Source organism: Chenopodium album, chromosome 1 (assembly GCF_948465745.1).
Source record: "Chenopodium album chromosome 1, dcCheAlbu1.1, whole genome shotgun sequence".
NCBI classification, from domain to species: Eukaryota; Viridiplantae; Streptophyta; class Magnoliopsida; order Caryophyllales; family Amaranthaceae; genus Chenopodium; species Chenopodium album.
This window is the reverse complement of record NC_137834.1, coordinates 25204613-25276701: the sequence shown is the minus strand read 5'-3', so window position 1 is coordinate 25276701 and position 72089 is coordinate 25204613. Positions and strand designations below refer to the sequence as shown.

General features: G+C 35.3%; 4 protein-coding genes across 4 annotated transcripts in view; 2 read left to right on the top strand and 2 right to left on the bottom strand.

The window, feature by feature from the left end:
• The first annotated feature begins 29150 nt into the window (after positions 1-29150).
• LOC145642878 (chalcone synthase-like) lies at positions 29151-31464 on the top strand. Its single transcript, XM_081694041.1, has 2 exons — positions 29151-29562; positions 30276-31464. The coding sequence occupies exons 1-2, from the start codon at positions 29385-29387 to the stop codon at positions 31271-31273; spliced, it is 1176 nt and encodes a 391-aa protein (XP_081550167.1). The 5' UTR covers positions 29151-29384; the 3' UTR covers positions 31274-31464.
• A 15882-nt stretch (positions 31465-47346) lies between these two features.
• On the bottom strand, positions 47347-49210 carry LOC145575409 (putative glutathione S-transferase parA). Its single transcript, XM_081633297.1, has 2 exons — positions 48847-49210; positions 47347-47884 (listed from the first exon to the last, which is right to left on the bottom strand). Exons 1-2 carry the CDS (start codon positions 49162-49164, stop codon positions 47537-47539), a joined length of 666 nt encoding a protein of 221 aa, XP_081489423.1. The 5' UTR covers positions 49165-49210; the 3' UTR covers positions 47347-47536.
• A 1887-nt stretch (positions 49211-51097) lies between these two features.
• Positions 51098-53649, bottom strand: LOC145630062 (uncharacterized). The gene is made up of 5 exons (XM_081682300.1): positions 53586-53649; positions 53095-53528; positions 52327-52470; positions 51825-52236; positions 51098-51711 (listed from the first exon to the last, which is right to left on the bottom strand). Exons 1-5 carry the CDS (start codon positions 53647-53649, stop codon positions 51098-51100), a joined length of 1668 nt encoding a protein of 555 aa, XP_081538426.1.
• Positions 53650-70943: 17294 nt separating this feature from the next.
• The window catches only part of LOC145575338 (putative glutathione S-transferase parA), a 1449-nt gene continuing 303 nt past the window's right edge, over positions 70944-72089 (top strand). The window contains exons 1-2 of the mRNA XM_081633243.1: positions 70944-71290; positions 72019-72089. The exon at positions 72019-72089 is cut by the window's right edge and continues 303 nt beyond it. Coding sequence (XP_081489369.1) covers positions 70973-71290; positions 72019-72089 — 389 coding nt within the window. The 5' untranslated portion in view covers positions 70944-70972. The remainder of the gene's footprint in view (positions 71291-72018) is intronic.

Here is a 72089-nt window from a genome sequence, read left to right as displayed (position 1 = left end):
TGTTTCCTTTGGGCCTTCACTAGCTCCATTGGCTTCTTGGATCAACTGCAACATGTAATACTATTCTATTCTATCTACTACTTAAATAAAATAAAATAAACTACAAAAATACTTAACGGTACGCTGACCATATTTAGATTACAAAAATACGAAACGATGTGCAGATCGTATTTAGAATCTATGGGCCATACTAGTCTATACATAGCAATAAATATTATCATATATCATAAAGTGTCACATAATAAATCACTCATCTGCTTTCCTAAACTACAACATCGAATGATCATAATTAAGGAAACATGGCACAAAATATCTCATATTTTTTAATTAATTATTGCAATTAGATATTATCATATATTATTTCTAACCAACCATAAAATATCATATATTTTATTTAAGGTAAAAGATAGAATCAAATCATATTTTAGTTATGGAAGATAAATCATATTTATTTTCCATGGTTATCCTAACTAATTTAGGAGATTCTATCCTAATTGCTAGCCAATCACATAATTTTAATTCAATTATTATCCAAAATAATTATGGGATAATCTCATTAAATTAATCATTATCCAAATAGAATCTTTTACTCCATAATTATCTTAACAAAAATAACAACTTTAATTTTGTAAATTATCTTTTCAAAACCAAAACTTATCCTTTTAATTTTAATTTTGAAATCTGATTTTTATCCAAAATAAATAAAATAATAAATTTATTTTTTTTATTGAAACTTGTGCCACCCACCATAGTGTGGCCAGCCGGAGCCGGCCACGGTAGCCGTACACCTTGCGGTGTACGCTGCCCTGAAGCGACGCAAGAACAGCAGCAGCAGCAGCACACGCAGCTGGTGGTGCACTGATGTGTTGCTACTGTTCGACTTCTGCCCAGCCTGCCCTCCCTCCTGGACCACCGCCAGTGCGACAGCGCCACCCAGCCGCGGCTTTCGCACCCTAAAACCTTTTTTTAATTAAAACAAAACATTTTATTAAAATTAAAATAATGTGGTCCATTTAATTTTAAAATTAAATCATATTCAATTTTAAAATTAGGGTTCTTCATGAATTTAATCCCCAATTCAATTTAACTTTTAAATTAAATAATTTTATCATGAAAAATTCATAATTTAACATGAAATCAAATAGATTAAATTCTTTAAACATATAATTATCGAAATTAAACCAAAACTAAAACACAAATTTCACAAATTAGGGTTGTAGTTTTGCATTTTTTTTTTCGAATTAAGGGTGAGGGGGTCGAAAATTTCGAGTGCTTTAGGGAAAAATTCGGATCACTTGAAGGCTAATTTGAAGCAAATTAAACAACTTTTAATGATTCTATATTGTTAAATCACATTTAAAATAATAATTGATCCATAATTAAGTTATTCTCCCTCCTAATTGAATTAAAATTGTGGACTATTAAAGAATTAATATTCAATATATGTACATGCATAGGCTAACTGATACCACTGTAGGAGTTTATAAGTACAAATGCGGAAAACATGAATCATATTCATATAGCACCTAATCCCAAGATCATGCATAACTCATAAGGAATTAGAATTAATACCTTTGAAGCGTGATTCCACGTGCGATCGAACAAGAACAGGGGAGATAAAGAACCTCAAGCGTGATTCCTCTACTTGGTCCACAGGCACAGATTAAGTCCTCCACTAATTCTAGTTACTCGCAATCGAACACTTCCATTGACCTTCTATGGAGTAGAACGAGCAGCGAACAAATCATGAACCACCACGAAGAGAGGGGATAGGCGTGTGGTATAGAGAGAGAGAGAGAGGTTTTGGAAAAATGGTTGCTTGGTGCACAATTAACTATTAATTATGTTTTATCATACAACCCTAGGCATGGACTTTATTTATAGATCTCATCTCTAAATAAGAGTCCATGACAAGCCCAAATCCTAACTCTAATCTAACTATACTAGCCCAATCCAATTCATTATTGGTTAATTGTTCATGAGGCCCATAAATGGGCCTATAACTTGCTTAACCCAATACCTTTGTTGTGTGACCTCATAGGATCCATTCTAGTGGGCTTTGGACTATTTGACTAGCCCAAAGGTCAATGATCATATTCTAGCAACAGATAATGACGACCAAAAAGAATGAACTTATTATCTCCATAATAGTGATCCTTTATATATCTAGTAATGCACTTGTTGAAGACAAAACTTCTTCTTTCATGTGCCCTTAGTCCTAAGACACGTGTACTCATCTTGTGGACAAAACTACTGAGAGAGTTGTTGACTTTCTTCCCTCTTACAGGATTTGGATATATGCCTCCAGTCCTGAGACATGTATTTCTTTCTTGTGAACATCCGGCTCGAATCCCGGACCATTTCGGCTCGAATACCGAAAACACCTTTTTCATCTTTTTACTTTGTTAAAGTTAGGCTAAAGTTTCAATGACATATCGAGGGACTTTAGACCAACGATGACACGATTGAGAGGAAATCATCCCCTTTTATTCTTTTTTAAAACCGATCTCTTCTCACAACTTGACATCACCCAGAACACCTTTACTTGTAAAAGCGTTCTACAATTGCAAGGATCAATCTAGATTCTTTAGCGCGTTAAGACTAGGAAAAAACTTTTCCTAGCCTTAATAGCTACTTTTTTTGAACACTTAGCGAACCAAGGATTGTTTCCACATCCTTAACATTTCTGAAAGATTCTCTATTCTTTGAGAACTTCGCGGAATGAGTCTTGGATTTATTTCCTTGACTACTTTTATCATCGTCTATTCTAGACTCGATCAAAGTGGGGGCTAACTATAGACACCTACTTTTGGCCTCTTGTCCCGAAAGGAAGTGCAATGATGTTACAAAAATCCGTTCTTCATGTTAGATCAAAGTTGAAGTGTTTATGGACTACGAAAAGCATTATGAAGTAAGTTAAAACCCATATTTGAGACCAATTTATCTTAGAGCCTTGTCCGATTAATAATTAGGCCTAAAACGTGTTCATACATGTTTAAACTTGATTAATAACGAACCCAAATGCGTTAAATGCAATGATTGGATCCAATGGAACCTACATTGTTGAAAACCGAGCCAAAAAGATAAAACAACCATCAAATTCCCATGAAAAGCCTACATCTAGATATATCTTTCAAAGATCTTTCCAACGGTATATTATAAGCCCAATTCCGAGCCAAAACGAAGAAGTTATGATCAAAACACTAAACCGGGCCCTAAAACCGACACCCTTGCACTCCAAAGGCCATAACTTTTAATCCATAACATATTTTAACCTAATTCTAACGGAATTAGAAATAAGACATTTAGAGATTTCCAATGATTTCTCACATGCCTTAATCCGACTCCGCAATCAAAAGTTATGGAAGTTTTAAAAACACGCTTTTGTATAAGGAAAACCGCAAACCAGCGCAACTCAATGGCGCGCGCGACTCATTGAGATGCGCGCGACACCCAACGCGACTCAAAGAGTTGCGTGCGTCACCTGACGGCGCAGCTCTAAAACCCTAATCGTAGATTCCTACACCTATATATAGGGGTCTTCGTTCAGCATTACGGGGACCGAAAATTCAGAATTAAAACCCTAGTATTCTCAAAACCCTAATCTCTCAACTTTTCTTACTATCATATTACTTTTTCTTCTCTCTTCCCAAATACTTTACAACCCTTATTGAACCCATTAAAGTCCTTGGAGGTACGAAGAAGAAAGAAAGTCCTTAAACACATTAAATGGATATTTAACATAAAAGAAGAACGGTTAATTAGTTTCCTGAGCACTTAGATAAATCACTTTTCTTTTATTGTTTAAATAACTTTAATTAATTAATTAGTGTTGTTTGATCACTTTAAACAAACTTTTAATTAATTAATTCACATAGTACTCTTTTGTTAATCAAGACTAGAATTTGAATAATTAATTGTTGTTTTATCACTTAAGACAAGGCGAATATTGTTTATTTATTGTTCTTTCACGAATATTGATTAAAAAAGAATAACGACTTTTGCAATGTAATTCCTACATAATTAATGTGTGTAAATAAAATCAACTAACTTAGTTTTAGGTATTGCGTTGCATATATTGTTTGGTAATGAAATTATGAAAAATGAAGAGTTAGTAGAGGTCGTACTAGGGCTAAGATAGCGATTCCCTCTAAAGAGAACGTTATCTTAGTACCCTCGCTCCCGAAATCATTTCTGGTTTATGTAGACCAATTTGGGGATGGGTAAACTTACGATTCGTGCTAATTATCCCTTGAACTCTACTTGGGAAAAAGGCATGAACGAGGTTTATGAGTTTTCCTAAAACTCATTGGCGACTCCTACTTGTTTCTTACAAAAAAGCGTGATGAGAGTATCATTTCTAATTCAAGGTCTCCCAAACAGTCAGGAATTCAAATCCTAATACACCCTAACAAGTGTAAAGTCTTAGGCTTCTAAAGGGCCAATGGGCATCTAAGGAAGGACCCCCTTACGATGGGATCACCCTCCTTACAACTATCATTCAGGAATTCCAGGAAACCCTTCCCCGTGACACATCCACTCATGTAATTAGGTATAATACCCTTGCGATACAAATGAATTTTAACTATTTCCGCATCCCAAAGCCGTTTGTTCGTACATTTAAAACATGGACACCTAACTTCATTCGGGTTGCTGCTCTGGAGATGATCTACCTAGTATTTAAGGAATTCATCTACACCTTTCACAAATTCCAGATTAATAGAATGCCCAACCTTCCTTTCATACATCCAGCTACGTTTACTTCGTTTCATGATTACAACTTCTACACAACTCACGAATATGTATAATCACATTAGTTAATATGCGTATTGAATATTCATTATCCATCAAATTGTTATAAAAATGCAAATAAGATTGTAAATGATGTCCAAAGTTTCTTTCACTCCAAACTAACCCATCCTTGGACGTGTAATCTCACTAGTGAATGTATGCCAGGTTTTCAATTCTATGAAAAATCCGGTAGCATTTCCCTTGAGTTCTCTTAGTACACGATGTAGGCTATTAGATAACCTATCATATTTACCAAGAGAACATTGTAGAGAAATGACAGGCCAGGATATTCCCTAGAATTAATATCAAGACATACATTCACCATCTAAGTGATAATAAACGTACCAGGACAGTCCCAACCGGGGACTATTCAGGAAAAACTCCTATTGAGTATGCCTTGAACGGGTATCTAGGCAAATGATTATTGTAGACACCCAAATGTGTCTCCCCAGAACCAAACCCGATGATGAATACTTTTCATGTCATTTGATTATCGAACAAAGCAAAAGTGTGGAAAGTCTAGTGATGAGGATGTTTTTATTAAAATATCTCTTCTTTCTGTTTTTAAAAGTATTTCTTTTCTTACCTTATTTATGAAAAACGTGCATTCCATTTTAGTTTGGTCCATTATATGGGTCCAATAATGATGTAGTTGGATGGGGCTTGAAAGGACCATTTTAACGATATATTATAAGCCCAATTCCGATGAATAATGAGGAAGTTATGGATGGCCAAAATACTAAACTGGGCCCAAACCGGATTTTACCTACGACCCAATGATCATGTGGAGGGTCCAAAGATCTAATCCTATTCCTAAACTAAGTAAGATTAATTAGAACCTTCCATAAGTTTCTAAAATATCTTAATTATCCTTTTAAAAAAATAAGATTAAAGAATTTGAGTTAAATAAAAACTTTCCTTTTTTAAAACTTTCCTTTTTCTTAAATCCAAATTCTATTCGAATTTAAAGATGTTCAAAGACAGTTAGATATTATTTTCGTGCCTCATAATCTTTATCCAAATCTTATATGGTTGGATAGATCTTGAAATTATCTTTCCAATGATATACTATAATATAAAATCCGAGCTATAACGAAAAATATATGAATGAGATATGAAACTCTATCCAAAACTGACACCGTCCTAATATTTCGTCCATATCTTTTTATATACAAAATATTTTAATCTGATTTTAATTGGTTTAGAAAGTAGACTTCAAGATCTTTCCAACGACATATTATATGCCTTATTTGGACTTCTGGGTCAAAAGATATGATAAAAACAAAATTCGCAAAAACTGCTGTCCATTGAGTTCTATTTCGATTCGAATTCCGATTCTCTTCTTATTGTTCGACCCTCTTTTTTCTCTATAAATAGAGTTCATATCTCCCCTTTTTCAATCATCAATTCTCATCAATCCTTCTCATCTAATTCTTCTCATCAATTTCCATCAATTCTCTAATTCTCTCTCTCACCAACTCTCATCAAGAAATTCTTTATTCTCTCTCTCTTTCTAAACCAACCCTTTTACAAACACAATTCCTCATACATTAGCAATAGACACACCTAGCATAATTCAAAGTTGCCTTCGCCCTAGACGTCAAAGGTTTAATTCCTGAGGGTTTGATCCCAAATCTTTATTTCAATTATTTAATTTAATTGTTTTGTTTATATTTTCCTTGAAGTTACTAACGTGTGTATTTTGTTATTAGAAAGAGGTACGAGGCATCCAAGTAAGTGCTTTAATTGTTTAATTATTATTATGATATAAAAATCATGTCTAGGTTGTTATTATGATTCCTAGTATCATGTTAGGATGTTTTTCTTAATTTGATGTTTAGGGTGACAACAATAAATTCCTAGTATCATGTTTAGGGTAAAGAATATAATGTCAATTATGATTTCTATGATGCCTTTTATTGTCTTTCCTAATATTATCATGTTAGGCTTAAAGCTTTGATTTTTATTGTTTAGTGACATGCTAGGGTTTGTTATTAATCTTGTTAGTATCATGCCTAGGATCTTGCTATTATTATGCTTTAATATGATTCATGATTATTTTTGTTTTGATTATTATTAATATTTATAATTGTACGTTATTATTATGGTTATTATTATGTTGCTTGATTTTTATTGTTATTGCTTGATCACGCCTTTTATGCATGTTTAAAGGGAATTTATACTTGTAATCACGCTTAATAAGATAATTAATAATCTTGTTTAGGGTTAATATGATTATAATTCAAGTGATCACCAATAATAGTTTTATTTGTGCATTAATATTCAACCAACATAAATAAACAGGTTTAGGGTAATCCTATTGATTGCATGTTAGTCAGAAAGCGCACATGAATACGATCAGAATAAAGTAGAGGCCTATTATTAGGGCAGGTTCAATCTCTTTTAGGTTGGATTTGTACCTTCATCCCCGAACTACCAGTCATGGTTTAAGACCTATTGGAGTTGACGATCTCTTGGATCGTTAAGGGGTGTAACCTTCACCTCGTGAACGGTTTACAAGTTCCTAAAACTTGTTGGCGACTCTTTTGCTCTATCTTCTTTCCCTTTGGACGCCACCGTACTTTAGTGTATGATCACAGTGGGGTTCAAGTTTGGGATAATGCTTGAAGTATTCCCTACAGTTTTTTGGCGACTTCATTGGGGAGGATTTTTATTTTAATTCCTGAATGAAATTTATTTCGACAATGATTTAGAATGAGTGGATGAGACTCGAAAAGTTCTAAGTATTTCATGTGCGTAATTTTGATTAACATTATTTTCATATGCATAAAAAAGATCTCATTGGAAAGACCATCCGTAATGAGTTAAAACGTAGGATTTTTACACAAAGGAAATTTGAGGAATATCTTTCACAACTAGAATCGAAATAACACTGCACGAAACTGGAAAATTTTATCGAGCACAGAAAGCTGCTGAGGCATGTAGGAACTAGCGTCAGCGAACAAAGATTAGCGCCAGTATTTTGACTTTAGCGCCAGACGACAGCCTCTGTCGCCAGGCGCTAAAGCCAAAAGCTGGCGCCAATCTCTGTTTGCTGGCGCCAAGTTCTTCCAATACCGAGCCAGAATTATGCGTTCTAATTTCGACCAGTTTTTAGCATTGTTCACTCGATCCTACTTCCTGATTGAGTTTTTCTCACTATTCTGAAACCCATGTGTGTTCTACATATGGACATAACCCCCTGGGAATTCATGCTCCATCTACCTGATTGAACGCGCTGAGCAACAAAGAGTACATCCGAGAATTTTGAATTCATCAAACCATGGAAGCGAATTTTTTCTAAATTCGCGGTGTCCCATCCACTCGCGCCAACCCTTCACGGTTAGGCTTCCGCGCGGTGCATTCGGAAAATTAACCATGGACCCTCTATTGACTAACCCATATCCCGAACTTTAGAGAACTAGAGCCATGGTTAGGTTGCAAACTCATTGCATCATATTGTGCCTACTTGACTAATTGTGCTTATTTGTTGTGCAACTCTATGTGTTTTTTCCTAACCGTTTGGTTTGACTTGTGATTAAGCCTAAATAAACTAATTAATAACTAAAGGACTTTGCTTAATTAATTGACTAATTAATAACTAAAGGACTTTGCTTAATTAATTGACTAATTAATTGGAGCTAATAATATGCCTAAAATCGAGTCATAGTTCCTTTAAATCAACCCGGATTTTTATTCCCGTATACTGCACAAACGTCAACTTGTTTTGGTCATAGACGTAGTTCTAGAAAGAACAACGAGTCGTACAACCTATGGATCTGTAGCCCCGAGTTTTATCCTTAATTTGGCGTTGGTTTCATCCCAATCAGAGTCAGAGATCAAAAGTTATGACTAAAATACCACAGTCTGTCCAGTTTAATGCATATACGTGAGGTCTTAACTTAGTCTTTGTTCGAGTCTAGTCACATAGTCTAGCCACATGGTCATGACACGAGTCTTAACATGTCACTTGCACTCACAATAAAGCACCCACTAATATGTATATACACCATGACCATGTCTTAGGTTCATGCATGAGTCGATTTTCTCCGTCATTTGAGTTGGGGGTACATTCTATTCCTAATTTTTTCATATTTCTCCATCTACATCATGTTTCCATTCTCTACATGCTTTCTTCACATTACAACCTTCATTCTTCCTACCTTTCTCCATCCATTGCATGTTGAATAGAGTTTGAGTCAAATAATTAACAATGAATATCCCCAAATTCCTTTTCCACAGTACTTGGTCGAGGAGAGAAGGCCGATTAATCAAGGATAACCTCTTTATTCAACTCTTACTTTTTGATAAACCGATTCGTCAAAAGAGGAAGGCTAAAAAGATAATGGAAACTCAAGAAGAAGTTAATGAACTCAGGAGTCAATTGACTGGCGTGACTGAGGTGTTAAAGGCTTCAACCCTCAAAATTGATGACCCTGTGAAGCAACAACAAATGAACCTCATGCAAGAAAGCTTGATCAAGCTATCTAGTGACTATAAATTTCAGGGCATTAGTTCACAAGGGGTCTTGGTGGATAAAGAACTTCTTCCGCATAAGTTCAATGCCAACGACATCCCAAAATTCAAGGCAACAGACAACCCTTATTTTCATCTAAGAGCTTTTGAAACAATAATGAGTGTTAAGGGTATTGATAAGAAAGTGTTTCCCTCTATATTTTCTCTATCTCTTGAAACCGTTTGCCAACAATGGTTCTTCTCCCTTGACAAAGAGAAAACCTCTACTTGGGAGTCAAAAGTGAACGCTTTCATTAATAGGTACAAGTGCAATATTCAAGTTGAAACCGATTATAGACAACTTGAGATGCTAAGACAAAAAGAGAATGAAGGCTTTACTTCTTTCTTTAATAAGTGGAGGGAAACTTCCGCTAAGATGATTGAAGTGCCCTCCAAAAAAGAATCTGTGAGGATGTTTATCAAGAATCTCCAAGAGAAGTATTCGAAGCATATAAAATATCAACATAATTTGAATACTTTCAAAGCCGTTTATGACATCGGAATTGAAATTGAAGATGACCTCGCAAAGAAAAAAGCTAATAACAATAGTAACCACGGTGGCTGGAAAGGAAAGAAGAACGACAATCCTTCTTCTTCCGAAAACGCCCACTCTAGTAATAATGTTAGTACCTTTGACCATAATGGTGTCTTAGCCATGGACAATCAAGGATCTAAAAGGAAACCCAGGAGAGAACTCACACCCATTGGAATGACCTACGATGCTGCTTTCGACTGTCTCTACGATCGAGGGTTAATCAAACCTATTGGCCCTACCGAGGATCCAACGCCAGAAAATCGATCTTCGAGATGGAATCCCAACTCTTATTGCAAGTACCATCGAGGAAACGGTCATACCACTGATGAATGCTACAGGTTTCAAAATCTCATTCAATATCTCATAGAAGCAAACAAGATCCCATTGCCTCTAGCTAGCGAGAAGACTGGGTGATGATGAAGCAAACAACACAAGATAAGAGGCGAGCTTCAACGACAAGATTTCATGACCTCTTTTTCCTTTTCCTTTTCTTTTTTTCCTTTCCCCAATAAGTCTAGCATAGGCACCTTTCTTTTCCCTTGAATTTAATTGTATAGATTCTTTCTTTTTTTTCCCTTTTAATAAAATGAGAATTTATTTTCTTGCATATGATCATTGCATTGCATCAAAATAAAAAAAAATTAAAAAAAAAAAAAAATCATTGTCAAATTAAGCACAAAGTATACCAATGATTTAAGGCACCCCTTGTAGCCACATCATATCATTTTCACCCTTCAAATATACAATCCTTTATTCATAAACCACTTTGAGCCTCGTTTAACGATAGACCTTTCAGTTTTCAACCTACATCTACCTAACCTTGGGATGGGATGGTGTGTAACTTATGCAATTTTCAAAGAACAAAAGCTTGAGTGATTTCAAAAAATAAAAATAAGCAAAAAAAATAAATAAATAAAAGTGTACAAAAGGGAAAGTGTTCCAATGTCTTTGACATTAATATGTCTTTGATAAGAACACGTCTCAGATTGCGTCTCTTATCGGGTGCTCGGTACCGTGCCTAAGAAACATGAATGCCAAGTGAGTGATAGACCGCATGATTGGGATTGCCCACACTTATAAAAATAAAATAAATAAAGCAAAAAAAAAGCTAAAAAAGAGTAGAAACTCAAGCATAAAAAAAATACAAAGATTCAAAAGCAAGGTTGCACACTTGGGGGCTTATCGAGGGTCTTGAGCCTTTATCCCCTTCTTCTTTAAGCCTTTAGCCTAACCACGTTACAACCCTTAGAAAGACCTTTTTGAGGTATACATACACTTGTGCGAGGTTCGGCTAGAGCTACGTTCGGCCTGATTCCTAACGGATACGTAGGCAACCTCACATCGAGGTGCGGCCGTAATAAAAATGCATTCATATTCACATTCACATTCACACACTCACACCATGATCATATCAAGGGATCTCCTATGCTCATCCCTATCAACTTAGAGCTAGACTTGGGGGCTTGATCCCTACATCATTAGCTTACCTAACCTAAGAGTCACCATCATTTGACTCTTCTTGAAATAATATCTTTTTCCACAATCTTAGCCCTTGCGGCCTAACCTTAGTGTCACTTTCACACACATCACAGATACATGACCAAATATACCTTCCATTAAGAACCCTTTGTCATGGAATCTTAACACAACGTTGAAGCATACCTTGTCATATCAACATCTCTCATCAATCATAATTGTCATTGCATCACGAAGTATGAAGTGCTTAGCCTCCGTGCCTAAGTTACCCAAATACTTTCATCATTGAGTCAACCATTGAGATAGCCTAGGATGGATTAATCCTTGCACCTTGAGAGATAGTATCAAACAACATTTGACTAAGCTCATTCAACATGCATTCGAAAACTTCGATTCTTTTTCCGCGTCTTTCTTTTTCGGGAGAAAGTCGATACCCTCCACAAAAATGACGGAATTTTTTTGATTTTTTTTGCATTTTCGAGTCGCACGAACATAATACAATGCACACACGGGTCATGAGTCACACGTGTCATTTCACTTTGAGTCGAGTCAACCTCGAGTCGATCACAGCGAGTCAAGTTTATACCTTGAGTCATGTCAAGTCAATGAGTCAAGCAACACTAAGTCTTAGGTCAACCCTAAAGAAAGATAAGCAAAGTCCTATTGTCAAAGATTAAATGCAGGTGCATCTCAACAAGCAAGAACATTCCCAGATTTTTTCGAAAAAAACCGCGAATATGATACATGAGATTCTTCCAAGATAAGAGGAGTTATATGGATCAGTAAATTAGAGATGAAGAGCTTTAATTTACAAAAGATTTGAGCGGATTTGGTTGAAAGGAAATGACCAGGTTCAAAGTTCAAAGCGAAACCGAGCAACAGCGGCAGCAAGAGCAGAATAGGGAAGACCCAACTCTAGCGCCAGACAACACCATCTGGCGTTTAGCAACAGATTTCAGCGCCTGGCACTAGATCTCAGCGTCTGGTGACAGAGCCAATTCTTTGCGCCAGCGATATTTCAGCAACAACAGAGCTCAAAGCCTCTCAGAACGGTTATTTCGACTTCATACAGCAATTTCGGGTTCCTTGGTACGCCAGTTAGCCTCTATAAGCAAATTGACATGATTAGTAGTCGGCTCGATTACAATCGTAGTAAGTGATTGACCTGACAAAAAAATAGTCTCACTTAGCTTAAGAGCCTAAAACACTGGCTCATTACAAGCACCAACGTATCGGTTTAAAAGCAAGCACTTAAACGACAATATTTCCAAATATGGATTGTCGCGCATTCTTCTTAAACGACAATATTTCCAAATACGGATTGTCGTGCATTCATCTTAAACGACAATATTTCCAAATATGGATTGTCGCGCATTCTTATTAAACAACAATTTTTCCAAAAATTGGATTGTCATCCCCAACTGACAATATTTCCAAAAATGGATTGTCGTGCATCTTCTTCAACGAAAATTTTTTCCAAGATTGGATTGTCATCTCTGGCAAAGTTTCCAAGCGTGGATTGTCGTGCTCCTTCTCTGTTTGGCAATTTTTTCCAAGTTCGAATTGTCATCGCTGGCAAGTTTTCCGAGATTGGATTGCCATACACCCAGTTCCCTATGGCAAAATTTCCCAAAGGATTGTTGTAGGACTTTATTCATCATAAATTTCGGCAAAGGTTCCTCAACGTGGATTGTCATTCATTTCAGTAAGTGGCAAATTTTCCCGAATTGGATTGTCGGTCGACTCTTTTTTGCAAATTTTCCAAGACGCGGATTGTCAATTGTGGAAATATTTTCCTCAAAGGATTGTCGCATAGCGTTGGCAAATTTCCAAGGTGGATTGCTTTCAAGAGTTATATTCCAAGATGTGGATTGTCGATCGTAGCAAAATTCTTATGACAGATTGTTACGAAGCATTGGCAACTTTTCCCAAAAATTGGATTTTGGCAAATTTTCCGAGATACGGATTGTCGCTTCATCGTGGCAACATTTCCAAGGATGGATTGTTACGAAGCATTGATAAATTTCCCTAAATTGCATTGTCATACATCATACAAGAGTTGTGTTGGCAACTATTCCCAAAGAAAAGAGGATTGTCATCACAACAAAAGCACCGACATACTGGTTCACAAGCAGCAAAGCGCTGACGTACTGGCATAGTAGCATTAAGGATCAACAAGCAGTGATCTTTTCGAAGACTTTCACGGCAGAAATTAGAGGTAGTTACAGGCGTAGCAGTCTTCAGGCGGTATTCTCTAGCTTGCGGAAGAACGTCACAACAAATCGGTTACCTATAGAGACGTGTGCTCGACGGTGCAAGATACGCGTTTCTTAACTCTCTTATCTGATTTAACTAATGATAGTTTTTAGGTATCGGCGTTACAAGAATGATTTAGGATCGCAGAACGTTCTGAATCATTCTCTGTCCCTATCGATAATTTGATTTTTGTTTTCGAAACTTGCATTTCTCCAAACTCAGTCAAAGTGGGGGCTTCTGTAGACACCCAAATGTGTCTCCCCAAAACCAAACCCAGTGATGAATACCTTTCATGTCATTTGATTATCGAACAAAGCAAAAGTGTGGAAAGTCTAGTGATGAGGATGTTTTTATTAAAATATCTCTTCGTTCTGTTTTTGAAAATATTTCTTTTCTTACCTTATTTATGAAAAACGTGCATTCCATTTTAGTTTGGTCCATGATATGGGTCCAATAATGGTGTAGTTGGATGGGGCTTGAAAGGACCTTTCCAACGATACATTATAAGCCCAATTCCGATGAATAATGAGGAAGTTATGGATGGCCAAAATACTAAACTGGGCCCAAACCGGATTTTACTTACGACCCAATGATCATGTGGAGGGTCCAAAGATCTTATCCTATTCCTAAAATAATTAAGATTAATTAGAACCTTCCATAAGTTTCTAAAATATCTTAATTATCCTTTTTGAAAAGATAAGATTAAAGAATTTGAGTTAAATACAAACTTTCCTTTTTTAAAACTTTCCTTTTTCTTAAATCCTAATTCTATTCGAATTTAAAGATGTTCAAAGACAGTTAGATATTATTTTCGTGCCTCATAATCTTTATCAAAATATTATATGGTTGGATATTTCTTGAAATTATCTTTCCAATGATATATTATAATATTAAATCCGAGCTATAACGAAAAAGATATGAATGAGATATGAAACTCTATCCAAAACTAACACCGTCCTACTATTTCGGCCATATCTTTTTATCTACAAAATATTTTAATCTGATTTTAATTTTTTTGGAAATTAGACATTAAGAGCTTTCCAAAGACATATTATATGCCTTATTTGGACTTCTGGATCAAAAGATATGATAAAAACAAAATCCGCAAAAACTGTTGTCCATCGAGTTCTATTTCGATTCGAATTCCGATTCTCTTCTTATTGTTCGACCCTCTTTTTTCTCTATAAATAGAGGTCATATCTCCCCTTTTTCAATCATCAATTCTCATCAATCCTTCTCATCTAATTCTTCTCATCAATTTCCATCAATTCTCTAATTCTCTCCCTCACCAACTCTCATCAAGAAATTCTTTATTCTCTCTCTCTTTCTAAACCAACCCTTTTACAAACACAATTCCTCATACATTAGCAATAGACACACCTAGCATAATTCAAAGTTGCCTTCGCCCTAGACGTCAAATGTTTAATTCCTGAGGGTTTGATCCCAAATCTTTATTTCAATTATTTAATTTAATTGTTTTGTTTATATTTTCCTTGAAGTTACTAACGTGTGTATTTTGTTATTAGAAAGAGGTACGAGGCATCCAAGTAAGTTCTTTAATTGTTTAATTGATATTATGATATAAAAATCATGTCTAGGTTGTTATTATGATTCCTAGTATCATGTTAGGATGTTTTTCTTAATTTGATGTTTAGGGTGCAACAATAAATTCCTAGTATCATGTTTAGGGTAAAGAATATAATGTCAATTATGATTTCTATGATGCCTTTTATTGTCTTTCCTAATAGTATCATGTTAGGGTTAAAGCTTTGATTTTTATTGTTTAGTGACATGCTAGGGTTTGTTTATTAATCTTGTTAGTATCATGCCTAGGATCTTGCTATTATTATGCTTTAACATGATTTATGATTATTTTTGTTTTGATTATTATTAATATTTATAATTATATGTTATTATTATGGTTATTATTATGTTGCTTGATTTTTATTGTTATTGCTTGATCACGCCTTTTATGCATGTTTAAAGGGAATTTATACTTGTAATCACGCTTAATAAGATAACTAATAATCTTTTTTAGGGTTAATATGATTATAATTCAAGTGATCGCCAATAATAGTTTTATTTTTGCATTAATATTCAACCAACATAAATAAACAGGCTTATGGTAATCCTATTGATTGCATGTTAGTCAGAAAGCGCACATGAATACGATCAGAATAAAGTAGAGGCCTATTATAAGGGCAGGTTCAATCTCTTTTAGGTTGGATTTGTACCTTTATCCCCGAACTACCAATCATGGTTCAAGACCTATTGGAGTTGACGATCTCTTGGATCGTTAAGGGGTGTAACCTTCACCTCGTGAACGGTTTACAAGTTCCTAAAACTTGTTGGCGGCTCTTTTGCTCTATCTTCTTTCCCTTTGGACGCCACCGTACTTTAGTGTATGATCACAGTGGGGTTCAAGTTTGGGATAATGCTTGAAATATTCTCTACAATTATGCAAATGATTCATTTAAAAATATATAAATTTAAGAACACATCCATTATTATAACACACTCATTTAAAAATATATAAAGCAAATAACACAACCATTATAAAGTACATAACACTCATTTAAACAAATATATCATAATCATAATTAAATTGATATAAACAAATATATAAACAATTAGTATTCATAATTAAATTGATATAAAAAATTATTAATCATTACATTAAATATTATATAAAAGCAAATATATTTAACTAAATTAAGTAACATACAATATGTTAAACTAAACTAAACTAACATACATTATTAAATTATAATAAATTAAACTAAACTAAACTAACATACATTATTATAATAAACTAAACCAAACTAAACTAACATATCATGTCGTACGTTATTATAATAAAATATCAACCTTAGCTAACATATCATGCCATACATTATTATACTAAACCAAACTAAATTAACATATCATCTCGTACATTATTATAATAAACCAAACTAAACTAACATATCAACCATTATTATAATAAAGTAAACCAAACTAAACTAACATAAAATAAAATAAAAACAATAATAAACTAACATATATCTAAGTCACTAACATATCAAGTATTAACTAAACTAAGAATTTTAGGTTTCATAATGTCACTATCCTCTAGATCAGCACTTTTTATTGAGATTTAAAGCAAGTAAATGTACAAATCCTACAAATAATAAAAATGAAACCTTATTTAGGGTTTAAAATGTCAATTTTTATTGAAAAAAAAAAAGAAAAAAAGGAACACTTATCGACGGCAAAACGGCGGGAGGATGAAGGTGGTGGTGGTTCTGGTCACAGCAACGACGGAGTTTGGAGGAACCTGCACAAAAAGGTGGTGGTGGTGGTGGTTAGGGTTTAAACAAAAAATTCGGCGGCTGCTAGTGAACGCCGACTGCTGTGAACGACGTCTGCTATAAGCTGATGTTGGCTGTTCACAACGAGTGGTGGTTAGGAGCGGTTTACCGGAGTGTTTAAATTTTTTTTTTTTTTAAAAAATAAAAAAATAAATAAACAAAACAAAACTCACCGCCTATGGAGAACTACGGGAGGAAGTACGCAAGTGGTGGTGGCAGAACTGGTGTGCGACGGTGGACTCCGGTGGTGGCGGCAGATCTAAGGATCTTCCTTTTTCTCTTTCTCTCTCTTTCTCCCTTTCTTTCGTTCTCTCTCTTCCCCTTTTTCTCTTTCTTTCGTGAAAAAAAAAAAAAAAAAAAAAAAAACTTATTTCCCCCTTTTGATCTAAGGTATTTTGCGACGGAATTATATTCGATCGGAAAATTATCTTTTCAACGGAAAATTCCGTCGGAAAGGTAATTGTCCGACCGAAAATAATTCCGTCGGAAAATTTGCAAGGGACATTTCGTCGGAAATTGATTTTTCCGACGGATTTTAACGACAAATTTAATTTCACGGAAAATATGGTCTGTCGGAAGAAGTCCGTTGGAAATAAGCCTTTTTCTAGTAGTGTCACCTTCTATTTCTAGTGGTTCGACCTCTTAGCTTGCCATTATACTAGTTTTTTGGTTAAGTTAAATGTGTATAAATTTTGTTTGTCCCTAGGAAGATTACTCATGACAACGACCTAATTTTCCCGTCGTCAGATTGTCATGAATCATTTGCACAGGTATTAGTTTGGAACTATACCAGATCGACCTACGAGAATACTTTAAGAGATTTAAAATTGTCATAAGTTTACTTCTCATTATGGCTATCAGAACCTTTTTCCTCGACCATGAGTACTGTAAGTGATCGGGGTGGAGTAGGTCGTTGGGACAACTAACCCTAACCAAATTAGAAATTTATAATACCTAAACTATTCACTAAACTAGTTAGTGGCAAGTTAAGGGTCGAACCACGAGGACAAAGTGTATCAATTTATGCTAATTAGACTACTCATATGATCGAGAAATAGAGGGAGGTACAACTAAACACAATTTAAAGCAAACAACGAAGACTAGGGAAATTGGAATCCAATTACATCAATGCATTCAACAACAACATTGCAATTAGATGAAAATGACCTCAATTAGGAACAATCAACACACTCAACTTACTCTCGCGCAATTAAGCATGCTAATTATCCTACTAAACTAATTCACTCTCTTGCAACTAGCCTAGCATAGGTATGGAAGAATGTAACTCTCAAACAACTCACTTTCACACAATTGATTGAAAGCACAATTAAGAACATAGAATCAATTAGTTAGAAAGATTCTAATCCATATAAGCATCATCCATACACAATAATCAAGAATCAATTTCATACAAATCACAATCAATCATTCAATTCATCAACATAATCTTCATCCAAATCCTTAAAATAATATCTAGGTTAACATGATAAAAAGAACATGAAAAGTAAGATAAAACTAGAATTAAAGCTAAAATTAAACTATTAAACTAATTAACAAATCTAATCAATAAACAAATAAACAAAAACAAGAAATAAAGGAAACCAATAAAGATGAGAAAAAGTTAGAAATGCTCATTGAATAGATAAGAAGAAAATTCCACAATTAGCTTCTTCAACCTCTCAAAAACCCCATGAAAAATCCAAGCTTTCTCTCTCTAAAACTACTTCTAAAGTAGAGAGAGGAACTCCTAATCTAACCCTAAGAGAGAGAAAATAAAAATGAACTAAAAACTAAACTAATCTAGGTGAATAATTGCTCTATTAAAAGTTGAGAGAGAAATGACCCCAAAAAGAGGTATTTATATACAAGCTAAAATTCCCCTCAAAAAGATATACAAGCTAAAATAAAAATAAAATAAAATAGAATAAAATAAAGAAATAAAATTAAAACTAAAACTAAGGGTGTTGTTAAACGTCGCTCCCATTTTACAGGGTAATGCTCACATTTTTGTTTGAAATTCCAATTTTACCCCTAACATTTAAATACGGTTTTTTCCACTATACGACTCACATTCTCACTCTCTAACCTCATTCACTATCTCTCTTACTCTCTAACTCTCTAAAAAACTTGAAAATTAAAATCTGAAAATTTTTTTGTTAAAAATAAAAATAAAAAAAAATAAAAACAATCATCAAAAATAATCTACAAGCACGTACACAAAAAAGATGGGTGATTCGAGGCAAATAAGGCTTACATACGCAAGGAGGAGTTTGGGCGGAGGTGGAGGCAGCGGCGGCGGAGGCGGCGTTAGCGGCTTTGGCGGCGAGCAGGTAATTTTTTTTTTAAAACGGAAACTCCAGGCTTCCGCCCAGAATTTCCGAAAGTACCTAGGAGGTTCCGCCTGAAAAATCCGAATCCTCCTAGGTACTTCCGAAAATTCTGGGCGGATCTCACTTCCGCCTAAAATTTCTGGAAGTACCTAGGAGGATCCGGAAATTCCAGGCGGATCCTCCTAGGTCCTTCCGGAATTTCTGGGCGGAAGCCTGGAAATTCGTTTTTTAAAATTTTTTTTTTTCATGAATAATATGATTTATTTTTTTTCAAAAACCTTTGTTTGGAATTATTTCTATTTTTATTATTGTTATTTTTAGTTGATTTCTGTGTTGTTATTGTTATTATTATGTGAATTGTTATTTTGATGATTGTTGTTGTTGTTGTTTATTTAATATTTTTTTTTGGATTTTGTTATTTTTGTTGTTATTTTGTTATTGTTATTAGTAGTACTATAATTATTTTTTTAATTATGATTAGTATTATTATTATTATTGTTGTTGATATTAGTGTTGTTATTATTATTGTTATAATTGTTATTGTTGTTGTTGTTGTTAATTTTATTTTTTGTTGTTGTTGTTGTTGTTATAATAATAATAATAATAATAATAATAATAATAATAATAATAATAATAATAATAATAATAATAATAATTATTATTATTATTATTATTATTATTATTATTATTATTATTATTATTATTATTATTATTATTGTTATTAGTAGTACTATTATTATTATTTTTAATTATGATTAGTATTATTGTTGTTGATATTAGTGTTGTTATTATTATTGTTATTATGGTTATTGTTGTAGTTGTTGTTAATTTTATTTGTTGTTGTTGTTGTTGTTATTACGGTTATTGATGTTGTTGTTAATTTTATTTTTTGTTGTTGTTGTTATTATTATTGTTATTATGGTTATTGTTGTTGTTGTTGTTAATTTTTTTTTTTTTTTTTTTTTTTGTTATTATGATTATGATTGTTGGTGTTGTTGTTGTGATTATTGTTATTGTTGTTATGATTAGTGTTCTTTGTTTGTATTTTTTATATTAAAAGTACATTGGAAAATTATTATTATTATTATTATTATTATTATTATTATTATTATTATTATTATTATTATTATTATTATTATTATTATTATTTTTATTATTACTAAAATTGGATTTTGTACTTATTTTATGTAGATCGAGGGTTCTGGTGCTCGATATGCAATATCACGACGTCTGAATACGTCTGTTAGGAGACAGTCATCTCGTTCAGCACCGTTTTAGCCCGAGCAGCAATACGGGTCTACTAGTGGTTGGTCGGGAGACCCACAGTCTGGTAGTAGTCGGCCCTTGTACTCTGCAAGTGGAACACCTACATCTGACGAGGAACAACAACAATAATAATACGTAGTAATAATAATGTTACAAAAAATAATCATATTACTAATAATTGATGAGTGACATTTATGTCACTCTTAGGGAGTAGTTTTAGAGTCATTTTCGTATTTATTTTATCTTATTTTCCCTTTCTTTCTTTTGTTTTCTCTTTAATAACATTTCTTGTTTATTTGGTAATTTTGTCGTGTTTTAGTTCTTTTAATAGTTTTATTAGAATTAGTTTATTTTCGTATTTTATTTGCTTTCGATTTATTTTATTTCGTTCCTTTCCTTTGTTACTTTCATAGTTTTAATTAGTTTTAAGTTTATTTTATTTACTTGTATAGTTTTATGTCTTTATTAGTTTTGGTTTTATTTCTCTTATTATTTCTATTTTACTTTTATTTATTTTTATTAGTTTAGTGTTGCTTCTCTTTTTCTATTTTATTTTATTTATCTCCTTTTTATTTATTTTATTTTATTTGTCTCGGTTTCACACTTTTATCCTCGGGTTTGTTTGTGTGTAGGCTCGAGTTCAAGGTCCAAGTCAAAGCTTTTCAATTGCCACCCAACATCAACCCACCACCAATCCGCACAGCCACTCACCAGCCAGCAACCACCTTCAATCAACAACCAACACCACCGCAGCCACTCAATTTCAGCCACCAATTAACCTCCTCCATCCACCCTTCGTGCACCTGACCACCAGCTCACAACCTCCGCATCTACCAACCACCACCCTCACCTCGCAACAGCCCCTGTACCTCCCTCATCAACACGAGCTACAACCCAAACCAAACCATAGCAACCTCACGCACCCATCCACGCACCTAAACCACCATTAACCACCAGCACCACCTACAACCAGAGCAGCCTCCAGTCGCCAATCCCCTGCTCCCTCACTCAACTCCGCGCAACCACCTGCGAACAGCCACCACCACCTCCAATCTACCACCAAACACCACCATTTCACAACAGCAGCCGCATCACCAATTTATAGCAACAAAGCAGCCACCAATTGCAACCCCAAATCGCCCAAGCAACATCCCCAATTTAGAGTAAATCACAAATTGATCGGGTTTGGGCAAACCGTTGAGAGTTCGGTCGAAGTACGAGTCAGAGACTTTCAAAGTTCTGTAAATTGAAGAGGTGTGGTCGAACACATCCATGGTCCGACCGAACCAACCCCGTAGTTCGGCCGCACCAACCCATGGTTCGACCGAACCATTTCACGAGCTTTGCGCGTGACTCTTAATGAAGATCGAACGGTTTTTATTTGATGCTTGATGATAAACAAGGAGGATGAGCGGTGACGATTTGATGATGATGGTTGATGAACGGTGGTGATGGTGAGGCTCTTCAATGGAGTTCAAAGCACCTATATTCGAAGAAGAAGAAAAATAATCTGTTGGTTTTTGTGGGAATTAGATTTTGGGTTTTAATATTTTGTTTTTCTTTTATTTTTTATTTCTTTCTTTTCTTTTCCCTTTTTCTTATTTCTTTCTTTTATTTTTATTTTTAGTTTCTTATTTTACTTTTCCTTTTTAATTTATTTTATTTTATTTTCTTTTCTTTTATTTTTCTATTTTATTAGCTCAGTATAAATACCCAATTTTGGGGTAATTAGAAAGAGAGGAATGACCATCTATTCTACTCTCTAATTAGTTTTAGGAGAGCTTCTCTCTCTAGGTTTAGGTTAGGATTAGGATAGTTTAGAGAGAGAAAGTAAGGGTTTCACCATTGTTGAGCTTGGATATTGAAGAGGAAGATTGATCATCTTGCTTGTAGATTTTCACGTTCAATCAATGAGAATCTCTAACTCTCTCTCCTCTATTTTTATTTGTTTTATTTTGATTATTATTTTAGTTGTTGGTATTGCTTATTAATCATGTTTATTCTTGATTATTTGTTAATTAATCTTGTTATTAGCATGATTAGTGAGTAATTTCCCCATTAAGGGGGTGGTTGTGGTGTAGTTGGATCTTGAGCATGTTCTAGAGTTTAGAATTGATTTATTTGTGATTAAAGTCTTTATATGCTTGATATTCTTTGATCTTCTTGCAAGTGCACATTGTTGGTTGATTAAAGGTGAATCTTTGCTAACAAGAAACGGAAGCTGACTTAGTTAAGGTTCATTACTATCGATTGTTATTTAATAGTACCTCCTAGTATATGGTTCTAATGTGGAAACATAGAGGCTATGTTAGGAGAAGCCAATTGACCTCGGAAGGCGGCTAGATTGGATCTTTTACTTCGATATTCATGCATGTTTAGTTCATAATTAATTCTATTTCTATGCCTTTGTATATGTTCAAGTGAATGTTATACCTAAACCATTTCCCTTAATGTTTTATTTCTTGTTTTAGCATCTTTAGACTTTAGTTTATTTATCTCCTATTCCGGACTAGCTTAATTGTCGATAACATTTGGTGGTGTTTATTCGTTCTCTGTGGTTCGACCCCTATGCTTGCCTTATACTCGTATTAGGTTTGTTTAAGTTGTATAAATTGTATTTGATCTAGGGATAGACAATTGACGACGCGCTTATTCCCTTGTCAATAATCATATTAATACAAAACAATAATAATTACATTGATTATCAAAAACTTAATCACAATAACAATCACAAGCCCAAAAAAAAAAAAAAAAAAAAAAAAAAAAAAAAAAAAAAAAACTGGAAAAGGGACATCCGCCTGAAACTTCCGGATGTCCCATGGTGGATCCGCCTAAAATTTCCGGATCACCGAATGTTCCATGGTGGATCCGGAAATTTTAGACGGATCCACCATGGGACGTCAGGAATTTTTAGGCGGATGTCCTATTTTCAGAAAATAAAAAATAACAAAAAAAACTTACAGAATGTTCCGACGCATTCTCCGGCGTACGAATGTTACACTCATCGTCCATGACCCAAGACCCGTCGGACAATTTTATGATTAATTTTTTTTTTTTTTAAAAAAGGAATTAAGGTGGTCGTGGGGACCGATTTGGTTTTAAGGTCGTGGGGACCGATTTAGTGGACTCGGGATAGTAACGTCGTAATTTGAGGTGACTGTTTCATAAAATGTGTCCATATGGGAACAAAGTCATTTTTTATAACACAAAGTGCATAAAGGGCATATTTGTCCATTCAAGTCAAAATGGGAGCGTTAGTATGTAAAATGGGAGCGACGAATAGTAGTTCACAAAACTAAGGGTAATTATAATAATTAAAGAACAAAACTAAAGAAAATAAAGGAAAAGGGAAAGAAAGTATAAGGGAAAGAAAATAAAAAAAGGAAAAACAAAAGTAAAACCCATGAAAATGAAAATCCCCCCAACTCAGACCCACGAATTCCCCTTCTCTTCAAATTGCTTGGCTGCTCTAAATCAATCACTATCACGCACCATCATCGGCATCTTCATCAACCAGCCATGAGCGGCCGCTTCAGAATTCAGAGCTCCCGCTCTAAAGGGTACCGAAATTGGGGCTGAATTGGAGCTGCGGGTTGCTCTGTTCACGGCTGGAATCGTGATTGTGAGCGGTTGTTTTCGGTGCTGCTTGGTGTTAACGGCGATGAGTTTAGGCTGGGTGGCAGGGATTGGTGGCGAAATGGGAGGCGCAGCAGGTGCTACGGGCTGCTGCTGTAAATCGGTGTTTAAAGGTGGGTTTTGTGGCTGGGACTTGGTTGTTTGGTGGCATTGTGAGTGGTGGGAGGTGTGGTGGCTAGTGTTTAGGTGCAGCTGATTGGAGGTGGGTGATGGTGGTAGTTCGGGGCTGCTCTATTGCGGTGGTAACTGGCGGCAGTTGGTGGTTGTTGTTGATGCATATTGTTGTTGTTGTGGAGTGCGTGGTGGAGCAGGGGGTTGTGTTGTGAATTTGGTGTGGTGGAGGTTAGGATGATTGTGGTGAAAGTTTAGGGCAGCAGCTTTAGGGAAAGAGGCAATTGGCATTTGACATTTGAGTAAAACCGGAAGCCGCACTCACTTGACATGAAACCCGAACACCTACACAAAACACCGAGAAAAGAATTGGGATAAAGAAAAGGAAATAAATAATAAAATGAAACTAAATAAACTAAAATAAAATTACGACAAATAAATAAAACTAAAAACTAGAAATTAAATAGAGATAAACAATAAAATAAGATATGAAAATAACCTAAAGCTAATAAAATCCATCAATTAAACTTAAAATGTACCAAAATCACCAACTAAAATGGAGACTTATTTAAGAGAAAACGAGACAAAATAAGACAAAATAAACATGAAAATAAAAAAATAAATAAAAGGACAAAAACGAGAAGAAAAATATTAACAAGAACCTAGACTAAGAACATTAAAAAGTAAGAATTATAAAATAAATTACGAAAATAAACTAAAAACTATTAAAAACTACTAAAATACTCGAAATAAAAAGACAAAAGACGAAAATAAGAAAATAAGAGAAATAAAGATTAAAAAGAGGAAAATTATTGGAAAATAAACCTTAAAACAAGCATAAAATACCCTAAAAGTGACATAAAAGTCACTTATCAGTAAGTTCTCTTGTTTGAGTACTAGTTTATTTTGATGTTGTCAAGCGTTTGACGTACAAGGGAATTATAACGGCAACACTCAAGCTGCTAGATCCTCTCAGTAAGGGAAGCTAACAGTGCAAGACTGGGAATGTCCCCCTATTAACAATAGGGACACTTGTCTTTGTTGTTTGCAAGGACTTTCGAAGAGCAAGACTGTGAAAATGCATGGTCGTGCTCAGATGCATTTTAGAAATCATCATTAACTGTCGAACTCGAAAACGGAGAAACACTTCTGGGCGTAATAAGAATGACGAAGGATCTTAACTTATAGTTCATGAAGAGACATTAAGTGACAATGGAAATAGGCTATACATTAACAGCACACTTGCCCGGAAGGACAAGTGGGAGATTGAAAGGAATGGTGTCCTTCGAACAAGTGTCTTATTATGATATAGGGTTCGGATTATTAAAAAGCTAGTTATTCAGTGAGGTTAAGTGATCGGAATGCCTAGCTGGCGGCTGCTTTCGATCAGTAATATTAATGAATAATTAATATTACAGCTTAATCTTGACTGTACCATTCGAGTCACACCCAATCGAGTAACCAAACCGATATGACGAATTAATCCAAGGGATTAAATGAGTCGATAGAGTTTCACGATCAAAGACGTCGGATTTTGAGCTTAGAGTGTCAAAGTCGAGCGTCGTAAGTCAAGTCGGTTTTATGAATCGAGAAGACGAGAAATAAGTCAAATGACAAGTCAACGCGCAAATAACTAGCCTCGCGTTGGCCTAGCCAAGCGAGGGCTAGGCGTGCAAGGCTAGCAAAGCAACTAGCCATGCGCTAGCCTCGATCGCAAGCAAAGCAGAGTCACGCTTGTGTGCTGGCTGGGCGAGCTGGTCGAGCAGGATAGCTAGTAGCGCCAGCCCGCAAGCACACAACAAGTGTGCCAGGCCAGCACGCGATTATGTGCAGCAAGGAGCCAGGCCAGCACGCGATTGTGGCAGGCCAGGCACGCTTGCGTGTGGTGCCAGCCAGTGAGGCCAACCTGCCATAGCGCAAGCGCTAGCATCTAGCTGGGCTTGTAATGTAGGCCTAGGCGAGGGTCAAGGATGCCAACGCGGCATGCCTTAAGGCCCAAGGCTTGGGGTGTGCCATGCACATGGGGGTTGGTGGGTTTATGCTTGCTCTCCAAGGATGGATTTATGGTCCTTAACTACTCCCTCCTACATGTTGACACTTGTCGTTTGACTATAGCATAGGTAATTTAATTTAATTTGGAATAAAATTAACTTCTTACTTTTCTCACTCTATCATTCTCCCACATGAAAAGATGATTGAAGTTTATAGGAGCTTTTTCCTAAATACCAACTCTAAGAATTGGGATTATTCACCTAAGTTGAACTCAATAAGGCATCTCCCAATAGGTGAGAAAACCTTTAAGTTCGTAATACTCTAGTCTTTCTTGGTCTATCCCCGACTAAGCTTCGAGATAGGGGTCGTTCGGGTTGAGTCTCGAGAGTGAGAGGCGTTGGAGGCTTGTGCATGTGCGGAGCTTTAGGCTTTCAAGCAAGAGCTCGTGAAAGAGCGAATCACGCGTCAAGGGTACATCCGTCTTTCTCTCTCGTGTTAATTAATTATGTTGTTAATTGATATGCATGTTTTAGTTGCTTTAATTTGTGTGCGGATCATGGGATGGTTTTAGTTCCATGTGATGTCTGACATCACGAAACCCAACTGTAATAATTCCAAATTTATTCCATTATATGATTTGATCAAAACATTTAAGTATGTATGATGGTTCACATTATATTGAAACTAAAAGCATTCACCATTATATAGGTAACAAGTTATAATACAATAGCACACTGAAATTAACTCAATAATAGTTTTCTTTCAAAAGAAAGGGTTTATCTCTTTCTAAAGACAAGGTTTTTTCGATCTCCTCTGAAAGACAAGGTTTCATAAACTCCTTCGAAAGAAAATGTTTTATTTTCATTCATATTGTCTTTAATTTTGTGAGGCTACGATTGATTATTGCTCGGCTTCAGGTTATGAAATAAACTCAATATTTTTCTTGCTCACAAAATTAAAAAGCGACGACGAATCCTCTTAAAACGTTGTATGAGACAACGAATCGAAATCGTATAGAATTGTTATACTTAAGTATTTGGATTCTTACCACCCCTCCTCGGTTAATTCCTGTCTGATTTTGTAAAATTCGTTTTCATTATTGTTAATCGTCAATTGTAGGTGTCGTATGACTTTAATTAATAGGTAATGTCCTTTATGACTTCTTTAAAGAAAAAGAAATTAATTAAATATGCAAATTAGCTACCCAATGTAACACCTACTTAAATAACCCGATATAAGTAATTAACTAATTAACGAGCACAAATCGAGGAGGCATTCCGACAGCTATATAATGTACATAGCATATGCATATCAAGGGGTACGGTATTATTGAGAATTTGCATCCCATTTAGAGTATCCCATTGGGTGTTCAAATAATACCATAGATATTTCAAAGGTACTTTATATACATATAGTGGTATTAACTACACTCTTAGGCCCTGTTCTTTAGAGCTGCACTGCTCTGGTGAAATATGTTATGCTCTATCCTGTCCTGCTCTGCTTTGCTGCGTAGTGTATGCCTGTGTGGAAGCCTAACACTGCTCTACTTTGTCTTGCTCTGCTCTGCCCATGAGATCAAAAGAACAGGGCCTTAGTGATGCTTCTAAAAATTTCAATGGTACTATGCAAGTTAACAACTTACTATTGATATAATTAAAGTTTGGTACCACCACTTTTTCTTTCTCTTCCCATATGAATGATAGTCTGGTAAAAAGTAGGAGGATCTACACTAGATCTACCTCTCTATTCCAATTTGTCTCTCGCTTTCTCTCTTTGTCATGTACTTTTATCGGTATTTTAATATATGATATGCATTTATAAATTCATATTCCATATACTTTCTTCGTTCCAATAATATTGCAATGTAGATGAAATTACGCATTTCAAAGGACATTTTACATCTTAAATATCTATATTTGTATAATAGTAAAATATTAAATAAAATTAAATATTGTGAAAGTATTTTATAAGACGAATCTAACAAGATCGCACATGACTATATTTTATTCAACTTATAATCATATTATATGGTCAAACAAGAGTGACGAACAATGCAAAATTTTACAGTGGTCGTTTAAAAAATGACTACCATATTATTTTAATGATATATAATATGATTGGTTCATTTTTTTTCATGTTATAAAATGGCCACAATTACTCTTATAATACTTACAATGTAAATATATATTTCGAAAATTTTAATTCAATATTAAATTATTTTTTGAAAAACTATAAAATAAGAATAAAAATTAAATAAATGAAACTAAAATTTTGATAAATTAAAAAAAAAAAAGTTGATAATACTATTTAATACCATTAATAAAGTAATATAATTAATTACATGAAATAAAATATGTCAATTATGAACTATATAATCATTAAAACATTATGGTAGTCATATTTCAACATACTATTGTAAAATTTTGTTGTAATATTATTAAAACGGAAGATGTGTTAGGATTTCTTTAAATCAAGTCCCTTCATCAGACATCAAGACATATAAGTATACCCAAAAAAAAAAAAAAAAAAAAAAAAAAGCCAACATCTTTAAAAATAAGGACAAAACACACATACATATAAATCAAGTAAAGTAAATGTAACCATCAATTGTTTTAATACCCTCAGTCTTTGTTGTAGTCCTTGAAAATAATGCTGACGATATTTATTTTCCTTCTTTGATACATGGGGCTAAGATACCAAGTACTTGGGCAAATAAAAAACCAAAAGTCACACTGTGTTTCATATCAAAATGTGCAATGCAATATCTACCATCACTTAACCATGCCTAACTCCCAAACCCACGTGTTCCTAAATCTGTCCGTCCATCCAACCTACCACCTACACTTATATATCTCACGAGTTGTACTACTATCTCTTACAATACTATTGGAACTTTGTCTACGTGCTCTTCTTTCTCTAATCTCTATCATTTTCTTACTTAACTTTCTCCAACTAACCTTCTTCTTAAATTCCAATTATATTATATAAATATACTCACAAAGTGCTACACTCTATATATATAGGCTAAGTACTTTGATTAAGATAAGTTAAGTTTTTATCTAGTATATATTCTCTTAGCTTTATAGTTTTGCTAGGGAACGTTGTTGTGCAAGGTATCTAGCTTAAATGGCTTCCCTTGATGAAATCCGCCAAGCTCAGCGTGCCGATGGACCGGCCGCGATCTTGGCTATTGGTACCGCCACTCCACCCAATTGTGTTTATCAAGCTGATTATCCGGATTATTACTTCCGTGTTACTAAGAGTGAGCATATGACTGATTTAAAGGAGAAATTTAGACGCATGTGTAAGTCTTTTTTTTTATATATACTCATTTTAGCTCATCGCATTTATTAATTTTGTTGATGTTTATAATTTATACATTATATTATATATCTTTTGTGGAAAATGAAAATGAAATGATGCACTGGATGGTTTTATTTGTTTTAACATGCAATATCTTCATATTAATATTAATACACTAATTGATCCACAAGCTTGAATTATATTGTGATTAGACAATTATATTCCAAGAAATTATTAAAGAAATATAAGATTGTGGATAGATTCAGCAAACATCTATAATGTCTACTGTATAATATTAAGCGTAGAAGAATTTTATTTGGCAAAGATTCATGTAAAATTTGAGGAGAGACAAATTTGACTGAGTTTCCTTAGGAACTTGCATAGTTGCATGCAAAGAGTGTGCTTATCTAATTATTTTAATTTAGCAGAAAAATGACTAATGAGTTTAAACAATATCCTAAAAGCGCACTTTTAATTTCCCAATATATAAAATCTCGCTGGTATATACGTCTTCCATTTCAATTTACTTATCCCATTTATTTAAAAAATGTACAAGATTTATGTAAGACGAGTAAAATGAAACTAAAGAAATAAGAGGTACACAATTTTTTTTTTTTTTTTATATAATTATTTTGCCTGTCTCCTAAATTAAATTAAAGGATACGCCTTAAATTGTACTAACCTTATAAATTTTGCCGTTATTAAATTTTATAGGTGACAAATCAATGATCAAGAAACGTTACATGTACTTGACAGAAGACATACTCAAGGAGAAACCAAACATGTGCGAGTACATGGGCTCATCACTAGACACTAGACAAGACATGGTGGTTGCCGAAGTCCCTAGGCTCGGCAAAGAAGCCGCGGTCAAGGCTATTAAGGAATGGGGGCAGCCTAAGTCCAAGATCACCCATGTTATCATGTGCACCACCTCCGGTGTTGACATGCCAGGGGCGGACTACCAGCTCACTAAGCTCCTCGGCCTACGCCCTTCTGTTCGCCGCTTCATGCTCTACCAACAAGGTTGCTTTGCTGGCGGGACGGTCCTCCGTCTCGCCAAGGACCTTGCGGAGAACAACCGCGGGGCTAGAGTCCTTGTGGTTTGTTCTGAGATCACGGCTATTTGTTTCCGTGGGCCTACTGAGACTCACTTGGACTCAATGGTGGGCCAGGCCCTTTTTGGGGATGGGGCTGGAGCGTTGATTGTCGGTGCTGATCCAGTAGAGTCCATTGAGCGGCCTTTATTTAAGATGGTGTGGGCAGCCCAAACTTTACTCCCGGACTCTGAGGGTGCAATTGATGGACACTTGCGTGAAGTGGGCCTGACTTTTCATCTACTGAAAGATGTTCCTGGCCTAATTTCTAAGAATATTAACAAGGCCCTCGAGGACGCATTTAAACCCCTTGGAATTGATGATTGGAACTCTCTCTTTTGGATCGCTCATCCTGGTGGTCCCGCTATTCTAGACCAAGTCGAGGCCAAACTAGGCCTAGACGAAGAAAAACTTACCGCCACACGTAACGTGTTACGTGACTTTGGTAATATGTCGAGTGCTTGTGTTTTATTCATCCTAGACGAGATGAGGAAGAAGTCGTCCAAGGAAGGGAAATCGACTACTGGCGATGGGCTAGACTGGGGTGTTTTGTTCGGGTTTGGTCCCGGCCTCACCGTAGAAACTGTTGTCCTTCACAGTGTTCCTTTGACCTATTGAAATTGTTTTTGGATGTCCACCCCATAAAACATGAGTGGCAGTTAAATTTGCCACAATATCTGCTATGATTCTACTACTTTTGTTACGTAATTCATTTATAGTTCTAGTAATTATTATTATCTTCCAGTGGTCCATTCCAATGTAATTTATTATAGTATTCTTAATTAATATTTACGTGTTTGTTATGGTTATTTATATTGTACGGAAATGGAACACAATACTACTGTATCTATTACTATTGTGACTTTCAAAAAGAGACGTCCTTGTTATTATGAATTTATGATATATATTTTCTAAAGTTTGCAATACATATAGAAAAAGGTTGGTAAAAGAAAAATAAATTACATTAATACACATACTTTTGAAGGAATAAAGCAGAGAATATTACATTGGTATAATGGAATCTACAAATAACAAATGGAATAAAAAAAAGTAATGCGTTGTGTATTTGAAAATACGTACAAAGTATAATGCTACCCTTGTATTTGAATGTTTTGAGGTTTATTGTCTGCATACAAATTAATGCAATTAAAGATAGAGTGTTGATGCGGTAAGAGGATAACTAGTCACAAACTATATATAATTTAAATTCACCATTAATTCCAAGGGCTAAGGCAAGATCTTTCATTTAGAACTACTACTATAGTCTATAGTTCATAATTTTAATCTCTATAAGAAAGAAAAAAAAAAATCTTATAAAAAAAAAAAAAATTAAAGAGGGTTTTTTTTTTTATAGTAATCTCAGATATGTAAATCCAGCCCAAATTGCGAGTTAAGCCCAAAGTTGTTACTCCCACAATTTTTTCAGGTGCTACACTTTGTTATAAACATAACGGTTTTGACTCGAAACTTTACTAATATATACTTGTAACACTCAAATCAATTGTTATTTTGTAAATATTAAATGTGTTGTTCTATTCTACAAATTGTATACATTAATAACATTAAATTTTACTAATTTTTAATAATACAAAGTATACAATTACATAAATAAATAGACAAATAAAAGTCATGCGTCTAATGTATGTTTGATCAAAGTGCAACACTAAAAAAAAAATTTTGAAAAAAAAAAAACAAAAATGGAAGTAGTCTTTCTAACAGATAGATGTCACAAAGAAAAATTATACACGAGTATATCATTATAAATGAGGAAAGACTTTCATAAATGGATGGTGACACTAGGCATGAACTAGCTGCAACACAATGGCAATTGGCAAGTGGCAAAAGTAATTTTTTAAGAGTCGCTAAGTCAACGAGGCTCACTTATCTACTCCACTAGAGTAGTTACTATAGGCCCATACCTGGTATGGTCCATATCAAATTCTTTTTTTTTCGATCTATACTATAATTATTGATAAATATATTGTTATTATTGAGAAATATACTGTTATTTTATAGTTTATACTGTTATAATTCTAGCGAGATTTCCAATGGAGAAAGAGGGAAAGAGGAAAGAGCAAATCTTTATATTATACTGTTATTAATTTGTTGTTTTTATACTGTATATTATTGTTGATTCTATACTGTTTTCACCCCTTGGTATGGACCATACCTAGTAGCGGCCCATCACACCTCCCATTAGAGTACTAGGGTAGTATTAACTATGGATTTTAATGACTAAGTGTTGAAGCTTAAGAGTTATGATGATGAGAATAAGCAAACTTCAACTAATAAGATTTCTCCAAGTGTTGTGATTAGGATAAGTGAAGTTGATTTTAGAAGTGGAAGAGTAACCTGTCTATGAAGACTCAAGAAGATTCCAAGGAAAGTTCTAGAAAGTAGAAGAAGAGCTCCTCAATAGAACTAACTGATGAGTTCCCAATTAGGAACATGAAGTGAAGCTTTCTTACAGAAGCTTGACAACAAGTTGAGAAGCTTGACTTGGTCTGCGTTAAAGACCGCAAGTTCCATTAGAATTTGGCCTACGAAGTTTTAGCAAGGAGTTGAGCTGGAGTAAGATGGACAACATGATCTCAATCTTGGACTGCGTGAAGCCCAAGTATTCATAACCCACAACATTGCCGAACAATCTAGATAGAATATATAATTTTATTATTCTAAGGATTGTTGTAAATATGTTAGGTAAGTTTATGCATGGAATTTATTAGAAGCGTGATAAAGATCGGCAAGTCTTAAAAATGGAAAATTTATCAAAGATAAGTTTTAATTTATAAAAAGATTTTCTAAAATATTTTATTTTAAAAAATCCGGTTTTACATGATAATATTCTTTTCTTAAATTTATCTTCAATAAGTTTTCTAAAAAGATATTCTTTGCAAAAGATTTACATAAAAACCTGTTTTATGAAATTGGTAGTTTTATAATTTCTATCTTTTGAAAAACCCTACTTTACATACAAGTACCTCTTGTATATAAAGAAGATTTCATAATTAACACAACTTGTGAGTTTATACGTGAATAATCTGAAGAGAGCTCTAAAGTTTAACTTTGTCAAGTCTAAAATTTGTCATATTATGGTCTGTTCATATTTACTGAACTGAGCTGAACTAAGCTGAACTGAACTGAACTGATTGGAGCTGAACTGAACTGAGCTGAGCTGAAATGAATATTTTATGGGAGAAGGAAATTAGGAGTTGAACTAATTGAAGGTGAACTCAACTGAACATAATTAAGTTGATGTAAACAGGCCCTTAGTTTCGGATTTCATGTGTAGCTTTCCTATCACATATTAGAAGTCAAGTATTTATATTGTTTTGGTTTGGGTGAGTGATTAGCCTATAGCATATAGTTTGTAGACTTGTAGATTGAAATTGAGTGAGAGAGTACTCAGGGAGTACAGAGTGAATCTAATCCAAGGAATTAGGTTGGGTAGAATAAGACTATACAATATAGCAAGTTCAGTTTGGAACTTGTGAGTATAAGTCTGTTTATAATAGGTTGTAACTAGGAGAGTTTGTCCTATCATAGTGAAGTAATTTGATGTGTGAAATCCCTAAGACGGTCGAGGTTTTACTTCTAGTTGGGCCTTGAAAGGTTTCCTTGTAAAATCTTGTATGCATTGCTTAGTTCCTATTATATCCTGTTTTATATTCTGCAAAAGTTGTTACTAGGAACTCACATACAATTCACCCCCCTCTTGTAGTGTTTGTCTTAACTAACACTAGGATTTTGCTAAGGAACGACCTCATGGCCTGGTTTTAGATTACAATTTAAATTATTTCTAAAAATAATATTTAATTTATAATGTATATCAATTCATCAATCATTATAATTAATACTTATTTCTATTTAATATTTCTATTTCTTATATATATATATATATATATATATATATATATATATATATATATATATATATATATAAGATTTAGGGTCAAATGAAAAGTTCCTTAAAATGAGAAGAATGAGAAGGATTTTTTGTGCATAATTTTTGTATTAAATGTGCATATTTTTTTGAACTAAATGTGCAAAAAAAAAAAACAAAAAAAAAAAAAAAAAAGACTCAAATGTGATGTGCATAATTTTTTAACAAATGTGCATAATTTTTGTTTTTCTAGAAAATTAAAAAAAATTATCAGTTTGAAACACAATTATGCATATTCAATATAAAAAAAAATTGTACATTTAGTAAAAACATATGCACATTTGTTCCTTCTCATCCTTCTCATTGGACTCCAACTAGAGCACTCAATTCGAGTAAACAGGTCGAGTTTGGGTAGGGTAAGAGTGGGTCGGGTCAATTTGGGTTAATAACATAACCTATGCTGGTCGGGTTCGGGTTGGGTCATGCTTGATTCGGGTCACGTCAAGTCATAAATCTTATCGGGTTTAGGTCGGATTAATAACAGGTTGGGTTACATTTGGGTCGGGTGAATAATAAGTAGGTTAAAACAGGACAGGGTAATTCTTGGGTACGAGTCGAGTTCGGTTCAAGTCAATAATTTGTGGGTTAGAATCAAGCTGAGTCATTCTCGGGTTTGAGTTGGGTTCGGTTCAAGTCAATAATTTGTGGGTTATAATCAGGTTGGGTCATTTCCAAGTCGGGTCATTCTCTAGTTCAAGTCAATAATTTGCGGGTTATAATCAGGTCGGGTCACTTCCAAGTCGAATCATTCTCGAGTTCAAGTCGGGTTCGATTCAAGTCAATAATTTGCGGGTTACAATCAGATCAGGTCATTTTCAAGTCGGGTCATGTTTAGGTTCAAGTCAATAATTTTCGGGTTATGATCATGTCGAGTCATTTCCAAGTGGGTCATGTTTGGGTTCAGGTTTCAAATATTGGGTTAATTTGGATTTCGGGTTGATTTCGGGTCGAGTCATCTTGGATTCGGGTACATTTTTTGGGTCGGTTTGTTAATAATTCATGTAATGACAATATAACAATATGTATGACAACATATGAGGGAACTATAGTCTATAATTTAGGAAGATAATTATCTCCTTTAACAATACAACAAATATATACTATATTTAACTCTTAAATTTGGGGATGATTCTTCTTTCTTTTGCTGGTCTGGATCAACTTGGTCTCCCTAGACAAAATGATTTGATAAAAAATAATAAGGTGGTCATAATTGAATTTAAGGTGATTTGAAATCAGGTTAGGAACAATTTGGGTTGAATTTAGGTCAGGTCAATAACAAGTCATATTGATTTTGGATCGGTTTAGTAATAGATCAGGTTGAATTTTGGGTCGAGTTAGTAATAGGTCGGGTAAAATTCGGATCGGGTCATTAACAAGTCGGGTTGATTATTAGGTCGGGTAAAATTCGGATTGGGACAATAACAAGTCAGGTTGAATTTGGTTCGGGTCAATAACAAGTCAGGTTGATTTCGGATTGGGTTTGTAACAGGTTAGGTTGAATTTCAAGTTGGGTTAGTCACAGGTCGGGTGAAATTCCGATCGGGTTAGGAACGGGTCGGGTTGTATTCGGGTCGGGTTAGTAACAGGTCGGGTTAAATTTGGGTTATGACGGATTAAAACAGTTTTGGGTCAATTTCGGTTTAGATTGGGTTCGATTCTAGTCAATGATTTACGGGTTACATTTGGGTCGCTCATCTCTAGGTCGGTTCATGTTCGGACTCGGGTCTCGAATACTCAGGTCTAGGGTTAGTTTTAGGGTCGGGTTCGGGTCACCATTTTTTCGAGTTCAAATGGGTCAATTAATAATCGAGTTCTGGTCGGGTCAATTTTTGACAACTCTGCTATATGTATATATATATGTATAGTATATATACATATATGTACATATACATATATAACACCCAAGACAATGTCCGAACCACTACACACTAACTATACAAATATTCGAACATAGTTATTAAATTTAAGAAGTACATAAACTGACAAGAGGTACACACTAGTTAAGATTTGCTAGTCGAGCATCGTATGGTTGCTATTCTTGTTTCAAATACTAATATGAAACACAATTTATTGGGTTCGGACATCCACACCAAAGAGTTCGTGCGACAACGTTAAAATCCTTTACCGCCTTCCATGGTGTCAAAATCTACACAAACCCAGAAATCAAAATCGAATCAAACATTCAAAAACCAAAATAAAAACCTAAAAAAAAAAAGGGAAAACCAATTAACTCAACGGAAACGTCGAAATCAACGAAGTTGACAAGGATCGTCAGACTCAACTTGTTGAGCTCAACGGTGCAGTTGTTTCCATTGTGGGCTAATTTGTTGGTGTTTGTTGTTATGGTGAAGGTGGTGGCGATGTGGGCTCTTTTGCAGTGGAGGTGATGGCTGGGTAATTGTGGTGCGATGTTGTTGTTGCAGTTTGTTGTTTTGGGGGAGGAGGAGAGAGAAACAAAGAAGGTGGCATTAAGGCTACACATATAATTGTTGTACGTGGTCCCTACATACAACCTTACTTTGTCATTTTTTTTGGCTACAATAATGGACCCATGTTCCATTAGAATTCAATTTATATTTGACTTCTAATTTTCTCCCCTTTTTTAATGATGCGTCAAATTTGTAGTGATGTTGTATGTAGGAACAACATACAATGATTGTATGTGTATCAGCTCTCGAGGGCAGGGCTGCCTTGGGGAGTGAAGAATTTTAGTTTTAGAAAGGAATCAGGTTCTTGAAAAGCGTGATTGTGTTTATATTGTGTGACGTGAAAATGTTCATATTAGCCAACAAATGATGTATATTAGCCATTAAAATGAACATAATAGCTAATTGAAGTAGTGAGGGAGGTTAGTTATGCATTAGCAAATGCATAACAAATACTAAAATATTAAAAAGCAAATGGGGGTGAGAGAAAAGAGGAGAGAGATGGGTAAGTGAGACCACTTTTTAAATGTACCATTGAAAGTTTAGATAATATCATTGACTATGTAGTGATACTATTTCTACCGTAGTGATACTATTTCTACACGTAGTAAATACCATTGAATGAATATATAGTACCACTACATACATAAATAGTACCACTGAAATGTTCAATGGTACCATTTAATCATCTAGTGATACAATTGATCACCCAGTGACACTACTCTAAATTCAAAAATGCTTTTACGTAAAATGACCCTCATGCCCCTCGTTATGCATTTACTCATACATAACTAACCTCCCTTTGGAAGGCCTCGATGACTGATATAAGACAAGGAATATATCAGCTAGCAAATGAAGCATATCAGCTTATAAAAGGAACATATCATCTAATAAAAGGGTACATATCACCCTAAGCATCCACCACCGAAGAGTTTGCTGTCGGAGGAGTCAATAGAAGGAACATATCAGTCAACAAATAAAGCATTTTAGCCAATAAAAGGATGAAACTAGCAAACAAAAGCAACATATAAGCTAACATGGCAACAAAATAAACATAATAGCCAATAAAATGAAACATATAAGCCAACAATTAAAATAAACATATCAGCCAATAAAATTAATATATCAGTCAACTAAAGAAACATATAAGTCAAATGATGTCCGATATTAGCCAACAAAAGGAACCTAACAAAACTTTTTTAAAAAATATATCATCTAACAAAAATAATATATATTAGCCAATACAAAAACTATATCAGCTAACAAATGAAACATATCAACTAACACATAAAATATGTCAGCCAACAAGTAAAATATATCAGCCAAGGAGCAGCGGGGGAATTTGCGTGCGAATCAATAGCTTTTCAGTATGAAATAATGTAGGCAACCAGAATGAGGAGAATTTGGTCCAATTAAAAGCCCAAATGAGATTTTTATGCTAAAATCAATTAAGGTTTTCACTCCTCTTTTGACGTTCAGTTGTGAACCATCAACAACAAAGTGGTTTCAAGAGTATCTTTTATCAATCTCATATGATTAATAATAGAATATATAATCAAGGTACTTAAATTTTTTGCAATCTTTCTTTAAAAATCAAAACGAATCAAACAAATATATCACATTAGCCCGTTTCTTTTTAGTTGACACGTTTCTTTAGTCACGTTTGATATAATGCACAACTTCAACCATTTATATCTTTTATTACCGATAAGCAAAAATTATGAAAAATTGATATTTTGAAAATATATTTTATCGGGGCGAATCTAATATGATTCTGCATGTCTATATTTTTCATTACGTATAAAGCACAAAACACGATTAAAGGGGAATGTGTGAATAGTGCTAAAGTAAAAAAGTGTCAAAAAAAAAAATAAAAAAAAAATAGAGAGGTAATATTAAATTTAATTTGAATTAGAAATTAAAATATAACTACTCAAAACAAAAAAAAAACATTAAAATCTGCGATAATGGTCTACATTGACTACATACAATCACTTTATTGACTTATTGTATTAAACTAGTTGTTGGCACAAGCAAAGCCTGGGGTTATCTAATGTAATACTCCCTACGTTTTTTTTTTTTTTAATTTTTTTATTTGTATCACTTGGGACTTTGGGAGTGCACATAGTTTTAAAAGAGTAATATAATATTGTCAGTGGGTGAATAAATTATTATAGTAAAAGTGATACTACCTCCGGTCCACTTTACTTGCAACTATTTCCTTTTTGGGCCGGTCCACTTTACTTGCAACTTTCCCATTTCTTTCCTTTTTTAGTAACTTTTTAGTGGTAAAATGACCATTTTACCCTTACTTTTTTTTTAAAACACCCTAATTACAAAACTGATTTTATCTAATTAGCTTAAACCCTAACATTAATTAAGTTATCTATTTTCACCAAAATCAACCCCTTAGCCACCAAAACCAATTCCAGCCACCTTCATCCTCTTTCATCTTCCCCCTCATCACCATTGTTCATCAAATTTCTACATCTTCTTCCTCATCCCCATTTTTTTTCTCTCTCCTCCTTCAACCATTCCTATTATTTTTCCAGATTTGTGGGTTTGTGTGTTCGTGGGTGTGTGGGTTCGTGGGTGTGTGGCTTCGTGGGTTTGGTGGTAGGTGGGTGGTTATTGCAGCTCGCCGGTGGATTTCTGTGTTAGTTGTTTCGGCGGTTGGGGGGATAGTATGTGGTCGTTTCGGTGTTGGTTGTTTCGCGGTTGGTGGTTTCGGGGTTGGTTGTGTCGGTGGTGTTGGTTGGGGTTTCCAATCGGTGGGTTTCGGGGTTGGTGTTTCGGTGTTGGTGGTTTCGGTGTCCGTGGTTCGGGGGTCGTTGGGTTTTTGGGGTCGGTGGGTTGCTGGGGGTCGGTGGTTTGGTGGTCGTGGCTGGTGGAATTGGTGGGCTGGTGGAATCGGTGGGTGGGGGGTCGTTGGGTTTGTGGGGTCGGTGGTTTGGTGGTTGTGGCTGGGTTGGCCGTGGTTGGGTTGGTGGTCGTGGCTAGGTTGGTGGTGGTGGGTTTCTTTTTTAAAATTGGGTTGAATTTTTTTTTCTTTTTATTACTTGATTAATACTTAATTGTATACCCTTATCTTTCAATAAACATGTTTAGGAAATTTTGTCTCGGCCTCCGCAAACCTCCCCAAAGTTGCAACTAAAGTGGACCGGAGGTAGTATATGGGGACTATGAAAGAAAAAGTATGTCAAAGAGAATAGATACTTTTATTATTTAAGTGGGGACCATGGAAGAGAGAGAGAAATGATAAAATAATTTAAGTAGAGTTTAAAATAAGAGAGAAATGATAAAATATAGTATAAAGTTACCAAATATAGAAGTGATGCATTTAAAAAAAACAGACAAAGTATGAAATTAAAGATAAAATCACAATCATTTCAATTTCATCGCAACTAATTATGATACAGTAAAATATTTGCAAAGAGTTACATTAGTCTTTAATTAGTTATGTAAGGGATTAAGCCTAACAATCGCAGCGGAATAATTCGATATAAACAATAAAGAAAACAATAAATAAATCACACAAGAAATTTAACGTGGGGAAACCCAATACGGGAAAAAACCCCATAACGACGACGAGCAAAATATTTCACTATAATGGAGAAAGAGTACAAGAATCCTCAAACGAGCACAATCAGCACAAGGAGGAATAAGGAGTATAACAATACTCTAGGGCTCTCTCTACGATGAAGTGAAAAATAGGAATCTGGAATAATGTGTGTAAAATACGGAGTAAAAAATCGAGAATCCCTTACTCACATAAGCCAAGGAGTATATGTCCCCTGTATCCTATGTTGACCATGAGGAAATAAGGAATTGCTAACTTATGTACTATACGTGGGGCCCGCGCATAAGAAAAAATAAGAAAAGAAAAAAAAACACAAAGCCCACTAGTAAACCCACTTGAAGTTATGTAATAGCATCAGCAGTTCAGCATTGTACTTTGTACTCCGTATAATTCCAATTAGAGCCACAAAAGAAATTGCAGATATAATGCAGTTTGTGGAAGAAAGCCGCAGACATAGTGCGGAGCGTAAATTTGAGGCACTTACCCCAACAATCTCCACCTTGACTCAAATTCCATAATAAACACTCATCGTCGTCGAAGCCCTGAAGGGCTATTATAAACTGTGAAGACCAACCAAGTCCAAACAATGTTTGAACTTGTAGACCGGAAGTGACTTAGTAAGCATATCCGCAGGATTCTCAGTTGTATGAATTTTATGAACTACAACCTCCCCCGCTTCAACTGTATCTCTGATAAAATGACGCCTCACATCAACATGTTTAGTCTTGTCATGATAACGATTATTCCTGGTCAAATGAATAGCACTTTGATTATCACAAAACACCACAAGAACTTCTTGAGATAGACCAAGCTCACGAACAAGACCTCTAAGCCAAATAGCCTCCTTAACACCTTCGGTGGCAACTACATACTCGGCCTCTGTTGTAGACAAAGCCGCAATGGACTGAAGAGAAGACTTCCAACTAATAGAGCCATCACAAAGAGTAAAAATGTAGCCAGATATAGACTTTCGACGATTAAGATCACCGCCATAATCGGAATCAACATAACCCACAACATCATCAGTTGTGGCCTTACCATTATCAAATACTAAGGCAAGATCACAAGTACCCTTTAAATAACGAAGGATCCACTTCACAGCATTCCAATGATCCTTACCAGGATTATGCATATAACGACTCACAACACTAACAGCATGAGCCAAATCAGGTCTAGTACAGACCATAGCATACATAAGACTCCCAACAGCACTGGAATATGGAACATGAGACATTAATTCAATCTCATCATCGGTCTCAGGACATTGATCAGCAGACAATTTAAAGTGTGCGACAAGAGGAGTAGAAACAGACTTACAATCAGTCATATTAAATCTGTTGAGTACCTTTTCGAGGTACTTCTTCTGAGAAAGAAATAACTTTAATTTCCACCGTGACGATCCCTAAGGATTTCCATGCCAAGAATCTTCTTTGCTGCACCAAGGTCTTTCATATCAAACTCATTACTAAGTTGAGCCTTCAACTCATGAACTAAAGACTTGTCACAAGAATCAATGAGCATATCATCAACATATAGAAGCAAATAAAGAAAAAACCCATTCGAAAATTGTCGAAAATAAACACAATCATCGTATTGACTACGAGAATAACCATGTCGGACCATAAAAGAATCAAACTTCTTATACCATTGTCGCGGAGCCTGTTTCAAGCCATAGAGAGACTTTTTCAAACGACATACCAAATGTTCCTTGCCAGGAACTACAAACCCCTCCGGTTGTTTCATATAGATCTCTTCCTCCAAATCACCATGGAGAAAAGTAGTTTTCAAATCAAGTTTCTCCAACTCCATATTATAAAGAGCAACTAAAGCTAGCATGACACGAATAGAAGTATGACGAATAACTAGATAGAAAATTTCATTAAAGTCAATACCTTCCTTTTGATGACAACCACGCACTACTAAGCGTGCCTTGTACCTTGCAGCTTCAACACTGGGAATGCCGTCTTTCAACTTGTAAATCCATTTGCAGCTCAATGGACGCTTGCCCTTTGGTAACTCAACCAAATCCCAAGTACCATTCTTATGGAGACTTTCAACCTCTTCATTCATAGCCACAAGCCATTCAGACGAATCAGAAGATGAAATAGCTTCAGAATAACTGGAAGGATCGATGCTTTGATCAACTTCTTCTGCAAAACTCAAAGCATACGAAATTACACTCAAAATATTCAAGATGTGGTGGTAACCTGGTTTGTCTCCGTGGCCTATCCTGGGCAATGGACGGACCATGATGTGGAACAACAGTACTTGTAGTAGTAGTAGTAATACTGCTAGAAGATGTGCTAGAACCGTTAATGGGAGATTTAGAACCAACCTCCAACTCCACCTTCTAACTAGTACTCTGAGAATCACCTGTACAAGTAGAAGAAACAACAGTAGACTCCATTCCAACAGAATTCAATGCATCTTCATGAAAAGTAACGTCTCTACTAATAAAGACTTTACGTGAATCAGGATCATACAAATTATAACCCTTAACTCCAAGTGGATAACCAACAAAGATGCATTTCTTAGCTCTAGGTGATAATTTACCATCATTAACATGAGTATAAGCAGGACAACCAAAAACTCTTAAATTAGAATAATCAACAGGTTTACCTGACCAAACTTCTTTAGGAATTTTGAAGTCAATAGAAGAATGTGGAGAACGATTGACCAAATAACATGTCGTAGATGCAGTCTCTGCCCAAAGATGACGTTTCTTCCATAACCCAGCACTAGAGAGCATACAACGAACTCTCTCAATTAGAGTTCTATTCATGCGTTCTGCAACACCATTTTGCTGGGGCGTTTTTCTAACAGTTTTATGTCTAGCAATGCCATGATTAGCGCAGAACTCAATGAATTTATCCTCGACGAACTCTAAACCATTATCAGTTCTAAGCTTCTTAATCTTTCTCCCTGTCTGATTTTCAACAAGTGCTTTCCACTTCTTAAACATATCAAAAGTATCATTCTTATTTTTAAGAAAATAAGTCCTGACTTTACGAGAAAAATCATCAATAAAGGTCAACAAATAATGACTACCTTTAATAGAGGCAACACGAGAGGGTCCCCAAATATGAGAATGAACATAATCAAGAATGCCTTTAGTAGAATGAACAGCAGTAGAGAAACTTAATTTTTTCTGCTTGCCAAAGACACAATGTTCACAGAAACCCAACTTACCAATGCCATGATTACCGAAGTAGCCTCTTTTACTTAGAACTTGCATGCCCTTTTCACTCAAATGGCCAAGGCGCGAATGCCATAGAGTAGTGACATCAAACTTGGGCGGAGGTGATGGTGAAGTAACTGGAGATGACCCATGAGGAGAATCATCCGAAGAAACAGCTGCAGAACCTGTCACAGTAGTACCTTGCAAAACATACAAGCTCCCACTACGATTAGCTTTCATAACAACAAGAGAACCTTTAACAACACGAAGAACTCCACCTTCAGCTGTGTACTTATACCCAAGAGATTCTAGGGTACCCAAAGAAATCAGGTTCCGTTTCAAAGAAGGCACATAACGAACATCTTTAAGAGTTCTAATAATACCATCATGAGTCTTGATTCTAATAGTACCTATACCAATAGCCTTGCATGGAATATCATTACCCATCAAGACTACACCACAATCAACATATTTATAAGTGGTGAACCAATCCCTATGAGGACACATATGATAAGTACAACCAGAGTCAAGAATCCATTCAGTTTTACTCCTCTTCTCAGTAGAGGCAGCTAACAAAGAAACATCACCTTCAGAATCATTTTCAACAACACTAGCTTTGGCAGATTTATGTGGATTTTTATTATCCTCTCCATTCTCTTGTTTCCTTTTCAATTTGTAGCAACTAGAAATATCATGGCCATATTTCTTACAATAAAGACAAGTTTTATTGTTGGATTTATGTTTCCTAGACTTTGATCTAGAAGACTTTTTAGAACTGGTACTCCCTTTATCCATAGTCCTTCCTCTAGCAATTAAACCCTCACCTTGGTCCTTTGATTGGACCTCAACGTCAAATTTTTCTTTTGACAACAAATTGGATTTCACATCCTCAAAGGCAAGAGCATCATGATTACCATAAAGCATAATTTCTTTAAAGTGCTTAAAAGAAGAAGGTAAAGAAACAACCAACAATACAGCTTTATCCTCATCATCAATTGTCACATCAAGATTTTCTAGATCAATAATAATAGAATTAAACTCACTAAGATGAGATTTAACAGAAGTACCTTCAGCCATACGAAGAGTATATAAGCGTTCTTTGAGACGAAGCTTGTTGGCAAGACTTTTAGTCATATAAAGAGATTCAAGTTTGGTCCAAATACCCAAAGTGGTAGTCTCATTAATGACTTCCCGAAGAACCTCATTAGACAAGCAAAGTTGGATCGCCGATAACGCCTTCTCATCCAATTCTTCCCATTGTTCATTGGACATACTCGCAGGCTTCTTCGTTATACCTTCGATCGCCTTTTTCAATCCCTTCTGTGTGAGAACGACTCTCATCTGAACCCTCCATATGGAAAAACTATTATTGATGCCGAATTTCTAAATATCGAATTTTGTGACTGTAGACATAATTAAATAAAGAAAATCCCAATCTAGAGTGAAATAAACCAAAGCTCTGATACCACTTGTAAGGGATTAAGCCTAACAATCGCAGCGGAATAATTCGATATAAACAATAAAGAAAACAATAAATATATCACACAAGAAATTTAACGTGGGGAAACCCAATACGGGAAAAAACCCCACAACGACGACGAGCAAAATATTTCTCTATAATGGAGAAAGAGTACAAGAATTCTCAAACGAGCACAATCAGCACAAGGAGGAGTAAGGAGTATAACAATACTCTAGGGCTCTCTCTACGATGAAGTGAAAAATAGGAATCTGGAATAATGTGTGTAAAATACGGAGTAAAAAATCGAGTATCCCTTACTCGCATAAGCCAAGGAGTATATGTCCCCTATATCCTATGTTGACCAGGAAGAAATAAGAAATTGCTAACTTATGTACTATACGTGGGGCCCGCGCATAAGAAAAAATAAGAAAAGAAAAAAAAAAAACACAAAGCCCACTAGCAAACCCACTTGAAGTTATGTAATAGCATCAGCAGTTCAGCATTGTACTTTGTACTCCGTATAATTCCAATTAGAGCCACAGAAGAAACTGCAGATATAATGCAGTTTGTGGAAGAAAGCCGCAGACATAGTGCGGAGCGTAAATTTGAGGCACTTACCCCAACAAGTTATTTGGATGATCCCACAAATTTTATAAAATATAAATTACTCTATTGGATTGACTCTTGATATTTGCATTCATTTTTTTCGGACTTTACGGGTTTGAGACAAAAAAATTTCATATCATAATAAATAATTATGATGTAACAATGTTACAATTAATGATTGTGGTTTTCCAGCCATATTAATAATCAGTTTCATATTACTTACAAAGTACTACCAAAACTAAAATGACTTTTTAATTATAACTAGTTATTGGCCCGGGCAATGCCCCGGTACATTGTATTTTATAATTGTTTGATCAAAATTCATAAAAACGTTTAATGGACATTTTTTTTTTAGGAAACGTTTAATGGACATATTATAATAAAAGTGAGTGATAAATATAATAATCTATATTATCTTTTAATTTATTACTGTAATAAATATATTTCAAATATGCATGTCAAATGTAAATATGGAGGCACATATGAAGAGTTTATCATGAAAGTTAAATATTATTACAGAAAATTAAAGTTATAGAGTAATTTTAATCAACTACACATTACTATAGAATTCAATGCATTGAGAAAGTAAATGATACACATATGATGATACATGGCGCACATATGGCACTAAATAATAATAATAAAGGGTGACACATGACATTAGAAGGTTGTTCTAGAGATGGCAATGGATCGGATTTGGATCGGGTGGAGCTTCACCCGCATCCATGCATTATCCTAATTGCTCCATCCACATCCATCCGTCATCCGCTTCACCCATCATCCATATCCATCCGTCCATCATCCGCGGATGAAACGGGTGGAGCGGATGACAAAGGGATGAGTACTAAAATGAAAAAAAAACTCACAAAAATTTAAATTTTCGGTTATTTATATAATAATTTTTTTATTTTATTAATAAAAAAGAAACAATAACAACATATTGTTTGAAAAATTAATTTGCAAAAAAAAAAAAAAAAAAGACAAGTAACTTTCTTGCACATTTTATATTTTATTAGTAAAATTCTTTGATTAAAAATTTAATATATATTAAACGGGTGGGTGGATGGTTAGCGGGTGAAAAAAATATCATCCACATCCGATCCGATCCATCATCCGCTTTATCCGTCACCCGTTTCTCATCCATTTAATTCGGGTTTTCGTCCATTTATTTTAAGCAGGTGGAGCGGGTTAGCGGATATCCACTTAATATTGCCATCCCTAGGTTGTTCCTATGAGTTTTAATAATAATATAGATTATGACCATTTAAAATGACTTTTATTTAGAACTTTTAAAGTTTTTTTTTTTTTTTTTTTTTTTTTTTTTTTTTATGGATAGTATTAATTTAAATTGTAATTAGTTGCTTTGGTATTTAAGAATAGTATAAATAGATATATGTGATTATAAATATTACTTGGCGCCGTATCATTGATTAAGATAATGCGACACACGGTATAACATATACTGTCATTGACACATAGCAACATGACATGTATTGCCATGAGTTTTAATAAAAATATAGATTTCACTTATTCCGAGAAATTAATAAAGTACCTACTACATTTTCAACGACACAAACGGAAGGAAATAAAATTATTTCTGTAAGGTGCGCGGCAATTTGTAAGCTCTCCTACATGTAACATGTTCCATGACCAAATCTTTGGAGTGGTTATTGAAGATTTAAAGTAGGTTTAGTCGAGCCCGAGAACTTTTTTGATGTCTAAGGCAAAGGAATAATAAAATTCATCATAATCGGGTAAGGAACCCGATACACTCGATTTCTCCATACATCTTTTAGCCCATGTAACAATTTTGGGACAACTAGCCTCAATGCTGAAATTCCCGAACTTTTCGAAAGCATAAAACCAAGGTGCAATTGGAATTAATGCTATATCAACGTAACCAAGAGTATCACCTCCAAAAAACTGTTGATTATTAATCACCCCTTCTAATATCTTCAAGTTCTCAATAAACTCCTTTTTGGCTTTCTCTTCCTCTTCTCCTTTTGTCCTCCATACTTGTTTTGCACCCTCATATATCTGCAATAGACCAATCTTGTTATTAAATTTAAAAATCAAATCGATCTAGTGAGAATTAGAATACGTTTTTGAGAGTGTCAATCTTGTTATTCTGTATTATTTTAAGATCATTTGTGTTAGAGATATGAGATGGATATATTTTCCAATATCCATATTTCTAACAGCTTGGCTCAATTATTCTTGCACCAAATTGTAATCTCTAAACTTATATTATCCGAGGAATATACTTCTAATGTGAATGTCATAACTTATACTACCTCCGGTTTTCTTATAAGTTGACAAGTTTTGACTTTAGCACTATTCATATACTCCCCTTTGACTGTGTTTTGTGATATATATGTAATGAAAAATATAGTCATGTGGAGTCTTATTTGATTCGCCACGATATATATATTTTTAAATTTCAACTTTTTATAATTTTTACTTGTCAATAGTTAAAGATATTTGATTGAATTTGTACATTGGCAAACATGACTAAAGAAACGTGTCAAATAAAAAGAAACGAAAGAAGTAGTAATTAAGGGCCTGTTTCTTGAACTAAACTGAACTGAACTAATTGGAGCTGAGCTGAGCTGAGCTGAAATGAATATTTTATAATAGAAGGAAATTAGGAGCTGATTTGAACTGAATTGAATTGAACTTATTCGAGCTGAACTAAAATAAATAGAATTGATTGGAGTTTAACTGAACTGAAATTCAGCTGAAGTGAACAGGCCCTAGGCACCGTTCATTTCCCCGTAGCTTTTTCGAAGTATATATTCCAAAATAATATTTTGAGCTTAATAAGCATAAATTTAACTAGCAAAAAATTATTTCACCTATGTAAAACTAAGTTTCAACAAAATTAAAATATGTAATTAAAAAAGCTTTAATTAGTAAAGTCGATAGATAACTTAAGTTCGACAAAAAAAAATCATGTAAAGAAAACAGAGGAATTAAGAAAGAGTCAAATAGTCAATTACCTTATTGTCAATAAATTGGCCCCAAAATCTAGCTTGAGATCGGAGGTAAGGATCAGTTGGAAGCAGAGGAGATGAGTGAGTCCAAACTTGATCAATATACTCAACAATTAAAAGTGACTCACAAATGGGTTTGCCATTATGGATCAAAACCGGAACCAATTTATGAATTGGGTTCATCTCAAGTAGTAACGACCCCTTTTCAGCTAAGTTCTGATCTTTGCATTCAAACTCAACTCCCTTCTCTGCTAGTGCAATTTTCACTCTCATTGCACATGAGCTGCACCAGCAATCAAGCACCACTACTTCTTCCCTCGACATTTTCGAATCTTAATTTCAGATAAAGAGAGTATTATTATTATTCTTTTTCTTAACTCGAATGTGATCTTGAATTTTATGATATAGACCCTTTTTTTTTTAATTTTTTTTTTATTATAATGAATTGCAAGGTTTGTGGGATGAAAGCGGTAATCACATGCGTCATTACTTGTTGACTGGTTGAGATTTTGAGGTTGTTGGCTATACAATAGATTATAGACATGGTAAAATAACCCAACTATAAGTATTATCTTTAAAAAAATAAGGTTTAATGTACCTATTTATATACTTCATTGGTTTTTAGTTGTAACTAGGTTAAACCCCGTGTAAATGCACGGTTGTTGAATAATTATGATAATAATATAATTATATAAAAATTAATGAATCGATTCACCAGGTATTAAAGTGCATGAAATATATTAAAACAATTAAAACATGTGAGAGAAAATATTTATAGTTATAATGTGCAAGTTGATATTTTCGGAAGTTTATTTTAGATTTTATATAAAAAAAAAGTCATAATCTAAATGCAGTCTTTATTTATATAATAACGATGTTATTTAGAAAGTAATTTTGGCGGGAATTTTTTTAATAATATGTTGCCAAGTGTTCCTACAGATTCGCTTTTAGTAATATGTAATTGATAGTTTGAATTTGGAAAATTTGTCTGGAAGGGACTTATATCTTCACTTATTTGTCTGGAAGGACCTTATATGTTCAAAGTGGTCTAAAAGGACCTTATAAGTTTGTTTTGTTGTCTAGAGGGACCTTAAGGCCGGATTCCGGCCTTTGACTTTTTAACTCCGGCGTTGACTACGCACGTGACAGTCACGTGACTTTAAAATTACCCTCTCTCTTTTGTTTCCCCTGTTTTTCCCTCCATTCTTCTTTCTCTCTCTTCGAATCCCCTTAATTGTTCCCCAAATTGTTTCTCTCTCCTCACGAATTCACAATCCAAGGTTCATCAATTAAATCGATTCATTCCTTTTCGCATCAGGTAAGAACATTTCTTACGGGTTTTATTCCCCCAATACCATTCCTTTAATTCAATTGTTTGCATTGATTGCTAAATTAGGGTTTATAATTCAGTTTGTTCTGAAATCATGTTGTTTTGGCTGTTGAAGCATGTTTTCAACGAAATGGAAGTTATCAAAGTGCAATTGTGGCCTTCCTCTTGCGCAAAGGACTTCATGGACTCATGAAAATCCAGGTAGAAAGTTTAAAGCCTGCAAATTTTATAATTCCGAGACAGGGGAGAAAGGTTGTGACTACTTTGAATGGGTTGATGAGGATATTTTGCAGTGGCAGAAGGATGTTACTAATGCTCTACTATCTGAAAAACAAAGATTGGTGACTGATATGAATGTTTTGAAGGCTAGGGTTGCATGTATGGAAAATGAGAAGAGAAGATTGATTGAGGAACATGAGAAGATGAAGAACAAGATGAAGAACATGAGAACATAAGGTGTTGAAAGATATCTAATTAGTCATGGAAATTGTGGAATTATGTTAATGTGTGTTATTATGTCAATCGTGTGTAGTTTAATTGTGGTGAAGTTATGTGTCTAATTAAGTGTAACTCAAATGTTTAGTTGTATTGCAGTAGGGGAGTGATTGAGAACATGATGTAATAATTCCAATATTTGAATGAAGAAATGAAGATTCAATTGCCTTTAATTTTCTTCAGTTTTTTATTTTGTAACATTGTTATAGCATTAGACAAATTCACAATATACAAATTCATAAAATTGCAAACAAATATAGCAGCAGACAAATTCCTGACATTATCCAAAACAAAGTTGACTACATTGGTGCAAAAAGTGACTGAAATTATCCAAAAGTCACTGAAATTACATGACATTAAGTTACTTAAACAAAATATTAGTTTAATTTGCAAAAGTTAAGATTACATCAACTTGAAAACACTAGAAGTGTATTAGTCATGAGATACACAACTTTGCTGAGATGGTTGTGAGGCTTGGAGATCATTCAAAGAATCTGTTTTCTGTCTCTTCCCTCTGGCAGTAGGAGCAGGTTGTTTCTTGCTGTTCTGAGATGCAACAACACCCCCAGATGAAGTTGAACCTTTTCCCTTCCTCACAGTTGGATCCCTTTCTGAAGCATGACTTGATGGCCTAGATGCTGCTGCACTTGAAGCCCTAGTTGATGGCCTTGATGCTGCTGCAATAGTACTTGTAGCCCTTGTTGCTGCCCTATCTGCTGAATTTGAGGCTACAACTGCAGTTGTATGAGATGGTCCTTGAGTTTTTCTTGTTTTAGGTCTCCCACCCTTGTTCACTGGACCTTTTGGTTTATGAGGTTTGAAACAAGCAGTCTTAGAGTGACCCAATTCCCCACACCTTTGACAGTTATTCTGTTTTTTTGGCCTCTTCATATACTTATCTTTTCCCTCACCTGCCTCTTTCTTTCTTTTCTTTTTGGAGGGTCTGCCAAGCATGACTCTGAATGGTGGGGGTAGTGGTTCAGCAAGAGGTACTTTCTGCCATTGTTTTTGTCCAGGCATAGCATGAAAGGGAGGTGCATATGTTGCTGCATATGTAGCAACATGGTAGGTTGTGTGAACAAAATCTTCATAGTTCAACCTTATTTTTGCTATGCATGCCAGCAGGGGATTCCCATCAGAGTCCACCTGTAACACCCACAACTTTTGTCCTCTAGGTTAACCACAAATGTGTCCCCATCATCATCAACCTCAAACTCATGCAGGTCAGCTTGGGTTATTCTCATGCTACCCACCATCTTTTGACCTCTCTCAATCATTTTTACAACAGAGGGCATAATTAATCCATGAAAGTTTTGTAACCCTTCCCTTTTAGCAAAGCATCTCATCATCACATATCGCCTTATCCACTCCATTAATGACAGAATTGGTTTAGCCCTAGCCTCTCTCAAAACGTTGTTAAAACTCTCACAACAATTGTTTAACAACATACCAGATTTAGCTCTAGGACTAAACCCATGTCTTGACCAATGACATACAGGGATATCATCTAGGTAGTTAAAAGCTTCTACATTCAATTTTTTAATCTCAGCCATGTGTGTTTCAAATTGATGCTGGAAAGAAGACACATCCCCAATTAATTCATGCACTTACACTAAACAATAAGCAATTACTCATAAACAATGCATAAGAAAATCAGTTACCTTAGTTGATGACCTTGCTGCTTTCCAGAATACTTCTCTATATACTTCCCCTGGGAACTTGGTCTTAAAGTTGGACCATATATGTCTGCAACAATATCTTGTTTCAGCATTTGGAATGACTTTGTTAAATGCATCAAGTAGACCCTATTGAAACACCACAATTAAGTTAAATGTTGAACATAAATGACAGAAATACTAAACATAAATGACAGGTAAATTGAAGTTAAAATTTAAATAAAAATGAGAGATAATTTGTAGTGTATAGATAGAAAACCTAACCTTTTGTCTATCAGACATAAAGGTAACATCATCTTCAATCTCATGTACCCATGTTACTACTTGGGCAACTGAAGAAATGTCAGACACTAAGAGCTCTAAGAACCAGGCCCATGTTTCTGCATTTTCTGTTTCCACTACAGCCCAAGCTACTGGAAATATATTATTGTTTCCATCCTTTCCAACAGCTGTCAACAAAATCCCAGGGAAAGGCCCTTTGAGATGAGCACCATCAACCCCTAATATTGGCCTGCAACTTGCCATGAAACCCTCTTTACAAGGCTGAAGGCAAATATACATTCTTTGGAACAAAGGAGGTGGGTTCTCAATGCCCACCACTTTCACCACTGCAGTACTACCTGGGTTTGATTTCCTAATGGCCTCTGCATATTCCCATACCCTATTGTATTCATCTGCTGCATCCCCATGTATCATCTGCAATGCCATCTTCTTAGCATTATAACACTTGTAATATCCTACTTCAGCACCCACCTCTCTCCTGACTCTCTTCATGAAGGCACTCAGTTTGTAACATGGGTCATCCCTCCAAGCATCTATGTATCTTTCTGCAAGATATTCAGCTGATATCCTTGGGTTCACATGTTGATGCCCACAAACATGGTCCAGTCTAAGGCTTTTTATTTGAAAGGTCTCCTCACCTTTCACCTTGCAGCAGTGTACCTTAAAATAGCACTTCCTTGAGCTATTGCACTTGCATTCAACCCTCTTACCTTTCTTCCAAGGGCACTTACACCACTCAGCACAGAATACAGTTATTCTATGGCTCTTGTTGTGTAAAAAATAGTAATTATAACCATTCTCAATTGCATGATGCTGTAATGCCTTCCTGAACACCTTTGCAGATGGAAATTTTAATCCTAAAGTGAGGGAAATCTTCTTCTTAAAGTCTACAGTTGGATTGAAAACTAGATATTGAATTTCATCATCATCAGATCCAGGTATGTCTTTCAACTCTTAATCACTGTCATTAAGATCCTCATCACTCACTAACAATATATCTCCCTGTTCGTCTTCAACAACATCCATGTTCTCAGTCTTAATCCCCACCAAACTTCTTTTCACAATCTCACTAATCTGCAAATCTACATTAGCTGCAAATAGATCCTACCCATCTTGATCCTCAAAATCATCCTCACTTAGAACCACATCATTATCCCTAGCATCACACTCTAACTCTAATTCATCTGCAACATCATCAACCTCAACTTCAGGAATGGGTTGTAAAGAATGCTGCCTTAGTCTCTTTTTGGGTTTCACAGCAGCAGATTTAAGTGTGGCAGAGTCATTAGTATTGCAAACAGGAGTAATTTGAGATGCTTGGGTGGGTTGAATTTCAATATGAGGTCCTGGATTGATTTCAGAATACTTTTTTCTGAGTTTTCTTTTAGGTTTCACATGGTCAGAAGCTGAAGGATTTGATGTTTGAATGGTTGGATTTGTGGAAGAGGAAGGAGCAGTAGAAACAAATTGCTGGGAAGGCTTGATAGAGCTGCTGTTAGGAGCTTTTATGCAATTGGAAAGGGATAAGGAAGTACATCTAGGGTTTTGGACAACATCTTTTGACTGGGCCCCATTTCTCCCATCACTTCCATGTGTTGCTGAGTCACTTCTAAGTGAATCAGATATTAAAAAACTACCCAAACTACTGGTCCTCACATCAGTAGAATCTGTATAAAATCCCACCCTATCTGGTCCATACATAAGTCTCCTATCATCCTCAACAACTACATCCTCATGCACAAGGTACAAATGGTACCATCCATCATCCTCTCTAGCAAACAGATAGTCCACAATGTCTTCATCACTTTTTAATTGTTGCCTACCACTAAACAGTGTGTGACTATCCTTCCTAAACCAAAGCTGACCCACCTGTGTGTACCCTAACTCTGTCTTAACCCAGTGCACAAATTCAAAGTAACAAACCTCTTCCACATTAGGATGTAATGACAAACCATAATAATCACTATCACCCTTCTCATAGGTGGTCACTCCCTTTCTAGTCACAAATTTACCCCCATAATACAACCTAATATTAAGAGGTTCCATCACTTTATAAGCTGGGTATTTATAATTAAACCTGAATTAAAAGAAGAATGAAACTAATTAAACACCACACAACAACCTAATCCATACAAAACAACTTAAATTACCCAATCACCAAGTTCAGTACTTAAAAAACTATTTTTTACAACAATTCAATTCAACCTAAACCACGCAGACCAAGAATAAAGCAAAAAAAGAGGCAACTTTTTCAACATACACAAATTTTCAATTCAAAACTCAACAATAAACTAATAATTTCCCAGAATTCAACATTAAATAATTATTCAATTCATGAAACCAATCACAAACAAGTAATTAAACATACAACCATGCAACCAAACAATTATCGTTCGCAATAAACAACATCGCAAAATAAAGCAACAAACCCTAATTTTTGTTCGAAATTCACAAAATTAAGTTCAATTAAGTTGATTTACCTAGTTTTATAGATTTTTTGGACAGAAAACATAAATTCCTTGCCACGTTTTTGCTCTTTTTTCCTTTTCGCCATTGAAGACCCAAAAAAAGGAAAAAAAAATTGAAGTACAATTGAGGAAATGAAAATGACAGATGAGAGAGAAGAAGATATTCTAACCTGGGCCAAGTAAGTCCTCTTTTCTCTGACTCGTATTCAATTTGGTAGATGAGAGCAATGAATTCTGGACTTAAGCTTCACTGTATCATTGATTATCCCTCAGAGAATACCAAAGGAGAGAGAAATTAAGGGGATTCGAAGAGAGAGAAAGAAGAATGGAGGGAAAAACAGGGGAAAAAAAAGAGGGAGGGTAATTTTAAAGTCACGTGACTGTCACGTGCGTAGTCAACGCCGGACTTAAAAAGTCAATGACCGGAATGTGACGTCAAGGTCCCTCTAGACAACAAAACAAACTTATAAGGTCCTTTTAGACCACTTGGAACATATAAGGTCCTTCCAGACAAATACGTGAAGATATAAGTCCCTTCTAGACAAATTTTCCTTTGAATTTTACACTATTTATATATCTCACTTAGACTAACATCACCAAAACTAGTCAAAACTAGTCTAATGGCCTGTTCATATTTACTGAACTGAGCTGAACTGAACTGAACTGATTGGAGCTGAACTGAAACTGAACTAAACTGATTGGAGCTGAACTGAACTGAAATGAATTGAACTGAACTGAACTGAAAAATTAAAATGCATAAAACTGAACTGAACTAAACTGAACTGAACTGAACTGAACTGAACTGATTAGAGCTGAACTGAACTGAACTGAACTGATTGGAGCTGAACTGAACTGAAAATAAGTAAATATGAACAGGCCCTAAGTGAAATATGTAAATAGTGTAAAAGTCAAACAGTTGCAAGTAAAAACGAATAAAGTAAATAAATAGTGTTAAAACTGTTTAGTTAAATGAACCTTTTCCTTTTGCGGCCGTATTAAAATAAATAAACGTTTTCCTTTTGTGGGCGTGTTAAAATAAATAAAACATATATTTTTTAAAAAGTAATCTAATATATATATATATATATATAAAGGGGAATTTTTTTCCCGAGTTTTTAGAAAGCCAAGTAGGATTTAATTTTTTCAGCGTGCCACGTAGGCTAATAAATTTTAGTGGTAGCCAATTAAATACGAGATTATTAATTTCTGTAAGAATTAAATAATTTAAATGACAAGTAAGCAAAATTGACGAATTAGATTTCCCACTTTAAATTAATTTGATATTAGGAATTTTATCTATATATAACAAATTTTAGCACATAAATATATATATAAAAAAATTATTTAAAAAAATTCAAACAAACCGTGCATCGCACGGGCTTCATTTAGTTTCTCTCTATTTTTTAGTTATATTTTCTCTAAAATTTAGTAATATTCTACCCCTCTGTTTTTTTTAAATGCATTAGTTTGATCGTCACATTTGCCAATACATAACTTTGACCATTAATATCTTTAATTGTCTATTAGTAAAAATTATATTATAATCGAAGTAGCTATTGTGACAAATCTAATGATATATTATACTTCGCATAACAAAAAACTTTTGTACACATCCGATGTACAATAATATTACTATTACTGTACATTGAGGTAACTTTTGTTGAATTTAGTGTAATTTTTGTTGAATTTAGAGAAACTTTTATCCATGAAACTTAAATTTTCTTTTTTGGTGATTCAATTTACTCACAACAATTTCCTTTTTTTGGTGGTTCAATTTAGGATGATTTACAAAAATATAGCTTTTAAGAAACTTATTTACGATTTTGCATTGGAATGAAACTTATTTACGAAAATATAGTCCACGTAGGCTTGGAGATACATTTGGGGGTAATTTTTTTCCTTAGAGACAAGCCGCTACCTTAAGTAGCGGTTATAGTCTAAAAGCGCTACTTGAGGTAGCGGTTTGTCATTAGTACTCTAAGTAAAGATACATGTAATCAATTTATAAAGGGTAAAACTGCTACCTCAAGTAGCGATTTTAGTACATAAACCGCTACCTCTTTGAAAAAAATAAAAAATAAATACTTATACGAGCCTACGTGTGATGAGTGTCATTTATGGCACTCATAGGGTAGTCTTTTAGGGTTATTTCTTTCCCTTTTTCATGCTTTCTTCTCTTATTTTTGGTCCTTTTCCCTTAAGTTTCTCTTTCTCCTCTTTTCTTTATGGTTCTCGTGTTTTTCTAGTATTTTCCTTTTATTTGGCTCCTTTTCCCTTTTATTTCCTTTCTTTGTTTGCTTGTGTAGGTACTTGGAGAATCACCTTTGCAAAGGAATCAAGTTGGGACCTTAATGACCAAGCAAGGAAGAAGCATTTGGCTAGAGAGGGCTTAGAGAGGCCTTGGAGAGGCCTCGGAGAGGTCTCCAAGGTATTGCTAGCAGGCCGCGGGCGCGGGTCAGTGAAGCCGCGGGCGCGGGAAACTTGGAGAGGGCGCTCCGTCTCAGAGAGACCGCGGCCCCCTGATTGAGCTTTGGGAGAAGGGGATTTGCCGCGGGCGCGACATCTTTGGCCGCGGGCGCGGGTTTATACTGCCGCGGGCGCGGGTGTTTCCCAGATAGCCCGCGGAGGGTTCCATACCCATTTCTCCACGGCCGCGGGTTCATCGGGAGAGGGCGCGGGATTTGCCGGTTTCTTCTTTGCTTATAAATAGAATTGTAATTCCTTTTTGAAACCAACTTTTTGACCATATTTTCTTAGTCTTAGAATAGTTCTCTCTCTTAGGTTGAGAGCTTCTCTCTTAGATTAGGCTAAATTAGGAGTAGTTTTAGAGAGAGAAAGTGAAGGATTTCAATGGTGATTGAGAGATTGAAGATACAAGGGTGACAATTGTGTTCAAGATCTTCTCTATTATCAATGAGCATTCTTAACCCTATCTCACCTTATTGCTTTGTTTAATTTCATGTTTGTTTGGTTTAATTTTGATGTTTGATGCTTGATTAGTGTAATTGTTCTTGATATTTTGTTGATTCTTGATTTCCATAGTTGTTAGTTGATAGATGATGATTCTTGAATAGTTGTTTGGCTAGGAATTGGGTGAAACTTGTATGACTGATTAATTGTGATTAATTTGGGAATTGTGTTGATTGATTATTGAGATTAAAGTGATTAGTGAAGGTTTGCATGTGTGTAATTCAATTAGGCCTTGAGAATTATGCTAGATTGCATTGTAATTGCTAATGACATGAACAATTGATTTAGGAATTGCAATTATCGATTGGTTTTGATTGTGATTCTCTTAGTTTGTTATTCATAGTAAACCCTAGCTTAACAATTAGGAGATAGCTCTTTGATTCCTATTGATTGCTCTTATCATTAGTCCTCACAACCTTTGATTGGCATGCTCGTCCCAAGTTGTTGCAATTGACATGATTACTTGTTGATCCCCGTTCCTAGTGTTTTATTTCCTTGGTTACTTGTTTTGTTAGTTGTTAGTATTCTCTCTTACCTTCGTCTTCGACCTAGCTTAGGCGCATAATTGAAAGTGCTTGAACATTACCGTTCCTTTGAGTTCGACCCTTGACTTGCCTCTATACTCGTATTAGGGTTTGTTAAGTGTTTATAAATTTAGTTTGACTTGGGGGAAGGGTAGATAACGACATACAATTTCCTCTTGTGAAAATGGCGCTGTTGCCGGGGAACGGTGTCAATGTTTGAGTGTTTTTGATTGCTTGAGTCTAGGTCTTTGTGTATACTTTTCTTTTATTTGATTTTTTGTTTGTTTTGTATAAAATGGAAAATACCTCATTTCCTCAATTAGAGGATGAACCATTTTGGGTGTACTTTAATAGACTAGAGAACTTCATTAGTTACCATGGTTGTCATATTTGGGAGGCTTGCGAGATTTGTTATCATAATTTGAATGAGCAAACTAGAGACATTGTTGAAAGCATGTTTAATGGTGGATTTCGGGCATTGTCAATCGATGATGCTTGGGACTTTTATGTATGGTTTGCTAGAGATAGTTGTGATCGTGGTCATGGTTATTCAAATGCTTCCATTGATGATTGTTATGGTCCATGTTCCATGAATGATGAACTTTGCATGCCTACTTGTGCCCCCATTCCCCAATTTTATGATGCCACTCATATCTCTAATGTTGATCCTTGCATGCTTGCACATAATTCTTTCCCCCATGATGCTCCTCAATGCTCTTCATCTTTCCAATCTTTAGATCCTACCTTTGAGTCTTCTTATAATCAAATTGGTGGTTCTTTGAGAAAATTGGAGATGAGTTCTAATTTGGAACCAAATGAGATGAGATATTTGGAGATTGTGAGAAACCAAATGGAAATGTTGAAAAAGTTGGAAGACAGTAATGAGGGTGTTTTTAGGAGGAATGAGGAGATGGAGAGTCAATTGTCATCAATATTGAATGTAAATGAAGTTTCTACCACATTGGTAGGTATGGAAGACGATGATGATGATTGTTTTGAGAGCTCCAAAGTATGTGAGGAGGATGTTAGAGAGCCCATGAGTGAGGAAAAGGGTGCAGAGATGGATGTTCCTAAAGAGAGTTTGCATTTTGAACCTCCTTCCAAATTTGAATTTCGTTCCATTGAGCCTTTAGATGGAGTTGAAGAGAAACTAAAAATGTTGGCTTCTCTTAATTTTGAGGAAATGGTAATTCAAGTTATGAAGGATGGGACATTGCAATTTTTGAAGCGTGAAGAAGTTGTGAGGAAAGAGAGTAAGGACGAGGAGGATGAAGTAGTCTCCATGGGAGATTGGATGTTTGAGGGTGATGAGGAGCAAGAGGTTTTGAGTGTTGTAAAACCAATTGGTGAGTCAATTCTCCCACCCACCTCCCTTGATTGTGATTTCATTCCTCCATTCCTTAATTTTAAAAACCAACCTTCTTCCACCCCATCTCCTTTGATTAATAACCATGGTTGCTTTGAGGGTGAGGCCTTGAGCTTAGAAGATTTTGATGAAGAAAAGGTCCTTTATGATAAGGTTGAGGAGGTAGAGCCTACTTTTGATGATTATGAAGATGAGAGTGAAGTGTTTGGTGAGGTTGAGTCTCCAACTCCTATCTCAAATCTTAAACCATTGCTTTCTTCTTTCACCTTTGATGATCCTTTATGTAGACACCCATTTGTGTCTCCCCAAAACCAAACCCGGTGATGAGTGCCTTTCACGTCGAATCATAATCGAATGAAACGAAAGTGTGGAAAGGTCTAGTGTTGCGGAAAGTTTTATTTCTTTTCTCTTCTCTCTGTTTTTGAAAACTTTATTTTGAGAAAACAGCCAATCCAGTTTGGTTGGTCCATGATATGGGTCCAATAATGGTGTAGTTGGATGGGGCTTGCAAAGACCTTTCCAACGATATATTATAAGCCAAATTCCGATGAATATTGAGGAATTTATGGCCAATTTACTAAACTGGGCCTGGTTTGAGCTTTAAGTACGGCCTAATGATCTAGGGGAGGGCCTAATATAATTTATCATTCCTAATGCAATTAGGAATGGTTTTAGTCTTCTAGAACATTCTAGAAGGTTCTTTTCATTCCTAATTCAATTAGGACTCTTCAAAGTTTTAATTAGATCAAATAGCATTTTCGATTGTCGTGCTCCTTCTTTGTTTGGCAATTTTTTCCAAGTTCGGATTGTCATCGCTGGCAAGTTTTCTGAAATTGGATTGTCATACAACCAGTTCCCTATAGAAAAATTTCCCAAAGGATTGTTGTAGGTCTCTACTCATCATAAATTTCGACAAAAGTTCCTCAACGTGGATTGTCATTCATTTCAGTAAGTGGCAAATTTTCCCGAAGTGGATTGTCGGTCGACTCTTTTTTGCAAATGTTCCAAGACGCGGATTGTCAATAGTGGCAATATTTTCCCAAAAGGATTGTCGCATAGCGTTGGCAAATTTCCAAGGTGGATTGCTTTCAAGAGTTATATTCCAAGATGTGGATTGTCGATCGTAGCAAAGTTCTTATGAAAGATTGTTACGAAGCATTGGCAACTTTTCCAAAAATTGGATTTTGGCAAATTTTCCGAGGTACGGATTGTCGCTTCATCGTGACAACATTTCCAATGATGGATTATTACGTGGCATTGACAACTTTCCCTAAATCGGATTGTCATACATCATACAAGAGTGTGTTGGCAACTATTCCCAAAGAAAAGAGGATTGTCATCACAGCAAAAGCACCGACATACTGGTTCACAAGCAGCAGAGCGTCGACGTACTGGCATAGAAAACATTAAGAAGCAGTGATATTTTCGAAGACTATCACAGCGGAAATTCGAGTCATATAAAAAAGAAGCTTTTTGTTCAGAGACGAGTGAACATCGAAACAACAAGGTGGCGTTCCCTAGATTGTGGAGAGTTGTCACAAACAACTAAGGATTGTTTCAAGAGAAATAATCTTCGATGGTATTCCCTTGGACGTGGAATATTATCATTGCGGAGGAGGATTGTTTCAGGCGAAGCAATCTTCTAATTTGGAAGCGGTTACGGGCATAGCGGCTTTCAAGCGGGATGACATTCTCTAGCTTGTAGAAGGTCATCAAAACAACAGGATACAACGGCAAATCGGTTACTTTCAGAGATGTGTGCTCGACGGTGCAAGATACGCGTTTCTTAACTCTTCTATCTGTTTAACTAATGCTAGTTTTGCAGGTATCGGCGTTACAAGAGTGATTTAGGATCGCAGAACGTTCTGAATCATTCTCCGTTCCTATCGTTACTTTGACTTTCGTTTTCGAAACTCGCGTTTCTCCAAACTCAGTCAAAGTGGGGGCTTCTGTAGACACCCATTTGTGTCTCCCCAAAACCAAACCCGGTGATGAGTGCCTTTCACGTCGAATCATAATCGAATGAAACGAAAGTGTGGAAAGGTCTAGTGTTACGGAAAGTTTTATTTCTTTTCTCTTCTCTCTGTTTTTGAAAACTTTATTTTGAGAAAACAGCCAATCCAGTTTGGTTGGTCCATGATATGGGTCCAATAATGGTGTAGTTGGATGGGGCTTGCAAAGACCTTTCCAACGATATATTATAAGCCCAATTCCGATGAATATTGAGGAATTTATGGCCAATTTACTAAACTGGGCCTGGTTTGAGCTTTAAGTACGGCCTAATGATCTAGGGGAGGGCCTAATATAATTTATCATTCCTAATGCAATTAGGAATGGTTTTAGTCTTCTAGAACATTCTAGAAGGTTCTTTTCATTCCTAATTCAATTAGGACTCTTCAGAGTTTTAATTAGATCAAATAACATTTTCGATTGAAATTATATTATTTTATCTTCCAGTACGGTAAGTTTATCAGATTTTCAAAAACGCGTTAAAAGCCGATTTGGCGTCCAACCCCAAGCCTTGGCGCCTGGAATCGGGATTGGCGCCAGACGCCAGCATTGGCGCCTGGCGCTAGCCACTGGTTCTGGCGCCAATTAGCCAGGGCTGGCGCCAAGGTGTTTTTGTGGTCTTCAGACTCTGTTTTGTTAAATTATCTTTTTTGGATGATTTTCTCTATAAATATCGTATCAAAAACTCCGTTTTCAATGACCAAGATTCACCGATTCTCTTTATTCTTAAGTTTTCACCAACTATCTTCATCATTCATCAACAAGCATCATCGATCATCAACTCTCTTCATTCACAAATTATTCATCAATTAGCATTCATCTACAGTCAAATAATCCTTTTCATTCATCTATTTTCATCAACTTTCATTAACCTTCATTCTATTCCTTCTAAACTTTGCTTTTTAATACAAAATTCCGCATTCACAAGATCTAGAAACACCTAGCCATATTCGAAGTTGCCTTCGCCCTAGACGTGAAAGGTTTAATTTCTGAGGGTTTGGTCCCAAATCTCTCTTTCAATTATTTAATTTAATTGCTTTGATTATTATTTTTCTTGAAGTTACTAATGTGTGTATTTTGTTATTAGAAAGAGATACGAGGCATCCAAGTAAGTACTTTAATTATTTAATTGATATTATGATGTAGAAATCATGTTTATATTGTTATTATGATATTCCTAGTATCATGTCTAGGTTAATTTTAATATCAAATATGATTGCTATGATGCCTTTTATTCTCTTCCTAATATTTATGATTGTTAGTATCATGTTAGGGTTAAAGATTTGATTTTTATTGCTTAGTGACATGCTAGGGTTTGTTATTAATCTTGTTAGTATCATGCCTAGGATCTTGCTATTATTATTATGCTTTAATATTAACATGAATATGATTATGATTATAATTGTTATAATTTATTATTATTTTGATGATTATTTTATTTATGATAATTATTTCAATTATTATTAATATGATGATTATTTTCTTTTATGATTATTATCATGATTATTTGTTATTATTATTTTTATGATGATTATGATTTTTATTATCATGATATTCATTATTATGTTGCTTGATGCTTATTATTTATTGCTTGATCACTTTTATGCATGTTTAAAGGGAATTTGTATTTGCAATCATGCTTAATAAGATAATTAATAATCTTGTTAGGGTTAATTGTGATTATAATTCAAGTGATCGCCAATAATAGATTTATTTGTGCATTATATTCAACCAACATAGATTAAACAGGTTTAGGGTTAATCCTATTGATTGTATGTTAATCAGAAAGCGCACATGAATACGATCAGAATAAAGGAGGCCTTTTATTAGGGCAGGTTCAATCTCTTTTAGGTTGGATTTGTACCATCATCTCCGAACCCTTATTTGGTTCATGACCTTATGGAGTTGACGATCTCTTGGATCGTTAAGGGGTGTAACCTTCACCTCGTGAACGGTTTACAAGTTCCTTAAAAACTTGTTGGCGACTCTTTTGCTCTATCTTCTTCCCTTTTGGACGCCACCGTACTTTAGTGTATGATCACAGTGGGGTTCAAGCTAGTGGGATTTTTAAGGCTTGAAATTATTCCCTACACTTTCTCTTCTACATTTTCCACCATTGAGAATGGTGAGGCCTTTTTAGAGGGAGATTGTACTTCTCATGTTTATTTTGAGCTACCTCCCAAGTTTGACCCTCAACCCTTTGATGAGCTTCCTTTGAACCTTGATGATGATTTGAAGCTTTTAAGAGCTCATTTAGGGTGTGAAGTTTTTGAGGAGGGTGTGATTGAGAATAAGCTAAATTTGAATAATGACGAGTTGGAGAAGAGCCCTTTGGATGTGAGTTCATTGGATGAGAGAGTTTGTGTTTCAATAGATAGTGGTGTAAGTGAACAACCAATTCCTATTTTTTTACCTTGCACCTCATTTTCAAGAAAGCTTGATCTTATTCCCTCATATCCCATGTCATTACCTTCTTTTCTCATATCCCCTCCTCTTGAAAAGCCTTTAGTCCCCCAAGTGCCTCATTTGATGACTTTTGAGGACGATGGTGGGATTTCCAACCAAAAATATTTTGTTGAGAAGAGTATGCCTTCTTCCTTTTCTTTTATTTCTCTTCCTTTTTCTTATATTCTTGTTTTTCCCTTCTCTCTTTCTTCTTCTTGGCATACTTCTTCTCAACTCCATAGGTGTGCACTAATCTTGTTGCATGCCTTTATTTTGTCATGTGCATACTTACTTTCCTATGAAATGTGTAGTAGTGCATTTGACAAGCTCTTGCGCGCGTTGAATTATTATTTTCTAGAGCGGTCAAGCTTGGACCTTAAGAAAGCCTTTCTCGGGAAGTAACCCGTGTTTTATTGCTTTCATTTTCTTTTCTTTTAAGAATAGATTTTCTCTCATGGAAATGTTTGTGTTCCTTTTGCTAGGTACAAGACTTGATATACTTTGGTGCTTCTATTTGGATCAAGAATCAAGGAAGATTGGCACCACATTTGCTAGCATATAGAAGGCAAGATTCAATATTAGAGGTTGTTAGCTTTGAAAGGTTAAAATTGGGTCATTTGCGGGTATTTACACCCACCTAAAATCCGGTAATATCCTTCCTTGCTCTTTCTCTAGTGGATGATGACTTGTTGGACATATGTTGGTTTGTTGGATTGATCTCCTTGTTTCCCCCTCCCATGGTTTCTATGCCTTATGATTGAGCATGTTGTCTCATTCAAGCTTGGGGGAGGGTATTCTATCATGTTTGATGGGATGTTGATTCGTATATGCTATGCACCTTTGTATATGCTTTTCCATGTTCTTTTATTTTGAAAAACTCCAAAAAGATTTTTGTTTTTATCAAGGCAAATTTGCAATGTGTTTTGTTTTGTTCTTTCTTTGGACATAATAACATTTGGACTTGTATACTTGAATGCTTTTCTTCCTAAATGGTAGTGGTGTGCACGATTTGAGATACGTTTGGTTGATTCTAGGATAAAACATGCTAAGGTAGTTGTCTAGAACTAGGGGGATCATGAAACCGGATTCTACTTGTTTGTGGCATGTTGGTAGTTGCTCCCTATCTTCGATTTGACAACCTTAGTGAGTTTTTGCTACAACCATGTGAGATTCATACTTTTTCGAGCTTTCAACATTTTCTTGCATGAGTGGCGTGGATCCTTGACTTTCGCAAACCTAATCTTGAATCTTAAGGTATGATTCCTAAGACCGAGACCGAACCATCTAGGGAGTACAAAGGCATCTTTTCGGGGTGGTACTTTTTCTTTTCTAGGATAGTTTTCATTTTCTTCGGTTTTTGAGTTTACATTTGCCTACTTGCTAACCCTTTGAGCCTTTTTCCCTTCTTTTCAAGCCACATCTCTAGATCTTGAGCCTTTTGTTTCATTTTCGTTTCCATTCTTCGGTTTTTGAGTTTACATTTGCCTACTTGCTAACCCTTTGAGCCTTTTTCCCTTCTTTTCAAGCCACATCTCTAGATCTTGAGCCTTTTGTTTCATTTTCGTTTCCATTCTTCGGTTTTTGAGTTTACATTTGCCTACTTGCTAACCCTTTGAGCCTTTTTCCCTTCTTTTCAAGCCACATCTCTAGATCTTGAGCCTTTTGTTTCATTTTCGTTTCCATTCTTGGTTTTTGTGAAGCAATTGTTCATTATTGTTGGAGTTTGTGGTGGAGAAGTTTGGATATTTGGTTCTCTTGAAAGCAAGCTTGTGTTGTGTATTTTTTATGAATAATGGCAAGTGAATAAATGAAAAAGCCGTCCAAAGTAAAAAAAAGGCAAGGACAAAGCAAGTGCAAATTTGAAAAAGCCGTCCAAAGTTAAAAGAGGCGAGGACAAAGCACTAATAAAGAAATATGAAAAAAAAAGTGAAAAATGAAAAATTATTTTTATGTGAGTATTCTTCCTTTTTGAGCATTGAGGACAATGCTCCATTTAAGCTTGGGGGGAAGCGTTCTCACGCTTTTTGTGTATATGTTTGTGATCTTAGATTTGAATAAGCTTGGGGGTGTTGGTATTTTTGTTTGGTGATTACTTGGTTATGGTGTAAAGAAATGCGCAATCTTTGCTTCACAATTTAGGTTAACCTCCAAATTTTAAATTTAGCCTACCTTAACCCTTTTTGCCTTACGTTACAACCTTTAGGAAGACCTTTTGACCTAGGGGTTGAGTCATTCATCGGTGGAGGGAATCATGGGTTATAGCCTAAGGAAAGGGGATGCGAAGTCAAGATGTCGAGTAAGCCAAAAATTTGATCTTTTTCCGGTTCCTTCGTGGAATCTATGAGACGCTCACTAAGGGGAGATATGAGATTAGTAGGGGGAACGCGGTAAGACCGTTTGGGATGAAAGTGGAGTGTGATAACTAGTTCCTATGCTTAGCATATTTATGTTTCAATCAACCTTAGGTATCTTGGAGCGTGCACTCCCTTACTTATTTAGAAAGATTTGCATTCATTTGTGCTTGTACATTTTAAAAAGTCCTTTCATGAACATGTGTTTGCTCTTCTTTTCTTTTGATTTCCTTCTTTATGCTTTGCCTTGTTTGTATTATTATGAGAGTTATGGGTTAATCTCTTAGGAAACCTTTACGAGAGCATCACTCGTCCTCTAGGGCGATCTAGGGGTTTAAATGGCTTGTTGTAGCTAAAAACAACCGTGATTCCTACGACAGTGAGTCTTAGTGTAAATTCTCGCCTCTCTTTTTCTTTTTGCTTCGAATAAGCCCTTCTTTTTCTTTTTTAGCCTTTGTTTTGCTCAGGACGAGCAAAAGTCTAGCTTGGGGGAATTTGATGAGTGTCATTTATGGCACTCATAGGGTAGTCTTTTAGGGTTATTTCTTTCCCTTTTTCATGCTTTCTTCTCTTATTTTTGGTCCTTTTTCCTTTAGTTTCTCTTTCTCCTCTTTTCTTTATGGTTCTCGTGTTTTTCTCGTATTTTCCTTTTATTTTGCTCTTTTTCCCTTTTATTTCCTTTCTTTGTTTGCTTGTGTAGGTACTTGGAAAATCACCTTTGCAAAGGAGTCAAGTTGGGACCTTAATGACCAAGCAAGGAAGAAGCATTTTGCTAGAGAGGGCTTAGAGAGGCCTTGGAGAGGCCTCGGAAAGGTCTCCAAGGTATTGCCAGCAGGCCGCGGGCGCGGGTCAGTGAAGCCGCGGGCGCGGGCTCAAGAAGCACAAATGGCCAGATTTTGGCAGGAACTTCCCGCGGTTGCCCCGCGGGCTCTCCGCGGGCACGGGAAACTTGGAGAGGGTGCTCCATCTCAGAGAGACCACGACCCCCTGATTGAGCTTTGGGAGCAGGGGATTAGCCGCGGGCGCGGGTTTATACTGCCGCGGGCGCGGGTGTTGCCCAGATAGCCCGCGGAGGGTTCCATACCCATTTCTCCGCGATCGCGGGTTCATTAGGAGAGGGCGCGGGATTTGCCGGTTTCTTCTTTGCTTATAAATAGAATTGCAATTCCTTTTTGAAACCAACTTTTTGACCATATTTTCTTAGTCTTAGAATAGTTCTCTCTCTTAGGTTGAGAGATTCTCTCTCTAGATTAGGCTAAATTAGGAGTAGTTTTAGAGAGAGAAAGTGAAGGATTTCAATGGTGATTGAGAGATTGAAGATACAAGGGTGACAATTGTGTTCAAGATCTTCTCTATTATCAATGAGCATTCTTAACTCTATCTCACCTTATTGCTTTGTTTAATTTCATGTTTGTTTGGTTTAATTTTGATGTTTGATGCTTGATTAGTGTAATTGTTCTTGATATTTTGTTGATTCTTGATTTCCATAGTTGTTAGTTGATAGATGATGATTCTTGAATAGTTGTTTGGCTAGGAATTGGGTGAAACTTGTATGATTGATTAATTGTGATTAATTTGGGAATTGTGTTGATTGATTGTTGAGATTAAAGTGATTAGTGAAGGTTTGCATGTGTGTAATTCAATTAGGCCTTGAGAATTATGCTAGATTGCATTGTAATTGCTAATGACATGAACAATTGATTTAGGAATTGCAATTATCGATTGGTTTTGATTGTGATTCTCTTAGTTTGTTATTCATAGTGAACCCTAGCTTAACAATTAGGAGATAGCTCTTTGATTCCTATTGATTGCTCTTATCATTAGTCCTCACAACCTTTGATTGGCATGCTCGTCCCAAGTTGTTGCAATTGACATGATTACTTGTTGATCCCCGTTCCTAGTGTTTTATTTCCTTGGTTACTAGTTTTGTTAGTTGTTAGTATTCTCTCTTACCTTCGTCTTCGACCTAGCTTAGGCGCATAATTGAAAGTGCTTGAACATTACCGTTCCTTTGGGTTCAACCCTTGACTTGCCTCTATACTCGTATTAGGGTTTGTTAAGTGTTTATAAATTTAGTTTTATTTGGGGGAAGGGTAGATAACGACATACATTTTCCTCTTGTCAACGTGGACAATAATTTCGCAATTAAGTTTCATTTCGACGCAAAAGTGTAAATATGTTTTAAAATAAGCATACTTTCGTAAATCATCCTTCAATTTACTCACAACAAACTTGTTTCTTTCAATTTTTTAGTATGTTTTTGGGTAGTAATTGACCAATATACCCTTACTTTTTTTAAGCAACCTTATTAAATTACAAATCTGATTTTATTATATTAAAACTCAAGCTTAATTAATTAAACCCCAAGCTTAATTAATTAAACCCTCAACCCCTTTAATTTTCTCTCTCCTCCTCCAACCCTATTTTCATGGTGGCTTTGTGGTGTTAAGAGCGGCTGGGGTTGCAGATCAGCGGCGTCGTGGGTTTGATTCGTGGGTCGGGTTTCCTGGTTTCAGATCGGCGGGATTCGTGGGTTTGATTCATGGGTCGGGTTTCCTGGGTTTTGGTTTCGTGGTTAGGTTTCTTTGGTTTGGTGGGTTGGTGGATCGGCGGTGCTGGGTTCGTGGTTGCAAATCGACAATGCTGGTTTCGTGTTTGTAGATCGGCGGTGCTGGGTTTGTGGTTCCTAGCTCGAACGTCTGGTTCTAGGTTTCGAGGTTTGTGGGTTCTGAGTTCGTGGGTTTTGGGTTCGTGGGTGCTGGGTTCGTGGGTGCTGGGTGCGTGGGTGGTGGTGGGTCGGCGGATTGTTGGGTTCGTGGGTGGCTGGGTTCGCGTGGTGTCTGGGGTCTTGGGTTGCTGGTGGTGGGTTGGCGAGTTGCTGAGTGCGTGAGGTGGTGGTGGTGCGTCGGCGGCTTGCTGGGTGCGTGGGGTGGTGGTGCCGTGGTGGTACGTCGATGGTGCTGGGTTTGGTACTGGGTGGTGGTGTGTGGTTTGGGTGATGATTGGTGGTGTTGGTGGTGGTGGGTTATTTAATTTAATTAATGTTGAATTGTTTTTATATATTTTTTTTGAAATATTAATAGTTAAGCATATACCCTTATTTTTCCATAATCATGTTTTCAATCTTTTGCCTTGGTTTCCGAAAAGTTGTACTTTGTTGCAACTAAATTGAACCAGCGATAGTAACTTTTATTATATCAAGATAACGTATATATAATGGGTAACTTTCATTCATTATAAGATAATATTTTTTTTAGATGTTTGTCATAGTATAATACTCCCTCCATCTCATAATATTTGGACGTTGGGGTGGACACGTAGTTTAAAGTATTTGTTTATTATATTAAAGATTCTCTTTTGTATTTTAATATTGTAAAAAAAGAATAAGTGGGATGAAAGTGGGGTAGGTGAGGAGAAAGAAATTGTGAGAATTTTTTATTTATTTATTTTATTTATTAATGGTCTCATAGTCCAATTCCATATTTGGTAATGTGTCAAGTATTAAGTGGCGGACAAAAATGAAAAATGTATCAAGTATTATGAGACAGGGGAGTAACATTTATAGCAGGATATTATTAGTTAGTTTTTCTATAATAAAAACTTTTGACTTGGGCCGATTGACCTTACCATGTGAAAAAAAAATGCAATAAAGTCATAAAGATGAATTTTTAAAATCTAACTAAGCTACTTTTTTTTTTTTTTTTTTTTTTTGAATAGATCTAACTAAGCTACTTGTTTCAAAAGAAACGAGGAATTCTTTGAGGGAAAAAATGCAGATGTTTTGGCAGCCCACGACATTACTTTCATAAAAAAAAGGAAAGAAAAAATCCAAATATATTACTACCTTCGTTTCTTTTTAGTTAACACGTATTTCTTTTTAGAATTTTTTTTAAGTTGATACGTTTTCTTTTGAGGTTAATTTTTTTTATCCTGTATTTACAAGCTACCCTACTTGCTTTTTCATTCTCTCTTACTCTCTCTTCTCTCCTTAATATATGTGCCTAAATCAAACGTGTCAAATAAATAGAAACGGAGGAAATATTATAATTACTAAAATTATTTAATTACATGCGTAGTATGCAAATTGCAACATGCACCTAAGTGACGCATGTGATTACTTCACTCATCTTCTAGAAATCTTTGTCATAGCTCTATATAAAAAAAAAAGCCATAGCAAAAAATAGTTTCCTACTCAAAATCCTAAGATTAAAAAAAATGGCGGGGGAAGAAGTAGTGTTACTTGATTTATGGAGCAGCTCTTATGCAATGAGAGTGAAAGTTGCATTAGCAGAGAAGGGAGTTGAGTATGTTTGTCAACCACAAAATTTGGTAAGTAAAGGCTCTTTGCTTCTTGAGATGAACCCGGTTCATAAGAAAATTCCGGTTTTGATCCATAACGGTAAACCTATTTGCGAATCGCTTGTGATTCTTGAGTATATTGACGAGGTTTGGCCTGAATTGTCTCCTTTGCTTCCAAAGGATCCTTACCAACGATCACAAGCTAGATTTTGGGCTGATTTCATTGACAAGAAGGTAATACTCTCTCTTTGATCTATTATATAAGTTGGGTTTTGAGAATAAAGGATAGCTTAAGTGGTTCGAACTTCTTTTCTTGTTTCAAAAGATCATGGGATCAATTCTCATATTCTAAAACCCAAAAAAAAAAAAATCGGGTTTTATTTGACATTTTATGCGATTTTATGTTATTTGAATGTATCCATTCATCATAATTTAAAATCTTTTTATTTATGTTATTTTTGCTTATTATTTAATTTGATTGTGTAATTTAACAAAACTTTAACCTTATATAGTTATATGTACGCATTTATTTTAACAAACCTTATATGCACACAGTTTCTAATATCATAACCAAACATGTACACATAGTTGTGAATTTGTGATCTAATTATTAAAACTTAAATTGTCTGATCTGATGGTATTTTAGAGCTTAGTTGCTGTTTAGATTTTGTTAGTTGGCACTTTGTTTATAGAGGGGGCAATAAAGTAGCTCATACCTTGGCCCATCCTCAACCTTGGAGCTTTGGTCAACGTATTTGGGTTGATGCACTAAAATTGTTTGAAAACTGTCAATTTGGCTAATACGTTATTCCATTAACAATTAATTAACATGCTGATACCGTAGCTTTTTTGCATGAACCATTAAATCATATACTACGTACTTTGTATGACCGTATTATACTGCACATACTTGTATTTATTTGTTATACAATATCAACTTGGTTAATATATTTATTTTGCAGATATATGCCGGAGCAAAAGTCCTATGGAAAGCAAAAGGTGAAGAGCAGGAAAAAATAATAAAGGAATACAT

What these genes read in the sequence shown, in the direction of transcription:
- LOC145642878 (XM_081694041.1), top strand. Translation starts at nt 29,385, where the DNA reads ATGGCTTCCCTTGATGAAATCCGCCAAGCTCAGCGTGCCGATGGACCG. An exon ending in GGAGAAATTTAGACGCATGT is followed by an intron (nt 29,563 to 30,275) that starts GTAAGTCTTTTT and finishes TAAATTTTATAG; the next exon opens with GTGACAAATCAATGATCAAG.
- LOC145575409 (XM_081633297.1), bottom strand. Translation starts at nt 49,164, where the DNA reads ATGTCGAGGGAAGAAGTAGTGGTGCTTGATTGCTGGTGCAGCTCATGT. An exon ending in GCCAATTTATTGACAATAAG is followed by an intron (nt 47,885 to 48,846) that starts GTAATTGACTAT and finishes GGTCTATTGCAG; the next exon opens with ATATATGAGGGTGCAAAACA.
- LOC145630062 (XM_081682300.1), bottom strand. Translation starts at nt 53,649, where the DNA reads ATGGATGTTGTTGAAGACGAACAGGGAGATATATTGTTAGTGAGTGAT. An exon ending in TGAAGAGAGTCAGGAGAGAG is followed by an intron (nt 52,471 to 53,094) that starts GTGGGTGCTGAA and finishes GTGTTTCAATAG; the next exon opens with GGTCTACTTGATGCATTTAA. An exon ending in TAACCTAGAGGACAAAAGTT is followed by an intron (nt 51,712 to 51,824) that starts GTGGGTGTTACA and finishes CTACATATGCAG; the next exon opens with CAACATATGCACCTCCCTTT.